Below are 72,089 nucleotides of genomic sequence, written 5' to 3'. Positions count from 1 at the left end.
GGGTCTGTCTAGCTTTGTTTCTTGAATCTCATTTTCCCTCTTTTGGGATTTTTAATGAAATGGAAATTAATCGTTTTCCTAAAAAATGTATTATTTCCATAAATTACCATCTTATATATAACATAAATGAAACTTAAAATAAATAAATCAAACTATAGAGACAAAATCATTATCAACTTTATTGTGTGTCAATAAATATGCATATTCACTTGGGATTCATTTAACACTTTGTCAATGTAAAAATCTTTGTGTAGCAAATATGTTTGACTCACCCAAATACCTCTTAAGCTTATATAATAAACATTATAGTGCAAAAAAGGATGTAAATGCTAACAAAGTCTTGATTGATTTTGAGTCATGAATATTTTCATGTGCATTTAATACAATTAACTTTCTTTGTGAATAATAGATCGTGGTATTCTTGTAATTAGAATTTTTTAAATTATATTATATCATTTAAAAATTAAATTGAAAAGAGTGAAAAAAAAACATGAGAGTAACAAAAACAAATTTTGTTTCTAAAAATGTTAAATAGAATTGACATATAACCACATACAATTTTTATATAAAAATGATTTTTTTTTTTTAATAAAACAACTCTAGAAAACTATTTCATATGTTATTGTAGTTTCAGTGACTTTGTTGGTCAAAAGTCACGCTACAAACCAATTCTTAGTCAAAAATCATGTTAGCATCACAATGTTCGTTCAAGCGAGAAATTTTATCGTGGCTAAGTTGACATTATTTACGATTGAGAAAACTAATCATGGCAAAATTAACTTGATTTACGACTGATTTGACTAAGTTTTCATAACATTAATGCCCCATCCTTAATATATTCTAATTTTTTTAATTGTCTCTTCTTCTAAAAAAAATAGACTTATAACTCAAGTGATAAAAAGTGTCATTAACGAGAGTACAAATTATTGGTATTGACCCTATTTGTCTGTATAATTTAATACCTAAATATTAGAAAATTCTTGGTATTCGTCGGTATAACGACTTTCGGTAGATCTTTTTAGGTGTTTCCCGAGAGATTTGTAAATATCTCGGTATATCCACTAGAGAAAAATACCGAAGGTTATTAGAAATTCTCTCAGTATTGTCTCAAGAAAAAGTACCGAAGGATTTTAATATCTCTCTCGGTATTTTCCCCAAGAGAAAATATCAAAGGATTTTTGAATATCTTTCGGTATATTGAATGACCTTTGGTATTTCTCTAGTGGTAATACCGAGAGATGATCTATCATCTCTCGGTATTATCCCGAGAGAATATGCTGAGAGATAATAGATCATCTATCGGTAATGCCCTAGAGAAATACCAAAAATTATTTTATTATCTCTCGGTATTTCTCTAGTATGAAATACCGAGAGATGATTTAATATCTCTCGGTATTTTTCCTGAAATGGCTCAAATAGGTTGTTAGTTTTTTACGCAACTAAACCCCGTTATCAGTCAAACTAAAACATATAGAATATCATTCATAAAAAAAATATCATAATATTTCTAAAATTCTTAACCACCAAAACGTTTACAAATATTTCGAAAAATAATTACAATGCACTAACTAAGGGGTGGAAACCTTGTCATTATGTATGCAATTTGTTATTTATATTTCTCTATTTGTGCAATCCTTTACACTTCTCATTCCTCCCTTTCTGCACCCCTTTGTCGGATTTCCTCCACTAAATACGTCATTTCTCCTCCATCAACAATCGATTAGTGGCTCATTATGAATTGTTGTCACTTCCTCAATCCCCTCAAAAGTGTGTGGGCCGCACGCCGAATCCCATACCGATCATTGTCCCATGTAGTTGGGGTCCTAACACTTTCTCCGTTAAGTCGAAGTTAGAGATATCTTGTTCTTTGCTTCTTACTTTTTCCATCTCCGCCTGCACATTTTAAATTAATTTTCATTTATATAAGCTATATAGTTTTATTAAAACTTTAATTAAAGTCATTTCACTTACAATCTTCTCTTGTACTCATACGTCTGGGATTGGGTTGAGGTTTTCTTTACTAGATTTTGGGGTACGAGTCCTCTTAAAAAATTCAACGACAGTGGGTGTCCGTCCTATTTCACTCGGCTGTTGAAATAAAAGATTTATCAAATTAGTAACATTCTTCATATTAAGTTATTTGAAATAATTTATATACAAAATCTTCATACACTTGTGAAAAAGGCTTACTGCCCGTATGTTGCGAAATTTCAATTTATTAATGTTATCAACATTTATACCACTGTTTTTCTGCATTTGAAATAAAAAATGAAGTTAGAACTAGTTTCATCAGTATTATTTCAATTGTGAAACTGTACCTTAAATTTATTAGTGAAGTAATAGTGTCTACACATGAACTCCCAATTGATTGGATTGTAGCCCGACGGGGAATTAACCAGTATTGCTGCCTCGTCTTTGTGATGAACTTAGATGTAATCCCTGTTCATATTAGAGCACCACCTATCTCATATATGTCTGGCATGTGTCAATCCGGTCGCTCGATGTTGATCGATAGAACCATCTATACTCTCGAATCCTGAAAAATAAAATATCTAAATGTTATAAATTTTCATTTGAATGCTAAATGTATAATTAATTTATCACATTCATAGCACGCCAAAGTGTATCCAATTGGTGAGAACTTAATGCCCTCCACTTGAGTAGACGGTGCGAGATGGACGCGGGGTCCCGCACCACCAACCCTAAATGTCTAGACCGTCAACGTCTAAAATCACTGATTGGCCTCCCATCTACATCTCTAAAACTCAGAGTAATATTCAATCCCTAGGGCGTTCTTGATAGGGTGATATTTTTGTTCTTCCCCCGTCTCTATCTAGAGGAAAAACCTACAAAAGTAGCAAACTCAATATCAGGTGTAAATCAATATAAGCAATAAATATGTGTAAAAATATTACATGCTAATGCATTACTATCCTATGTGGACGGGTGCTCTTGATCCTCATGATCCTCCAGATGATCAACCCTCATAAACGTAGTCTCAATAAAATCTTCAGCGTCATCCTCATTTGTACCACCTGCTAGGCCTGTACTAGCCAACGGGTCCACAACATACACTATGTCCCAAGAAGAGTCTCCTTGGATCATAAGGTCATCTGCCTGTGCAAGAAGGTTATGGAATGACTTCTTTAGTTTCTTTAGAGTTTTCCATAAACTCATCCAAAAATCCATGCGACCACAATCCATTTTGTAAACTAATACCATTAATAAAACGGAGAAGAATTAAAGTATAAACATTAATCCAATTAATTTTAACTAAATATTAGTAAACCGTGGATTTATTTTTGTCACAATCTTCTAATCGGGTCGTGATATCATATCAGGGACGTAGAATACTTGTTTTGCTTGGCTCACCAATATATATTGTTCCTGACTTTGGGTTTTCAAAATTCGGTTTACATTTATATACTTACGAAACCATATTTATTCACTTTCACTCCTCGTTCCCTAGAATGTGTATCAAACCACTTACACTTAGTCTTTGAGAAAAGTATTGTACTTGGATTATGTCCTTTAAAATGTCGTAGTATGACATAGTATCTGACATGTTGTACCCTTCAACAACCATTCCGTTATTTTGAGTGGTTAAACCTTCTTTGTGTTTTTTTGTACATAATTTGTATCCGTTTATCTTACACCAAACATACATACATGAGTACATAGTTGGACACGAATCTAAGATCTTAAAGTCTCTTGATATATCGCTATCTTCTGCTAATTGGGCGACCTATATATACATTCAAAAAATTCATTCGTAAATTGTAAAATCAAAATAAAGTTATCAGATATGGTTTTGAATCTACTCACTCTATGCTTAAAATAAGTGACATACGTTTCTCCATGGGACTCATTGTTATTGCAATCCTGCATATACTAGATGCACATGTGTCGAATATTTAATAGCATACTCTGTAATGCTAATTAATAAGACGTAGTAACAAATTAATACTGAATCATACATGATAATTTTTCAAAATGTATGAATGAGTCCTCTCTTGATCGCAATAATCCAAGTTATATATTATTTCGTTGGATAGTTCTTCCAAAGATGAAAATATTGAAAGGCTCAAGATTGAACTTTGTGATGTTTGTGCACGTTATTGGTCTTCCTCCTCCACATACTTGGCACATAGACTAAAACTTTCATTTACAAGATAACTCTCGCTTATTCAGGCTTCGGGGTGGTTTTTATTTTGCAAATATCTTTTCATTGTACCCATGTAATGCTCTATCGGATACATCCATCGATACTGGACAGGCCCCCAAGCAAAGCCTCAAATAACAAGTGAACCAAGAGATGCATCATGATGTCAAAGATTGATGATTGGAAAATAATTTCGAATTTGTAAATTGTCGTTATAATATCCATATAGAATTGTTCGAGGTCTACTGCAATCAACTCTTTGGAGTACAATAAACGAAAGAACCTGGAAAATTTTACTATAACATCATACACATGATCTATGAGTTGTTAAAGGAATAAGATATTCCAATAAAATGTGAAAATTATGAAACTTTAATCCAGTAATCTTCTTCTCTTCCAAATTTACACAACCTCCAATATTTGAACAAAAACTATTAGGCAACTTAAGAACCATCAAGAATTTACAAAGACGTTGTTTATGATCAGAGGACAAAGTGAAAGACACTTCTAGATAACGAACCACTCTTCCGACATTTACATGATCTAACTAGTGTTTTATGTCTAAGAGTTGTAAATCTTTATGGGCTTTAGAACCATCCTTAGTCTTATCTTTCACATCAATCATTGTTTCCAACATGCTATCACAAATATTTTTCTCAATATGAATGACATCTAAATTATGTCTCAATAATAGTGAACTCCAATAAGGCAAACAGGAGAAAATGCTAAGTTTATTCCAATTGTCTCCTCGTGTTTCATGAAATATCTTGGTTTCTTCCTCCGATCCGTAGTTAGAATTGGGTCATATAGGTCTCATGATTGATCATAAATTTCTTGCCCCGTTAATAGTTTCGAGGGCTCTCTATAATCTGTTCGACCATCAAACGACTCTTTATCACTTCTATATTTATGGTTTGGTGGAAGGAAGCGTTTGTGACCCATGTAACATTGTTTCTCACAATTACTTAATCGAAGAGATATAGTGTCTTTGTTATAACAAGGACATGCGAGTTTCCCTTTGGTACTCTACCTAGACAAATTTGCATACGCTGAAAAGTCGTTAATGGTCCATAGCAACGCCGCTCGCGTGTTAAAGTATTGCGATGTGTGTGCATCAAATGTTCTCACACTACTATACCACATTTTAGTCAATTCTTCAATTAATGGCGGGAGAAATATGTCAATTGCATCTCCTAGACTCTTTGGGCCTATAATTAACATATATATAATGAAATTGTTGGAATCAATGCAATTAGTGGGCGAAACATTATAAGGATGAGAATAACCGGCCATACACTGTATAAATTTTTCCCATTTGCAAAGGGTTGGAAATCATAGCTTGATAAACCCAGACTCACGCTTCAAGAGTCTGACGCAAAGTCTTTCTACCTGTCATCGAACGTTTTCCAAATTAATGAATCGGTCGAATGTCTCAACATATCACTCTCAAATCTTCATTCCTTATGTCATCTCATCATTGTAGTAGTTTTAGAGCACATGTATAACCTCTACAGTCTTGGTATTAGAGGAAAATACCTTAACACCTTAGTGGGCATAAATTTCCCATTTTGCTTCTTTTGAACTGCCCCATTTATTTGGTCGACTTTCCATCTAGAAAGGCCACAAACTATATAAGACTCCAAACTCTTATTTTCCATCAAAATAACATACAATTGTTGTTACAAGTATTTATCTTCTCGTACTCAATCTCAATATCGGTAATGAAGTTCTTACATTCGTAGTATGAGTTTGGCAATTTAGCATCTATTGGTAATATTTCCTCCTTAAGTAGACGTAGATCCTTCTTTCTTGATCGTTGTTGAAAATATTTTAGATCCTTCCACCACGTTCTAGGCTCATATGGTTTCTCCAATTTTGTTTACAAATAATGTTAAACAAAACAAATAAAAGGGAAAAACAAATGACTATACCTTTTTAAAAGGAAACAATCTTATTTATTCCATATCTAAAGGAATCAAAAATTAAAATAAAATTAAAATTAAAAAATTAAATTTTTAATGGGAAAAGACTAAGTTAAAAAAAGATATAGCTAGTCTTATACCCAGAAAAAGTTTTTTTTAAAACAATTAATCTAAATTAATCTAATTAACCAATTCAACAAAAGATTTTGATAAATTCGTTAATATGAATTATAAAAATATTTTTATGTTAAAAACTTTATTGTTATTTTTATTCTATGTCTAAAGTGATTTAATTAATTAAAACTTTTTACATAACAATTCATTTAATTAAGAAAACTTTATTAAAAAAATATCGTTTATATATAAAAAAAAATGTTATCCATTTTATTTTTTTACTTTATTACTTAAGTATATTAAGTATGACAAAAACCCTTGTGTTCCCATAACTTAGGTTGATTCTCACCTTAACTTTATTACCGAAATTAACTTTTCTTTAAAATTCAATTATTTCAAAAAATAGTTGTTTATAAACTATAAAAAATTGTGGGTGAAAATTAGTGTCTACAATTATAAGTCATAAAAAGACTTTACCAGCCAATTTTTTTCATCTATTTCATAAAACATTTATGACGATATTAGTTCTTCAAATTTGTATGAAAATAATGTTAAAAAAATTATTTCTTGATTTCAAACCCTTAAAGAAAAAATGAATAGAGTATCAACTTAACAAATACAATATATTTTCTTGTTATTTATTTATATTTGTTAAGTTGTACAACTTTATCTTTTGTAGAGAACATATTTTTCTAACAATAAATTCATCTTTTTATTTATCATAATATGCACAATCATATTGTTTTATTATCAATGGATGAAGAAATTGTGGCAATTGAACACAACAAAACCTGGGAGCTGACCGATCTTTCTGAAGGAGCTCGACCAATTAGAGTATAATGAGTATAAAAAAAATATGAATGTTGAGGGAGAGGTTGAGCGTTATAAGGCTAGACTTGTGGTGAAGGGCAATAGACAAAAGGAGGGAATTGATAATGATGAAGTATTTCTCCTGTCACAAGAATGGAGTCAATCCACTTCTAATCTTGTTAATTGCTCAGATCCAATGGTCGATTCTACAGATGGATGTGTGAAGTCAGCCTTTCTAAATGGAGTGTGGAAGGAGGAGGTATACGTCGAGCAACCACTCGGGTATATGAAGAGAGGGAATGAAAAGAACGTTCTGAGATTGAGAAAAGCTCTTTACGAGCTGAAGTCGGCTCGTCGTGCTTGGAATACGAGAATTGATGAGTATTTTAAGATAAATGGGTACGAGCAATGTTCGTATGAGCATGCCTTGTACACAAAGAAATCATAAAATGATATGATGGTAGTTGCTCTATATGTCAAAAACCTCATATTCAGCGGAAGCAACACCGAACTGATTAAGGAGTTCAAGGAGGTAATGAAGAAAGAATTTGAGATAACAATGCCTGATGAAATATTTTCTTGGCTTAGTAGTGAAGTAGTCAGAGGAAGGGATTTTTATATCCCAAGAGAGGTACGCGCTTGAAATTTTAAAAAATTTTAAAATGGAAGACTACAACCCGGTTTCTACTCCAATGGAACCAGCTCTAAGCTCTCAAAGTTTGATGGAGAAGAACGAGCTAATGTTGGGAGATATCGAAGCTTAATCAGAAGTTTAAGGTATATTTCAAGCACGAGACCCGACCTAATGTTGAGTGTTGGGATAACAAGAAGATTCATGGAGGATCCAAGTTATAGACTGTTAGGATCGGGGATGCCCTTGGAGGACCGGGGTGTTTCCGGTTTTAGGAAGGGTGGCCTCTTACAACACACAACACAATTTGGTGATAGTCCGGTTAGAGACTATAACCGTTCTCAGCACTGCACAAACTGTCACAGACTCTTGAACCGGGTTCAAGGGCGGAAATGTCTGTTTCAGGTTGAAGCAACGTATGCGACTTTTAGATGATGTTTTAGAAGGAGTCGGTTTAATGGATATGAGTGACCAGTTTATGGAGTACTATTAGTTTAAGGTTAGGTAATGAAAGCAATGAAAGAACACGAGACAAGGATTTTTTATGGATGTTTGGAGCAAACTCTCCTACGTCACCCCTTCTTCTCAGATTATGAGAAGGATCTCCACTAACTTTTATAGTTATCACAATACCTCCGGTCGAGCCCAACTTCGCTACTCGCCGGTTACACCAAACTCACTCTTTGATGTAATACAACAACTCAACACAACACAATATAGAAAGCTTCCGGTTTTAGACACACCGGTTTTGGAATATAGAAGTTTATCTCTCTAACTTAATGCTTTGATGATTTGTTTTTCGTAATCTGTAATTTCACAACTGTGTTCGTAACTTGCATTCGTATTAAATGAAGACGTTTCGTCTCCCTTTTATAGCTGAGAAGAGCCAACGGTAACTTTTCTTCTCTCTCCTTTGGATTGGTTAATTGTTATCACGTCGGTGCAGAGAGGTAGCTTGCACGCTTCATCTTCCTCAACACCTGGCAGTCATGCAGGCAGCTCTGAGCAGAAGATGACATAGTCGGTTTTCAGATTTGGACACGTGTTGGACATGCACCTCAGGTTGTCAACTTCAGATCAATAAAGCATCATTGCTTTCCTCGCATGCTTCCGATCGGATCCGATCTTCTTTTATTCTTTCAAGACACGTTTCATTCGTCATGATGCGTCACTCTTGAAGTTTGAATCTTCCGGTTTTGTGTCTTGTGCAGTATGATCCGGCTGATATGTAAGTTTTTGTCTTTGCGGACCGGTCGCTTGAGAAAGTGAAAACCGGTTCCTCTGATCTTTAACTTGATCACTTGAGACTGGTTTCTTTGAAGTATAGCAGCAACCGGTTTTGATACGCCAACCGGTTTTGATCTGTATCTGCACATGAAAGTTAACAACTGTTTAGTTCGTCTGGCCGGTTCCAAAAATTAACTTACTTAATTTTTCTATCAATTTCTCCCTTTTTGATTATTTAGAATAAATATTCAAAACTTGTAATGAGTGGCCGGTTTGAAAATTAACTTACTTAATTTTTCTATCAATTTCTCCCTTTTTGATTATTTAGAATAAATATTCAAAACTTGTAATGTGTGGCCGGTTTGAAAATTAACTTACTTAATTTTTCTATCAATTTCTCCCTTTTTGATTATTTAGAATAAATATTCAAAACTTGTAATGAGTGGCCGGTTTGAAAAACTTTATTTAGAGACTTGAGTATTTATTATTTTTGAGTTTGAAGAAAATGTTTCATAAGACGTGTGTTTGATTTTTGAAGAAGGCGTGTGAAAACTTAGCGGAGAGAAATATGATAAAATATCCGAGTTCAGAGACATAGTTAAACAAAGACTGTTTTGAAAGACAAAAGTAGAAAGATTAAGGCTTGGATGGTCCCCCCTTGTGAAGCTCTTTTTCCAGTTCTTTCTCAAGCTGTCTTCTTTCTTCCTCTTCTCTTGCCTTCCACTCCCTTTCGCGTCTTTCAGCGTCAATCAGCATTCCGGCCCATACACTTGAATGACCGGGAGTCGTTTTGCTGAACCCAAAACTGGCACATACTGGTTTTGGTCGAGGAGGCGGTGGAGCAATAATTGGTCTGAAGCTTGGAGTTGCGGTTGAGCCTGCAATTGCCCTTCTCTTCATCTGGTTAAGTTCCTCAGTGTCTTCTTCTTCTTCTTCATCAAGCGGTTGCACATTTAGCACGATTGGTACAATTGCTCTTTGTTCTGCCCGCTTGATTACTTTCGCAACTGCGCTCCGTTTCTTCTTATTCCTTGTGTTCATTGAATGGGACGGTTGAACCGGTGGAGATTCCTGGATGCCTGCCTGTTCCTCCTCGTTGCATTTTTGGGCAAGCTCATAGTCTTTGTCTTCAATCTCCTTCTGCACCCGTTCCCTTTCCATTTCTTCCTCTTGCAGCCTCTTAGCGGTTTCAGCATCCGACTCGATTTGCGTTTGAGTCTTGCTGACTTGGACTTTGGACAACTCCCCAATTTGAATGGCCATTGCTTGCAGCATGTCTAATAATGGAGCGGTTGCGGTTTGGATGGACTCGGCGATCAAGGTTTTGACTGAGGTCTGCATAGTCGTATCTATCATGGACCTTATACTGTTTGACAGATTAGCTTCAGCCGTTGCAATCCTCTCATCGGTTGCGGTTTTATAACTTCCAAGGCATGAGTCAACTGTATCAACCACCGCTTGCTTTATTTGATCGATTTCCGGAGCTTTAGCATTTTGAGAAGAGTCTTGTTCCAGGTTTTCCGTCGTTCCGGATGTCTCACCGACCACATAGAATGGCTTACTTTGATGTAGGTCGGCATTATTGAGTTGTCTTCGGCAACCTTTCCTCCACTGCATATCAAAATGATCAAGATTTTGTACGAGCTTTTCTCGCACCGCAATGAACCGTTCTGCCATTCTCATTTCAATCGGAGTTAGCGTCGCTCCTTCAGTTTCTTGAAAAGCATTCTCCACTACTTGTAACCGAGCGTTTTCAAGAATCACTGCGGTTTTTCTGAAAGCTGGTTGGATAAGATCGGTGTGTGCTAACTGGAGGGCCCTCTCTTCCAGCCTGATGAGCCTGTCCCAATGTTTGTTGCCGCTCAATCCTGGAGCCATGTCGAATAACTTTGTTTCACAACTGAGCTTCACCCACATGAGGTATGGAGCTATCGCATCACTTGCACCCTTGTTCATGTCCCTGAGAAGTTCCTCGAATACTTCATCTTCTTGTTCTGCGGTGAAAGGGACCTCGTCCCCGGTTATGACTTCTAGTTGATGGCCGGTTTGCAACGTGCCTTTTCCTGTTACCGTCGAGTCCTCAACAAGAATCCCTTTACCTTTGTTGACCTGAACAGATCCTTCAGGTATTGTGGCTGAGTCAGATGGCCCATCTTGAGCCGATTGGTTTTCTGGAGTTGTCTTGCCTCCTGCGGAACCGGATGGTTCCTGTTCTTCAAGATTACCCTCCTGAGCCGGAGGTGTAATGTCTGCTGTTTTGGCCGTTTTTCGACCGGTTGTACTTTACTCTGATCAGGTATCTCAACCTGATCAATTGGTTTGCGACGACTTGATACATCGTCCTCTTCGGTTCCCTTTGCAATGTTTTGGACAACATTCTCAATTGCTTCAGAGGTATTTAAGCCCACATCGGTTATTACCTCTTCAATTCGTTTGCTTGGTGACTTGGAGGTTTCAGAGTGTATACTAACCTCTGCTTCCTCCTTTGAAACTGACTTGTTTTCTTGGCTCCCCGAGGATTCGGTTTGCCTTGGAGAATTAGATGGTACAGGGGTAGGAATAACGGTGTTGATGGGAATGGGTTGGAAGACGTCTGCGGTTCTTTCTGGTGGATTATCCGAGGAAAGAGTTTTCTCGGAGTCCGCCGGTTTGTTGGAACTCTTCCTTGCAGCTGCCTTCTTCCTCCCCTTTGGTTCTTGTGGGGCTTCGGTTTCAACCGCTTTTCTTTTCGGTTTCTTTTGCTTGGTTACTTCTTCAGCCGGAGCGGAAGAGCTGGTCCCTTTGGACGACTTTGTTCTGGATGACTTGGGTTTGATCGCCTTCTCCGGTTTCTCAATCATTGACTTTGAGTCAAGAATATTGATGATTGGGAGCGGTTTACCTTCACCTAGTTCCATATTAAGGAACTTAAGCATTTTGACGATCTGCATTGCGAAGGCCTGAACCCGGCCATCCTTCTTAATCACCATCTGGCAAAATTCTTCGAAAATGACGTATCCCCAATCCACCTTGTCACCGCGGACAATGGCCATCAGCATCTTGAGTTTAAGTTTCGTCAGGTTATCGAAGTTACCTCCTCTTCCCTAGATTGAGCGGGCGATGACAGTCAGCAACCATCTGAATTCCGGTTTTAGCTTATTCCTCCGGCTAGAGTGGATCACCAGATCCTGATCTGAGAAAGAAACCACCAACCGGACAGCGTTTGATTCTGCAGCGGTTAGGTCAATCTTTAGGTCCAGACCGGTGTTGGGCAGACCGAGAGCTTCAGCAAATAACTCTTCGGTGATTAGAATGGCCTTCCCGTTGACTGTGGCTGAGACTTTCCTCTTTGTGAGCGTCGCCGTCGCCAGGAACTCCGTCACGGCCGCCGGATAAATGGTGAACGGACCAAATAGGAATTCTTCTAACCCAAAATCTCTTAGAGATTGAAGAACGACCTTGTTTTTGTCATCGGCGTGTTCATCAATATCCGCGAAATCCACTTGCAACATCCATTGAAAAGGGGCTTTGCTTAGATCCATGATAGTTTTGAAAAGAGAGGAATAAAGAACGATGATGATCGGAGATAAGAGAGCCTTTGAAGATCTGGAGATTTGTAGAGAGAGAAAGCACAAGTGTCGAATAAGATGATGTGAACTTATATAGATGGCGGTTCCGAACGGTTGGAAGACGAACCGTCATTTGATGTTTTTGGCGCCAACTTTCCCTCCAAAAGTTACTGCAGTAACTTTCGGCGGTAAGTGCGGAAAACCCATGGGCGGTAAATTTTGGGAGGTAAAACCGTGGGAGGTTAAGTTTTTCAAACTTTTCATTTTTTTCCTCGAAGTTCCGGTTTTACTTGAAGACTTGCTAACCGGAAGTTTTTAAGTTAACCTTAAGTTTGTGTGTATACGTTTAAGAAACCGGAAAGAAAGATATGAATGAAAACCGGAGACTTTGAAGATTAAATATTTCATAAATAAGAATAGTGAACATTGAGCGGTTTTGGTCGTACAACAAAATGACCAAAAACCGGAAAGGAAAGACATATAATTTAGTCTTCTTTGAACCAATCCCCTTCCACCATCCTTTCGTACCACTTTTCCACGGTGTTTTCGGGTGACCGTTCCTCAATTCTTGCTATCCACCTGTGCATCATGAGCATGGTGATAGTGTTGGACGGTCCAACCGGAACACCGGTTCCAAGGTTGCAGCGCTTAGACATCAGGAACCGGGTGATTTGAGGAGCGAAACTGGTCCTTCCCCTTGCAGCGGTCATGAGCCGCTTCAGTTTGTTGAAGAGGTAGGTTGCCCAGTTGATCGACGAGTTTCGAATGATGGCTATCATGATGTCGAAAGCCTCCCGGTTGTAGTTTTGGTTAGGCATTTGGCCCATGATAGACCTTTGAACCAAGTCATGCATGACTTGGTAGTGAGGAGCGAGGGTTTCTTTCTTTCCAAAGTCCTTGATCGGAGTATTGGAAGAAGAGAACATATGGAAAAAGTCTTCCTTAGCCGGCAGGAACGGCGTTGGGAAGTCCGAAAAACCTTCGGTTGGGAGGTGAAAGAAGTTGGCGAATTCCTCTTCGGTAAACCGAAGGAATTGACCGTCGACGATGGTGCGAATGCTGCCATCATCTAGAACATGACCGTTGTTGAAAAATTCACACACCTCCTCCACGAGGATAGTGTCTGAACCTTTAAGAAAACCTTGGAGTCCCGATTCTATGATATGCTGAAAAATACATTCATAGTATGCACTGTCTTTGACGTCTTCGAAGTCGATGATAAGAGTATTTCTGAGTTCGGCCGACATTATGTGGAGGATTGAGGAAGGTTTTGGAAGGATTTTTCTGAACTTTCAAGTTTTAGAGAGAAGGAATGCAGGAAATATGTTTTGAGAATGGGGGGTTGAGTCCCATTTTATAGCTTGGAACGGTTGAGAGCATTTAATGAGAATATTTGAAAAATCTAGCCGTTTATGTCTAGTCATTAATGACTTTGTGATTTTTCAAGAGAATAATGGCATGTCTTGTCGAATCACGTCAGGCATGCTTATTGAGAATGAATATTTGTGTTTCCAAGAGTGATCTGATTTTATTTTGATACGGCACATTAAATGTTTGATCATTTATGATTTTTAAGTTTTAACTTAAAAGAGGAAGGAAATCTGATTCATTGATTGATGTACAAAACCGGTAGTACAACAAAATTACCGGTTTTGGAAAGAGCAAAGGAAAAGGACAGGCTAGACGTTAGATGACTCAGCCGCTTGATTTCTTCTAGCCTTGACTGCTTCCCACCGGTCGATCATCTCTTGTACTCTTTCCTTGGTGAGCACATGCCTTAGATGGAGAGTTACGAATGGTCCGGAGTGGATGTCTAGACTTGCACAAAAACCGCTCAGCTGAGGAGCGTAGCCGGTTTTGTTGGAGAGGAGCATTTTCTTCAGGTTACTGAAGATGATCCAGGACCAGTTAACCGGTGTCCCAACCGTTACAGCGATCATCATCTCGAAGAGCCTTTGGGTGTAGTAGTAACTTTTCTCTCTGCCCAAGACGGACTTTCCCAGAATCTCACAGAGAAGCTGGTACTTATGAGATAGTTGGCTTTTAGCACCCCAGGGTTTAACCGGGATGTCAGATCCTGAGAACCGGCGACACATCTCTTCCATGGTCACCGGGGAGTATGTTAAGTCGGTTACCCCTTCATTGGGCAAACCGGAGTATACAGCGAAATCCGTCTCGCTGAATAAGAACTTTTGACCGTAGACTTGTGCAACGATTATATCTCGATGCACTTCTTTTCCGGTCTGAAAGAATTATTCGACTACTAGGTAGTCAAGAATGAATCTGTTTTCGAGGAAGCTTCTTAGCCCGCTTCTTTCTACGGCTAAGAACATTTCTTTGACTTCGTGATCTTCATATTGGTAGATTGAATTAAAATCTGTCAATAGAATCTTCTTTGCTAGGGACTTGGTGTTCATGTTCTTGAGAGAGAAGGTTAATCTCAAGAATGATCTTTGTGAATAGTAATCTTGTGAAGTTTTGTGAAGGTTTAAGGGTGGTTTATATAGCCAGGGGTTCGGCTAGATTAATGAGTTTTAAGCATGCTTGATGATGTCATCAGTCATTTAATAGACTTTAACTTGTTGAAGTAACTAATGTTTGTTTCCAAGATAAAATCTAATTATTACCAAGATAATAATGATGACAAATATCTATTGACAAGATGTGAGTCTCCCTCTCTTGATGATGGACACATGTCGTCATCTCGATATTGGTAGACTTGTTTTTATTGATTACAGGCTTCATTTTTCAAAATATGCATGAAAACTCAGTCAGTCATCCCAGGTTAGCCGGAGAAGTTCATTCCATCAGACTAGAATGCATTTGTACTAAGCGGTTTTCCATGACCGGTTTTAGTAGGATATTTTGTTCCGATTGTGAAGAAACGTTGATTTATGTCAACATTTGTTCATTTTTGGATTTATCTTATCCACTTCAACCCGGTTATTTCAACCGTATAGTAAATATACATGTGATTTGAAATTATGAAGTAATCGGGCATAACCGGAGACTTCCTCCCGGTTAGCATTTTTGATTTATCAATGGCCTATTTGAATATGGTTTGAGAAGCGAGAGCTTCTCCCTGAACACATATTCCGGTTTCTTACATGCATGCATAATCATGATATCAATTGATTAAGATTAGTAAGTCCCAAAATATTTCGAAAGTGAGAAAACTTAGCTTCCTGTAGCGATTTTGTAAATATATCCGCTACTTGTTGCTCGGTTGAGACGTATTCCAGCCGGATGTGTTTCTCCTGAACGTGCTCCCGGATGAAATGGTGTCGGATATCGATATGCTTTGTTCTTGAGTGTAACACCGGATTGTATGTAATCGCTATGGCGCTGGTGTTGTCACAGAAGATTGGAGATTCTTTGGCTTCTATCCCGAAGTCCCTTAGTTGCTGTTGGATCCAGAGAAGTTGTGCACAGCAGCTTCCAGCCGCTATGTACTCTGCCTCTACGGTTGATGTTGCAACAGATGTTTGTTTCTTGCTGCTCCAAGTGACTAACCGGTCACCCAGGAACTGACAGGTTCCACTTGTGCTCTTTCTATCGATTTTGCATCCTGCGTAATCGGCATCTGAGTAGCTTATGAGGTTGAAGCTCGAGTCTTTTGGGTACCAAATTCCCACTTCTTGAGTTCCCTTTAGATATTTTAGAATTCTTTTGGCCGCCGTATAATGAGATTGCTTTGGATTTGCTTGGAACCTTCCGCATACTCCAACCGCATACAAAATGTCAGGTCGACTGGCTGTTAGATATAGCAGTGATCCGATCATTCCTCGATAGGCTGTGATGTCAACGGCTTGACCGTCATCATCTTTGTCCAGCTTTACTGAAGGACTCATTGGCGTAGCCGCTTCAGCACATGTATCCATTCCAAATTTCTTCAATAGTTCGGCTGTGTACTTCGTTTGACTTATGAAGGTTCCGGCTTCAATCTGCTTAACCTGAAGTCCTAGAAAGAAACTCAATTCTCCCATCATACTCATTTGAAATCTATCAGTCATCATTTTCGAGAACTTGTCACATAGTTTTGGATCGGTTGATCCGAATATAATATCATCAACATAAATCTGAACAAGTAAGATTTGTTCCTTCCTTTCAAATTTGAAAAGTGTTTTGTCTACCGAACCTATTGTAAATTTGTGATCAAATAAAAATTGTGTCAATGTGTCATACCAAGCTCTTGGAGCTTGTTTTAGACCGTAAAGGGCTTTATTCAGCCGGTAAACATGATTTTCGTGTTCTGGAATTTTGAAACCTGGAGGTTGATTGACGTACACCTCTTCATTTACCTTACCATTTAGAAAAGCACTCTTAACATCAATTTGAAAAACTTTGAAGTTTTTAAAAGCTGCATATGCCAAAAATATTCTAATGGCTTCAAGTCTAGCTACAGGGGCAAATGATTCTTCAAAATCAACGCCTTATTCCTGTTTATAGCCTTGAGCCACTAACTGGGCTTTGTTCCTCGTAACTAAACCGTCTTCATTGAGTTTATTTCTGAATACCCATCATGTTCCTATAACCGGTTTGTTCTTCGGTTTGGGAACTAGGTACCAGACTTTATTTCTCTCAAACTCGTTTAATTCCTCTTGCATTGCTAAGATCCAATCTGGATCTGACAATGCTTCATCCACCTTTTTCGGCTCAATTTGTGATATGAAAGCTGAGTTTTCATAGTGATCCAAATTTTGTTGCCTAGTTCGGACGGGTGAGGATATGTTACCTATTACTAGCTTAAGAGGATGATTTTTGTTCCTTCTGAGGTTAATCCGAGACGTGTCTATCAAGCTTTCGGTTGGCTGATCAAGGTTAGACTGATCGGTAGGTTGAACAGAGTCAGACCGACCGATTTCTTCAGTAGAAACTGAAGCGTCAACTTTCTGCGGTAAAGCATCTTGATTAGGCTGAGGTTCAGCATCAACCGCTTGGTCCTTGACAAATTGTCTAAAAACCGGAACCTCGTCTTCATCATCAGAATAGATATTAAAATTTTCCATTTTGTTGTGAAGGTCGAAGGGTAATGCAGTGTTTCGTTCAACCGATTCATCGAAAACAACGTGTGCGGTTTCTTCAACTGTTAAAGTCCTAGTATTGTATATTCTGTAGGCTTTACTTACAGCTGAATATCCCAACATTATTCCCTCATCGGATTTTGCATCAAAAGCGGTCAAGTAATTCTTGCCGTTATTGTGAACAAAACATTTGCTACCAAAAATTCGAAAATACCGTACACTTGGAATTTGATCAAAGTAAATTTCAAAAGGAGTTTTAGAAAACCGTTTAGTTACTAAAGATCGATTTTGTGTATAGCAAGCGGTGTTGATAGCTTCAGCCCAAAACTTTTGAGCAATACCCAAATCAGCTATCATTGACCTTGCGGCTTCCTTGAGAGTCCGGTTTCTTCTCTCAGCCAGGCCATTTTGTTGAGGAGTTCTGGCACTAGACAACTCGTGTCTAATACCGGAATCATCAAGAAAAGTAGTTAAATTACTGTTTATAAACTCAGTTCCTCTATCACTTCTGATTTTGTTCACTCGAATGGATTTTTCATTTTGTATTCTCAAAATCAATTTAATCAAGTTTGGAGTTGCTTGACTTTTAGAAGCTAGAAAAGTAACCCAAGTAATTTTGAATAATCATCATTAACTACCATAGTATAATGCATGCCTCCTAAACTAGTTACTTTGACCGGACCAAACAGATCCATATGCAAGAGTTCTAAGCATCGTTCAGATTGATAATTTCCTTTATTTTTGAAAGATGATTTTACTTGTATGCCCATTTGACATGCAGCACATACTTAATCTTTTGAGAATTTAACGTTTGGAAAACCGTGAACTAGTTTCTTGGAACAAATGAAGTTAATCGTTTTGAAATTCAAATGGTTTAACCGTTTATGCCAAAGCCAGTTTGGATCATTTCCGGCTATCATACACACAAGTTTTTCAAAATCAGTTTTCCAACCAACTTTGTAAATGTTTCCCATCCGGTTACCAGTTAGCAGAATGTCATTATCTTGGTTTTTAACTAAACATGAGTTTTTATGAAATTCAACTTTGTAACCCACATCACACATTTGACTTATGCTTAACAAGTTAAAACGTAGTTCTTCTACCAAGAGTACATTAATTATGGATAAATTACTATGGACAATCTTACCCTTGCCCACGGTTTTACCTTTCGAGTTGTCCGCGAATGTGATGATTGCTCCGGTTTCGTACTTGATATCGGTTAGTAGCTCCTTGTTTCCGGTCATATGCCTTGAGCATCCGCTGTCCAAGTACCATTCTGAATTCTTTAGCCGGTTGCTCCTCCTAACCTGCAACAAACAATTATTTACACATTTTTGGTACCCACATTCAGTTGGGTCCATGGTTGATTAGTCCCTTTGGGATCCAGACTTGAATAAGTCGGATCACTTTCCCGGTATCTGTTTTTATAATATTTGGCTTAACTTCTTGGTTGTTGCTCAAGAGTGCCTTATGTTGTGATGAGTTTCTTTGATGTCGAGTTTTATTCGGTTTATTCTGTTTCCGATTGTCTTTCCTTCTCTCAGGATGAAGCCATTTTTCGGATTCGGTAGGACTTACATATTTAAGCGTTTCTTCCGGTTTTAATTCATTTTCGGTTTGTGAACTCTTGACAAATTTTATAAATGGAAGATTGTTCTTCGTGAGTTTTATCCCGTTAGGCTGTTTTGATTCGTTTTGTTTATTTGGTTCATAACCGATACCATACCTACACTTCGGGTGTCTTTTATAGTTACACATTTGTTTCACCGCTTGTCGTGATCTCTCCCACGCAGCCGTGACGTACATTGCTCGTTCATCAGTTTCGGTTACCGGTTGAACCGTCTTCTCATTATCGGAGAATAGTTCATCCGGTTCATACATTTCGATTTCACATGTTTTAACATATACATTATTTGTTTGTTCGGTTTTAGATTCTATTGGAGTTGATATGTATGCAGATATGTTTCTGAACTCAGCAACCATTTGGTTGAGTGCAGACACCAGATCTTCTTTGGTAAACTCGTCAGAAGAGAAATCAAATACCTCTTCGTCGTTTGCCATGAAGCAGGTTACTTTTTCTTCACCGTCTTCATTATCGGAGTATGCCCACTCGCTTCCACCGTCGGATGCAATGAGCGCTTTCTGAATCTCTTTTCCTTCGTCAGCATGTTGATCATCGTTTCTCCGGTAGTCGTTTCGTTGGTTGTTGTTTGCCCGGTAGTTGCTCCCTTGGTAGTTGTTTCCCTGATACCGGTTGCTTTGGTAGTTGTTCCCTTGATAGTTGTTTCCCTGATAGTTTCCTTCCGGTTTTCTATCGTCTCTTCTTGGTTTTCTACACTCTGACCTGAAATGTCCAAAATCGTCACAGTTATAACATCTTTTGTTTGATTTATCTACATAGTTATAATTAAAATCGTTATTAGATGGTGGCTGGCTCTTCTTCATGAATTTCCCGAATTTCTGAGCTAGCATCGCCATCACATCTTCAGTAATTTGATCGGTGTTTTTGACTGGAGCCGGAACGGTTGATACTTGGACCGCTGGTTCCACCGATGTAACCAAAGCTCTGGTTGCGGTTGATGTGGATGCTTCGTCTTCGATCCGAGACTTGATCTCGAACTCGTAGGCTTTTAGATCCTCGAACACATCATGCAACTTCATCTGCCCAAGGGTGCTCGATTCCCTCATCACCATGGTCTTGATGTCCCATGTGCTTGGCAGAGATCTTAGGGCTTTGATTATTACTTCTCGGTTGTCATACTTCTTTCCGAGTGTTTGAAGCTCGTTGACTACACTAGTGAATCGGTTGCTGAATTCCTTCATGTTTTCCCCTGGTTTCATCCTTATGTTTTCATATTTCTGTGTAGCCACCAAGATTTTGTTCTCCTTAGTTCTTTCGTTTCCCTCATGGATCTGAATGATCGTTTCCCAGGCTTCCTTTGCATTTTCACACTCTGATATTTTGTTCAAAGTGTTATCATCTATAGCCTTGTAGATGTGTCTCATGCAATAGTTGTCCAGGTTACTCCGTCTTCGATCTTCATTCGTCCATAGGTCTGCCTCCTTGTTGATCTTGATCGGTCCCTCTTTCAGGACTCGGCTCATCTCATCATCTAATGTAATCAGATGTAGATACATCTGTTTCTTCCAACTGTTAAACGCTTCGCTGTTTAGCATTGGCGGCTTGTCGCTGTGGGTCATGCTTCCCATCTTCTTTGGTTGCTTGAGTGCTAAGAACCTCGCTCTGATACCACTTGTTAGGATCGGGGATGCCCTTGGAGGACCGGGGTGTTTCCGGTTTTAGGAAGGGTGGCCTCTTACAACACACAACACACTTTGGTGATAGTCCGGTTAGAGACTATAACCGTTCTCAGCACTGCACAAACTGTCACAGACTCTTGAACCGGGTTCAAGGGCGGAAATGTTTGTTTCAGGTTGAAGCAACGTATGCGACTTTTAGATGATGTTTTAGAAGGAGTCGGTTTAATGAATATGAGTGACCAGTTTATGGAGTACTATTAGTTTGAGGTTAGGTAATGAAAGCAACGAAAGAACACGAGACAAGGATTTTTTATGGATGTTCGGAGCAAACTCTCCTACGTCACCCCTTCTTCTCAGATTATGAGAAGGATCTCCACTAACTTTTATAGTTATCACAATACCTCCGGTCAAGCCCAACTTCGCTACTCGCCGGTTACACCAAACTCACTCTTTGATGTAATACAACAACTCAACACAACACAATATAGAAAGCTTCCGGTTTTAGACACACCGGTTTTGGAATATAGAAGTTTATCTCTCTAACTTAATGATTTGATGATTTGTTTTTCGTAATCTGTAATTTCACAACTGTGTTCGTAACTTGCATTCGTATTAAATGAAGACGTTTCGTCTCCCTTTTATAGCTGAGAAGAGCCAACGGTTACTTTTCTTCTCTCTCCTTTGGATTGGTTGATTGTTATCACGCCGGTGTAGAGAGGTAGCTTGCACGCTTCATCTTCCTCAACACCTGGCAGTCATGCAGGTAGCTCTGAGCAGAAGATGACATAGTCGGTTTTCAGATTTGGACACGTGTTGGACATGCACCTCAGGTTGTCAACTTCAGATCAATAAAGCATCATTGCTTTCCTCGCATGCTTCCGATCGGATCCGATCTTCTTTTATTCTTTCAAGACACGTTTCATTCGTCATGGTGCGTCACTCTTGAAGTTTGAATCTTCCGGTTTTGTGTCTTTTGCAGTATGATCCGGCTGATATGTAAGTTTTTGTCTTTGCGGACCGGTCGCTTGAGAAAGTGAAAATCGGTTCCTCTGATCTTTAACTTGATCACTTGAGACTGGTTTCTTTGAAGTATAGCAGCAACCGGTTTTGATACGCCAACCGGTTTGATCTGTATCTGCACATGAAAGTTAACAACTGTTTAGTTCGTCTGGCCGGTTCCAAAAATTAACTTACTTAATTTTTCTATCAATTTCTCCCTTTTTGATTATTTAGAATAAATATTCAAAACTTGTAATGAGTGGCCGGTTTGAAAATTAACTTACTTAATTTTTCTATCATAGACATTGAAATTCCTTGAAGAGAATTCTGAGATAGGTTTGAGGAACCCTTTCACTTGATCTTTTTTATTCAAAATCTGATGACTACCGATTAGTGAGTTACTCTTATAGTGATTGGTGTGGTGATGTTGCTGATCAGAAAAGTACTTCGGGTTATGTATCCTACTCGGGAATACGACTTTTACTTGGCTGTCAAAGAAGTAGCCTATTGTAACTTTGTTGACCTGCAAGGCAGAATATGTGATGGCCTCTTGGAGCGTGTGTCATGCAGTATGACTTTCAAATTTACTAAGACATTTAAGAGTGATCTGAGATGAAGGTACAATGATCCGGTCGAGTTGATAACAAGTCGGCAAATCGAGTTGACAAAGAATCCGGTTAATCACGGAAGAAGCAAGCACATTGACGTCCAATTTTATTTCATCCGAGAATAAGTCAGAGAAGGAAAGGTTGAGCTGGACCATGTTGAAAGTCGAGATTAAGCTGCTAATGTATTCACCAAACCACTACCAACCACACTGTTGGCGAATTGTAAAATGTTGATTTGAATGATAGATCGGAAGAGTATTTAAGTTTAAGGGAGAAATTTGTTGAATAAACTTAAATTAATAATTTTTTGTTTTTAGATGTTTAGTATTCCTAGAGTAATAATAATGATTTAGGGGTGATTGAAATAACCAAGAGATTTGAGTGAGAGCCCTATTCAATGTGTAAAATAATTTATTTTGTCATTTGAAGAGTCAAACATATGAAGAGTCTATGCTTTCTCAAATAAAAATTGAATCATTTATATTTTAAAAAATCATTCATTATTCTATAAGGAAGAGTTGTTAAAATAATATAAATACAAAGTATTCAAAGTGATACAAACACACCAAAACCAAATGAGAATAACCATTTAAATAATTAAAATATTAAAAAATGGTGCTAATAACCTACATTTAAACAAATAAAAAATTAGAAAAAAATAAATAATGTTAATATACGCGGTTTCCTTTGGTCGGACAATTTATGTATGTTTTGTGGGGTCCAATATTTGATTTCCTGTCATGCATACTACTAGCAATGGTTGGCCAGTTGTTTTTATTTGTTTTTTTCATCAAAGGAGAAACATTACATATAAATATAAATATAAATATAAATATAAATATAAATATAAATATAAGATGTTAGTGAATTTTAAAATAAAAACACGTAAATAATAGTATACATATAAATGATAAGGTTAAGGAATAAAATTGTAGAAGAAATGAATTAAATAGACAAGAAATCGTATTTTTGTATTTTTCTGACAATGTTTCGACTATTGTTGGGCGGACGGTGGTAGATAAGGATGGCGTTGGCGATGGTGAATCCATCTCTATACTAGATAAATTTGAGACTTAGTAAGTCATAACTTAAATTCTCGTTAAGCTAAAAAAAATTAGTTATGAATTGTTTTTCATCCATTGTATTTTTAAATTATTAGGAGGTCAACTATCAAATAATAGAGAGTAAACAAAACTCATTTTTAATTATTCAAAGTGATAAAAATTTGAGTGTCTGAATCATGTCTTTGTTTGACTCAAATTTTAACCCTAAAAGAATTTTAAATAGGACCATTTTTTTTTCTTTTATAATTTCACCCATCAAATTCATATTAGATGGGATCACCATTTAGTTATAAGGAAATTTGAAACAATTTATTCCTTTTTATTTTACAAAAATTCTAAATGTTTGTTTTTTTTTTATAACATCTATGCAGCCTTTAAAAAATTATTGGAAAAACAAAACTTATTATAACTATTTGTCCAAAGAACCGCCTAACTTATGTTAATATGTTCTTAATTAATATTATCATTGTGATAATCTTTATATATATATTATTATTATTATTAATAATATATAATAACATCCCTCGTGCATGCACTAGCTAGTTGTAGCCAGTTGTTCTTATTTGTCCTTTTCACCATGGGGAGGCATTACTTGCTCATGTTCCATTTACATTTTCCCTTCCCATGTCCCAACTAGTATTATATTGCAATCTATTAATTTAAAAATAGGGCATTCTTTAATCATCTCAATTTTTCGCACACATTAATTATAGTAATTCAATATCGTGATTTCCTAGTATAACTTTCATCATTTCAGAGTTTATATTGCAGCGGAGTCCAAACGGTAATGGGTAACTGAAGATTAAGTATTTTATTTTTTTAAAATGTAGAAAGTTAGTGTGATGACTTTTATTTCAATATAAAACGTTATAAATTGGTACGTGGTTTTTCTACTGATCAGAAATGAGAAAGGGAATGAAATGTCTTGAGATTTTGGCTGGTGGTTTTGATTTCCGGATATTTAAGAATCATCCAATCCTATCTAAATTGGGAGGAATGAATCTCATTCTTGAGATACACATTCTCTCCATTATCTCCGGTCTCTTATTTTCTCTCTCTCATAATTATAATTATAATTATAATTATATATATTTTATAATTATATTATACGTTATTTTATAATTAATATAATAATAAATTTTTATTCATTTATGAAATAAATAATTTCAATTATTTAAATAATATTAAGAAATCATTTAAAATAAAAATTTTATAATAATTAATAATAATATAATTTATTTATTATAATTAATTTTAAATATTATATATTAATAATAAAATTAAAATAAATTAATTAAAATATAAAAATATAAAACTAAAAATAAAATAACAATTTATATAAAAAAAATATTAAAAAATATTAAAAAAAGTTAAATATGAAATATTTTAACAAAAATTATTATTAAAAAAATTATACTATGTTATAATATATTATTAAATAAAATATTATATTTAATTTAAATGTATTTATTTAATATATAATATTTGAAAGACTTTCTCTTATGTTATTTATATTTAATAGATAATTATTTATTTATAATTAATAAAAAATTGAAAATTAGATATTTATATTTTATTAAATTATGTCACTTAAATATTTTATATATTTTAAAAAAAATATGTTATAAAAATAATAATATTTTTAATTTAATACAAAAAAAAATTAAACTATTAATCATAGATTTAATAACAAAATTATATTTATAACTTTTTTCTTCTAAATCCAAAGTCCAAACATTGATATCAATTGTAATGGAAATAATTAAAACTCTTAACCAAACACTACACTTCTATCAATCATACACATTCCTATTTCAGACATCTATCAATTCCAATCCTATTTTTATTCCTTTATTTGAACCAAGCACCCCTAAGTGTTTTATTTCTAATATCTAATTAAATGATTAATTGAAGAAAATAAATAATGTAATATATGTTAGTATTTCCCAAACCATATATTATTAGTATAGAAAAATTAAAGTTGTATTTCCAAAAATTAAATCTTGAGATTCAAATTTTACACTGTCTTAGAGAATAGAGTCTTCACAGCTGTTTACAGCTTCTAAGAAAACTGGAAAGTAATAATTTACTACATTTTTCCAACTGGCACTTTTAATTCCATTTCTTCTTCTTCTATGAATCTTCCTCTCTGTTTCTCCTCTTCTTCTCCCCTTAAACCCTATAAATAACACATTTCCCATTTCCCATATCTCTCAAACCTTCTTATTAACCAGCTTCAATGGCTTCTTCTTCTTCATTATCCACTCTCATCATAATAATGATCATCATCTCCGCTATTAGTATTCTAGCCTCCTCTGCAAATCTATACGAAAATGTGGACATAACATGGGGCGACGGAAGAGCCAAGATTCTCAACAACGGAGATCTCCTCACGCTCTCACTAGATCAATCCTCCGGCTCCGGCTTCCAATCCAAAAACGAATACCTCTTCGGCAAAATCGACATGCAGATCAAACTCGTCCCCGGTAACTCCGCCGGCACCGTCACAGCCTATTATGTAAGTCTTTTCATAAACCCACTTCATTGAAGAACATAGTCTTGGCTTATATATATCTATTTAAGATGAACTTATTTGAAAATTGATGATTATGATGATGCAGTTGAAATCGCCTGGAACAACTTGGGACGAAATAGATTTCGAGTTCTTGGGGAATCTAAGCGGCGATCCATACATTCTTCACACGAACGTGTTCAGCCAAGGAAAAGGAAACAGAGAGCAGCAATTCTATTTATGGTTCGATCCCACCGCCGATTTCCACACTTACTCCATCCTCTGGAATCCTCAGCGCATAATCTTTTCAGTCGACGGAACTCCCATTAGAGAATTCAAGAACGCGGAATCGGTCGGGGTTCCGTACCTGAAGAGCCAGCCAATGAGGATTTATTCAAGCTTATGGAACGCCGACGATTGGGCCACAAGAGGCGGCCTGGTGAAGACGGATTGGACTCAGGCGCCGTTCTCGTCGTCTTATCGGAATTACAACGACGCCACTGCCTGCGTTTGGTCGGCTTCTGCAGCTAAGTCGTCTTGTAACGACAATACGTTGAAATCGCAGTCCGGCGATGGCGGCGGCGATGGGTGGTTGTATGAAGAGCTGGATAGTAGTAATGAAGAGAGGCTAAAATGGGTGCAAAACAAGTATATGGTCTATAATTACTGTTTTGACACTACTAGGTTTCCTCTTGGAATACCACCAGAGTGTTCCTTGTAATAGGAAAATGTAAAAAACCCATGTATTTTATTATTTTCATTCTTTATACTATAATTAAATATTCTTTTATTTATTTTTCCAATATTGGTTGGCTTACTATTTTCTAGAATACAATAACTATATAAAAATAATAATAAAGGGATGTACTTTAAATCCAATAGACTTAAATATATCAAATTAATTGAGATTAAAATTGAAATTGCTTACTTGTTATTCTAATTGTATTGGATGATTTCTATAGACATTATAATCAAATATTATTACAATTTATAATATTACATTTATATTTGAAAAGAAACTCACTTTAACCAACGGTTGAATAAGGTCGAGAACCTTTTGACTAATACATACTCCCTATAAACTTAGGCGGCGTTTGGTACATGGAAATAGTAGTTTTGACATCCAATTTCTAGATGAATTGACACATTATCGTGTTTGATATCCATTTGGAATCGGTGTTTAATAACTAGTAGGGTTTGATTTCCCATTTCTTTGGGAAATGGGTTTCCCATCTTCCATAGCGGCAATTAATTTTCTAATCCAACTCCGGGCCGCCTCGTTCTTACTGTCGGCGTCAATCTCTCTTTTGCCCCTCATCCAGATTTGAAAATTTTCCTACTTCTTGAAATTCAAGTCGTTCATCAACCCTAGTCGCTTTCGATTCACCGTTCCGTAGCCAAATTCATCGAGGTAAGTCTTCTTCTCTCAACCATGTATCGGTTAGGCATCACCGCTATAGAAGTTGACGAATCTAATGAAATTCATAGTTTAATAGACCACTGACTTCGTTTGTGGCGTTTGCTGATACTATTTATTGAACTTCAGAGTTCGATTGTGATGAACAATAATGTATCGGTAGAGATGAGGTACTTTCATGATTTTCTCGCTCGCTAGACGGGCTCATTTGAATACATTAATATATCAAAATGATGAAACGTGTATTGAGCAATTGAGAATGTATAGAAATACTCTTAAAGCATTATGCATGATGCTTGAGGTTAAAGGAGGGTTACGAGATACAAAACACATGATGGTTGATGAACAAGTTGCAATGTTTGTAAACATTCTAGCCCATCATGTTAAAAATCGTGTGATCTACTCGAAACTTCCCCCCCCCCCACAATACCCAAATTTGAACTCATATGCCGATTTTTGCCTACGATTATGTTGGGCGGGAAGGTTTCTAGGGTTTAGGGAACGAAGAGAAGAAAACAGTGCAAAATCAAATAACAGTCAAACATATTTATTGAAAGGTATTTTGGTCAATTTTAAATCAACTCCAATTCTAATTCTAATATTTACCAAACATTAGAAAATTATTTCTGATATTTTTACAAAACATTGTATTGAAATTATAAAACTAATTCTACCTATTCCAAATCCAATTCAATTCTCATATCAATTTTAATCTGACAATTCCGCCAACCGAACGCCGCCTTAGGGGAAATTTGATGAAATTTCCCTCATAAGAGGTCTAATTCCAAAAAAGGCCCACGGTTGATAAAGTTGGCAAAAAGGGTCTTTTTGCCCTGTAAAAAGTCTGTAATACCCTCGCGCGCCTGTTTTACCGCTCAATTACGAGAAATGTATTTCTCGCATTTGGTATTTCTCGCATTTGGTATTTTCGAATTTGCTATTTCTCGCATTTGGTATATCTGAGTATATATTGAGATTCAGACATTTGTAAAATATATGAAAAATGCTAGGGTTTCGAATCGATCTACAATAAACTACGAAAGAACAATCTCCAATGGAGGACGCGATTGCGATGCATTCATCTTTGGATATCAGATTAACACACATACATGACGACGAATGAAGACAAGAACACCTTATCATCGGAGGCTCCACTTGCCCCTGTCACCGTCGAACGCAATGTTCGCTTCGACCTTGACACCACACTTCCAAAGCGTTGTATGTATTCTCTAGCTAGATCTTGTTCTTTCAAATTATTAGATCTTTGAGATTGGGTCTTTTTTCATCAAATATGCAGACTTGGCTAGAGGGTCGACTGCTCCTGATATGGACCATCCTCAAGGAACAATAGGGCACCCTCAATATGGCATGAGTGTCCTCCAGCAACATGCTTCCTTCTTTGATCAAGATGACAATGGAATAGTCATCTTTCGGCGCCAGGGCTTGTATTGTCTAACAATGACAGCAGGCTCAATTACAAGAAATGTATTTCTCGCATTTTGGTAAATATTCTCCGGCCACGAACCCTAAATTTAGGGTTCTCATATAAATACTCTAAAACCCTAATTTCACATTGTCCTTGTATTCTGAAGCTGTCAAAATGTCGAAGCGAGATTAGTGTTTCATCTTCTATACAATTTTCTGTTATCTACATTCTTGATACTTGATAGTAATTCAATGTTGAAAAATAACGCGTTTCAGTTCGCGGAGGATCGGCGGGAAACAAGTTTCGCATGTCATTGGGTCTTCCTGTGGCGGCTATAGTCAACTGTGCCGACAATACTAGCGCGGAGAATCTCTACACCATATCAGTGAAGGGGATCAAGGGTCGTTTGAATCGATTGTCGTCTGCTTGTGTGGGAGATATGGTTATGGCGACGATGAAGAAAGGGAAACCTGATTTGAGAAAGAAGGTCATGACTGTTGTCATTGTTAGACAACGCAAGCCCTAGCGCCGAAAGGATGAAGTGTTCATGTATTTTGAAGGTGATTTAGTAGATTCTGATTTTGTTTTGTGTTATAACTTGTTACTTGTTTAACCAATTCTTTGTTATTCTTTACTAGAACAGTTAGACAAGAACCCACTCTTTTCACGATCTGATTGATACAATCCCTTATTTGATTACAACTAGGGCAAATCAAACAATTTGAAAAGCATGCCCATTTCCACAAGTAAACAACTTAACCAAACAAAGCTCATCATAATCAGATATCTATTTTGAAAATAAAAGTGCCATTTAGTTAGTGTACAATTTGACTTTTTGATTGATTGTCATGTCTCACTTCATCATCACAATGCCTTTAACCCCCTTCTTCACTGCAATTGCCTTTTGTATGACAAACTCTCAATGTTGAGGATTTAGAAATAGTTTTTCTTTAGTATTGGTTTTCAAGGGTATTTGGGTATTGTATATACCCACTAAGATATTAAAAAAAGAGTATTAGGGATAATGAATAGAGTTTATGGTATGATGAATGATGTATTTAGAAACACTATACTCACTTATTTGCGTTCTAAGTCTTACCTACTTCTTGGTATTTTTTATATATGAAATTTGTTGATTGTAATATATAAATATATTGGTTGATAAATATGTTGTTACTATGCAGATAATGCTGGTGTGATAGTGAATCCTAAGGGAGAAATGAAAGGTAAAAAATGTCTCAAAATGTGTTAAATTACTATATCATCTTTAGGCCTCATTCATTCACTCACAATTATTTGTTTGATGGTAAAAAAATCAGATTCTTCCATTACTGGTCCAATTGGGAAGGAATGTGCTGATTTATGGCCCAGAATTGCAAGTGTTGCCAATGCTATTGTCTAATAAAGTCGGGGGACTCTTTTGCTTTTAAAAAACTTGTCAATTTTGTTTTTTGATTCACAACTGAGATTAGAATCATATACCCTTTCAATTCTTGTGATTTTATTGATTTGGTTTTGGTTTTATGCATATGCTTTGCTCATTACAAGTTAGATCATTCCTCTTTAAGATTTGAGATAATGGTAGTAACAAGATACATTGTTACAACATATAATATATTGAAACACAATGCAGAAAAAACTTTGTTTTCTTCTTGTCTGGTAGTACACTTTATTATCATTATTATTATCACCAAACAAGACTAAGAAGTTCTTCATCTTCTTCTTAGTACATCTTCCCTTCTTTCATCTGCATCTTTGCAATGTAATCAAACAAACTCCCATCCAAACACCTTACTGCCTCTTTAGACAACATTCCTTCACTATCCCGAGCTATAACATACAACATTATCCACTCCACCTTAGCCGCAAACCTGTTTAGCGATTTCAATATTACAATAATACCAAAGGAAAATAAAAATCTCTTCTTTCGAGTTCATAGTTCATACATACCATCCAAAGAAGTCCAATGCTACTCAATTTGCTTCAGTCATCGCCCACATTTCCCCAAAAGTGAGCCTATCAGGTATAGTGAGTGCATACTTGCTAAACATGTTCTCAAAGTTCACCGGCATGTACCTTCCTTCTGTATCATAAGTTCCAGAATCACTTTCATGTTTGGCTTTATGGATGTTGGCTATGTATATAGGAAGGAATGGATAAGGTATTCATCCCTTCATTCATCACAAAATATGTTAGAAATGGATACAATTTCACAAGATTGGTTGATATAAAAGCAGAAAATACTCACAAGAAGAGAAGGATAACTCATAGCTCCGTTTATAAACATAGACATTACAAGAGATACAATAATATTGAAATCCAATTGATGCAAACTGCATCTCAAACAATATCATTAAAATCTGAAGAACCCATATTTCAAAATTGATAATTTCATTTGAAAATGAAAATTATAGAGTATTTATATGAGAACCCTAAATTTAGGGTTCGTGGTCGGAGAATATTTACCAAATGCGAGAAATATCAAATGCGAGAAATACCAAATGCGAGAAATACATTTCTCGTAATTGAGTCTACTATCATTGTTAGACAATGCAAGCCCTGGCGCCGAAAGATTACTATTCCATTATCATCTTGATCAAAGAAGGAAGCATGTTGCTGGAGGACACTCATGCCATATTGAGGGTGCCCTATTGTTCATTGTGGATGGTCCATATCAGGAGCAGTCGACCCTCTAGCCAAGTCTGCATATTTGATGAAAAAAGACCCAATCTCAAAGACTTATAATTTGAAAGAACAAGATCTAGCTAGAGAATACATACAAGGCTTTGGAAGTGTGGTGTCGAGGTCGGAGCGAACATTGTGTTTGACGGTGACGGGGGCAAGTGGAGCCTCTGATGATAAGGCGTTCTTGTCTTGAGTCGTCGTCATGTATGTGTCTTAATCTGATATCCAGAGATGAATGCATCGTGATCGCGTCCTCCATTGGAGATTGTTCTTTCGTAGTTTATTGTAGATCGATTCGAAATCCTAGCCGTTTTCATATATTTTATAAATGTCTGAATCTCAATATATACTAAGATATACCAAATGCGAGAAATACATTTCTCGTAATTGAGCGGTAAAACAGGCGCGCGAGGGTATTACAGACTTTTCACCGGGCAAAAATGCCCTTTTTGCCAACTTTATCAATTGTGGGCCTTTTTTTGGAATTAGACCTCTTATGAGGCCATTTCATCAAATTTCCCCCACCTTAGTCAAATGATTGGAGTGAAGGCGAGTACCACCAAAGAAAATTCTTTGGGACAAAACCTTGATAAGGAAAAAAAATATGGTCTTCATAGTTTATTTTTTACAACAAAAATAAAAATCTTGAGATAAAATCTCTAAACTAATTAGTCTGATTTGGATGTTTTTATTAATGCATCAGAGAAAATGACATTGTTTTCTTTTATTTCTTATCAAAAATACATTATTTTTTTACTTCTTTCCACTCTATTTTGACCTCTTTTATTTATTTTCTTCTCGTTTGTCCTCCGTCTATAATTTTGTTTAATTTAAACTTTGATGAGTTTGTTTTGGGTCATACACTAGTCTTCTATTTCGATTCATCTGTCAATATAAAATAAAATATTAAATCAAATAATATATAGTCTGGTTTTGTTATATATATATATATATATATATCTAATTTTAATTCCATTTTTATGTTATTTAAGTTATATATATATATATATATATTAAAATAAATTTATAATTATTTAATTATCTAGTATTTTTAATAATTATTTCGATTTTAAAAATAATTTTGAAATAATTTTTTTAATTAAAATTAAGAACTTTTAAAGAAGAAGGTTTAAAAGAAATGTATATAAATAGAACATAATAAAATAACTATTCATACAAGAATTTTTACTTGAACACATAAAGTAATGTATAAAATGTCATTACATGATAAAGTCATAATGTCTGTACAAGAAACTTCAATATACAACTTCAATATGTTGTTTTAGTATAGTTAAGAAATTAAAATAAATACCTAAAATGTTATTTATTAATTAAAATGACTATAAAAAATAAAAATTACTTACAATATGAAGTAAGAAACATTAATTCAAATATGAAACAAAAACAATTATTAGGTGGATGAGACCTTATTCCATCTACATTGATGTGGAATACACTATGAAAATGGTGTGGCAGCCCTCATTTTAATTTTATAGATAATCCCATTACAATTCATACTTTTATTTACATTCTATCACAAATTGTGAATTTATATTTGGATTTGGCAAAGAAAAAATAGATCATAACAATTTGAAGGTGATTTTTTCAAAGAAAATAAACATTTTATTCAATATATATAATGAACTAACGACACTTTGTGGGGTGAAAATTCTATACCCTCTGTTCTCTTGAGAATAGTGTGTTATCCTTTAGTCAGTTGAGTGCTGATGAAATAATTGATAAGTTCTTAGGGTGCTCAATTGAATAAATAATCGTTAACAAGATTAACAATAATTTATTTATTTGAGTAAACTAAGAAATGACCAACCATCACATTCACACTTGGTTATCCAAAATATAACACTTCATTTTCAAAAGATGACTGAATAAAATTCATACCCCACTAAGTGTTGCTAGTTCACTGCATGTTTTGAACAACACGACTCTTCCCTCTGAAAGTCACCAGAAGTTGTTCACGCATTTGTTTTATCATCGTCATGTTCATATATAAATCACTATGTTTGCTAAGATATAGAAAAAGAGATTATGCACTAAATTGAATGGTAGATATTAGTATATTTATATATTTAAATATTGAAAGGCTCCCCTACCTAATAGAATTATTATCATAGATGGAAAAAGATCCAGACAGATCTTCTAATAAATATTTTATTAAATTTTATCAACTAAATTTCTTATAGAATTATAAAAAAAAGATTATATTTCCTATTTTTATTTTTCATAGCTATAATTCCTAGGATTCCAGTAATATTAGATTTTTTTACTTATTTTGTAAATTTGAATTATAATATATAATTTTAACAATATTGAAATACAAATGATCATTTAAATTTAAATTATTGAAAAAAAAACGATCCTTACAAAAACAAATACTAAAGCAAATAAAATAAAAATATATTATATCCATAGATTATCATTTTTGAAACCTGGCCTGTCAATAACCCCGGTGAAGAGATTAGATCACTGGGATACTGATTCAATCGATGTGTCAACTGGTTCAATTAGTAAGTTTTATATAATAATAAAATAATACAAAATATTAAAAATCCATTAAGCTACAACCTCCGATTTTTTGAATAACTATGCTTTGATCTGGAGAATAAATTAGGTTTAAATATTACTTGACACCTTAAATCATTTTTTAGTCGGGTAAAAGAGAAGAATTAACTAATTCAGGTAGGAGGTGTAGCTTGAGATGAATGAAAGAGATTGTCATTATCAGTGTCTAGAACTAGAAATTGATAAACAACCCACAAGGAACTAAAAATAGATAAACCAAATGGAAACAAAAACGAGAAAAAGGAACTGATAAAGTGATAAATGAGAAAAAAAAAAGATATTTTTTTAAAAAAAATAGCACAAACCTGCTGAGTTAAATGGAGTGACCGGATTGTCGTGTCCAACCGTCGGATTGGCCAAGTTTAACAAGGATGATTGCATTTCCTATATTTTCATCAACCCATCCCGGTTTGACACCGGTTCATCGTGTTTGTCGGTCCAACTGTCGGGCCTGACCGAGATTCTAACCCATCTTATATATACCATAAATCAAACATTATACAACACAACAATAATAATTTTGTCATCACGAACGGCACGACCGGCACGATCGAGACGATCGACACGAACGACACAATTGACACAAACAGAATGACATAAAAAGTTAAATAGAAGTGACAACTAAATTAAATATACCTATAACAACATACAATTTATATATAAAAAAAAACAAAGTGAATAAAGCAACTCTAGAACTATTTCACATGTTACTGTACCTTTAGTCACTTAGTTGGTCAAAAATATTCTAGTTTTGTTATGTATATATATAATTATTTATTTTTTTAAAATTTTAATACCATTTTTTTTTGTTTATTTAAGTTATATAAATATATATATATATTTAAATAAACTTCTAATTATTTAATTATCTAGTATTTTTAATAATTATTTCAACTTTAAAAATATTTTAAAAATAATTTTTTAATCAAAATTAAGAACTTTAGAAAAGAAGGTTTAAAAGAAATTTATATAAATAGAAAACAATAAAATAACTATTCATACAAGAATTTTTACTTAGCACATAAAACAACGTATAAAATGTCATTACATGATATACAACTTCAATATCAATATGTTGTTTTAGCATAGTTAAGAAATTAAAATAAATACATACTACACCATGAACACACAATACCCAAAAAGAGTCCAAAATCTTTTAGAAGAAGACGATAATTTACATTACATTAACAATAATATATAATCAAAATCACATCTATAACATTAATCTATAATTAAAATTAAAAGAAAATCATAGAAATTACTTAAATAATTTTTTAATTATGATTTTTATCTCAATTATGATTTTTGGATCAACAAGATCCTAATTCGTTTAAGTTCAGGTTTCGATGAAAGTTCGAGATTCTAGAAATTTGTGTGCCTTGTCTTTAAGACCCAATAATAAAGATTTAACAAATTATACATGTAACTCCCAGAAAAAAAATCCCTTAAGTTCGGGTTTTGTGGAAAGCTCGGGTTCGTCTGACAACTTTTTTGAAATTAATTAAAAAATAATTATTTTTGAGGTTAAATTTTAAATAATCGATTTTATAGTTATCATAGTTTGATTTTAGAAAATCTTTAGTTTAAATTAATAAAAAAAAATTAATTTAAAAGATTATCTATTTTAAAACAGAATCACCAATTAATTTTTGAAAATCAATAAAAGTTGACAAATATATACAAACATATTGAGTAGAGTTTTATTTTAGTTCGTAGTTTGGTGATACTCAGGAAAGAGATTTCTTGTTTCATCATCCGTATCCATTTTAAGAACAATATTTATTTATAAATTTGGCTTTTTGAAAATCGATTGTCTGATGTTTGAGTTTTAACCTTTATTCTTTCTGTCATGCTTCTAGGCTTAGAGTTATTTAAAATATTGAAACATCAATATTTAAATACTGGTACCTGTTGCGGATGATAACTTGAGAGGAAATAATTGAAAAATATCAATCATTTTTAAATGTATTCGGGTTTAGAAATAAACCCACACAAGCCTTTGTTGAAATATTTTTGTGAAAATATCCTAAAAATATTTAAAATGCATTTTCTAATTTTTTGGGATTTTAGAAAATGATTCGAAGTCCCAAAATTATAAAAATAATTTTGGATTTTGAAAAGTGGAACCAAACAGGCCTTAAGACCGAAGTCCTAAGCTGGTGTTCATTTTTATTGGTCGACATTAAAAGACTCTCGATTCGGGTCGAGGTTCAGAATATTCGGTCTAAAACCGAAGTCTCTCGGTCGAGGTGCTATGGACTTTTGGTCCTTGGTTGATCTTATCGGTCTAGGGGTAAAAACTATTGGTCGTGGGTTAGCCTGGGGATAAGTTTCTCGGTCGAGGTGTATAAACCTCTCGGTCCTGGACTAATTCTGGGCTATGTTCCTCGATCCTAGAGTTAGGGAGTCTTAGTCCCAAGGTTAGAACTCTTAGTCCTAGGGTTAGGACTCTCGGTCCTAAGGTTATGGAGTATCAGTCCCAAAGTTAGAACTCTCGGTCCTAAGGTTAAGGAGTCTCGATCCCAATGTTACGGTCCTGGGGTTAGGACTCTCAGTCCTAGGGTTAGGGAGTCTCATTCACAAGGTTAGAATTCCCAGTCCTAGGATTAGGACTCTCGATCCAAGGGTTAGGGAGTCTCGATCCCAATGTTAAAACTCTCGGTCCTAGGGTAAGAAGTCTTGTTCTTAGGGTTATGGAGTCTCGATCCCAAGGTCGAACCTCTTGGTCCTAGGTGAAAAGTCTCGGTCGAATCTCTCTGTCTTAGTTTAAGAAACCTCTTGGTACTAGGTGAAAAGTCAATTTAATAACCTAAGCTAAGCTGAAATGATTGAATCAAAATTAATTTAAAAACAACTATGGAGAGACGGATCCTATGTGCATCTAATACAAGTTAAACTTTCTTTGTGACTAGTAGATCATGGAAATTCTTGTAATTGTTGGGATTTTTTGTAATCAACTTATATAATTTTAAAAGTAAATTGAAAAATAAAAGAGCAACAAAGAAGTTTTATTTATAAAAAAAGTTAAATAGAAGTGACAACTAAATTAAATGTATCTATAAAGAAATTCATTTTTTATATATAAAAGAAATAAAGTGAATAAAGCAACTCTTAGAAAACTATTTCACCTATTATCGAAGCTTCAGTGACTTAGTTGGTCGAAAATCACACTACAAACAATTTATCGGCCGGAAATCATGTCTACAACCCAATTCACAGTCGAAAACTATGACAGCACCATATTCCTTAGTCGAAAATCATGTTGGCATCACAATCTTCGTTCGACCGAGAAGTTTAGCCGTGGCTAGTTGATATGATTTACGATTGAGAAAGTTAGTAATAGCAAAATTAACTTGATTTAAATCCAAAAATTAAGCTTTGGCTAATTTTTTGCCACATTAAAGCCCCATTCCTAATATATTCTAATTTTTCAATGTTTCTTCTTCTAAAAAAATCCACTTGTAACACTATAATAGTATATTACGTTCATTTTTTTAAGAATCAATCTAGTTATTGTTGATGTAGTTTACAACTTTTATCATATCTAAGAGGACAATTGTTAAAGAAAAAATGCGCAAGAAATTTCACCTTTCATGAACATATCTTATGAGAAATTTGACAACTGTCTTTGACATTAGTATATAAGGCAAATAATGGATTGATATCTTCATATACTTTAGTTAATCATTAAACTTTTCACTAATTAACCTCTAACTATTGCTCGAAGCGTTCTTGTTTGGCCATTGCTATGCATCTATGAGATAGTCTTCAACTTTGTTGCGGACTTGCAAATATAAAATAAAATATTAACTCGATAAAATTTTGTTCTATTTTATTATATTTATTCATTATTTTAATTGAATTTTTTATTGTTTATATAAGTTACAGATAAATTAAGAAATGTATTTCAAATTTATTTAATTGTGCACATTATTAATAATTTATTTGATATTTGAGTGACAATATATAATAATTTGTTTATTAATTACTAATATTGTACAATGAAACTTTATATAATATTTTTTATAAAAAAATTTATAATGTCAATAAATTAAGAATAAATTGAATTAAATAAGGTCACTAAATATAGGTAAATGCTTTGCAAGACAATTTCAATTTCAAAATCTCATAAAACTTAGGTGAAACAACTCCAACATGGTTTATCATAATTAAGAGATTAACATAAAAACTCAAAAACTTATTTCTTAAGTATTCCAGAATGCATTACATAATTCTTTCCTCCTTTCTTTCTTTATATAAATGGATGTTTTATTCCATGCATATTTTAATTATTGTTTTCCAAAAAGTGCAGTTGTAGCCTAATTCTTTTCGGTAGTTTACAAATCATATGAATTTTGGATCTAGTTAATAATAGTCTGGTCAGTTTAATAACCTAATCTGTAATGGTTGAAACAAAATTAATTTAAAACAAATATGCTTACATATATATGAAAATGTTTGTAATTAAGCTAGTCTGAGTTTTTATCTTTTCATTTGTAAACAAAAATCACACCAAAATTGGAAAAGAAAATGTCTATCGATAAAATATTTCACACATTTTAAACAAGAATATTTTTTTTAAAACAAATATCAAAATCACGAGATAAAATCTCTAAACTACGTCTGATTTGGAGGATTTTTTTAATATATTAGTCGAAATGACATAAGTTTCTTCATTTTTTCTTTTCAAAAATACATTGTTTTCTTACTTCTTTCCACTCGATTTTGACCTCTCTTATTTATTTTCTGCACGTTTTGTCTGTCATTAATTGTGTTTAATTTAAACTTTAAATTCCTTGGGTGAATTTGGTTTAGGTCATATACTAGTCTTCTATTTTGGTTCACCAGCCAATATAAATTAAAATATAAAATAAATAATATATAGTCTGGTTTTGTTATATATATATATATATATATATATATATATATATATATATATATTAATTCCATTTTCTTGTTTATTTAAGTTACATATATATTTAAAAATAAATTTCTAATTATTTAATTATCTAGTATTTTTAATAATTATTTCGATTTTAAAAATAATTTTGAAATAATTTTTTTAATCAAGATTAAGAACTTTAAAGAAGAAGGTTTAAAAGAAATGTATATAAATATAACACAATAAAATAATTATTCATACAAGAATTTTTACTTCAACACATAAAACCACATATAAAATGTCATTACATGATAAAGTCATAAGCTCGGTACAAGAAACATCAATATACTACTTTAATATGTTATTTTAGCATAGTTAAAAAATTAAAATAAATACCCAAAAACATATTAATTAATTAAAAAGGGAGTATAAAAAATAAAAATTACTTACAATATGAAGTAAGAAACATTAATTCAAATATCAAACAAAAACAATTATAATTAGGTGGATGAGACCTTATTTCATATCTACATTGATTTGGAATACACTATGAAAATGAAAATGGTGTGGCAGCTCTCATTTTACTTTTAAAGATAATTCCATTACAATTCATACATTTATTTACATCTTATCTTTATGAATTTATATTTGGATCTACAAAGAAAAAATAAATCGATATCAATTTAAAGGTGAGTTTTTCAAAGAAAATAATCATTTTATTCAATAAATATAATGAACTGACGACACTTTGTGGGGTGTAAATTCTATACCCTCTTTTCTCTTGAGAATAATGTGTGTTCTCCTTCAGTTAGTCGACTGATGAAATAATTGGCGAGTTCTTAGAATGCTCAATTTAATAAATAATCGTTAACAAGATTAACAATAATTTATTCATTTGAGTAAACTAAGGAGTGACCACCCATCACATTTACACTTGGTTATCCAAAATATAACACTTCATTTTCAAAAGAAGACTGAATAAAATTCATACCCCACTAAGTGTCGCTAGTTCACTGCATGTTTTGAACAAGATGACTCTTCCTCCTCTAAAAGTCACTAGAAGTTGCTCACGCCTTTATTTTATCATCGTCATGTTCATATAAAATCACTATATTTGCTAAAATATAGAAGAAGAGATTATGCACTTAATTGAATTAGAGATATTTGTATATTTATAGATTTAAATATTGAAGATTGAAAGGCTCTTGACCTAATCGAATTATTATTATAGATGGAAAAAGATCCAGACGGATCGCATAATAATTATATTATTAAATTTATTAACTAATTTTCTTATAATATTTTATAAAAAAAAGATTATATTGCCTATTTTTATTTTTCATAGCTATATTTTCTATGAGGTCAATCATAATAGATTGTTTTACTTATTTTGTAAATTTGAATTATAATATAGTATTAACAATATTGAAATACAATAAGTTGATCATTTATATTTAAATTATTGAAAAAATGCTGATCCTTAAAAAAAATACTAAAACGTATAAAATAAAAATATATAATATTCATATATTATCATTTTATATATATATAACATAAATGAAACTTAAAATAAATAAATCAAACTATAGAGACAAAATCATTATCAATGTTATTTTGTATCAATAAATACGCATCTTCACCATGGGATTCATTTAACACATTGTCAATGTAAAAAACTTAGTGTAGCAAATATGTTTGACTCACCCAAATACCTCTTAATCTTATATAACAAACATTATTGTGTAAAAAAGATGTAAATGGTAACAAAGTCTTGATTGATTTTAGAGTCATGGATATTTTCATGTGCTTTAATACAAGTTAAACTTTCTTTGTGATCAGTAGATCATGGAAATTCTTGTAATTAGGATTTTTTTTTTTCTAAATCTACTTAATTATATCATTTTTAAATGTAAATTGAAAAAAATAATCGTAACAAAACAGATTTTGTTTATAAAAAAGTTAAATAGAAGTGACAACTAAATTAAATGTGCCTACAACGAAATTCAACTTTTATATAAAAAATAAACAAAGTGAATAAAGCAACTCTAGAAAATTATTTCACCTATTATTAATCTAGCTTCAGTGACTTAGTTGGTCGAAAATCACACTACAAACCAATTAATTATCGGTCGAAAATTATGTCTACAATGCAATTCTCAGTCGAAACTATGGCATCACCATAATCCTTAGTTGAAAATCATGTAAGCATCACAATTTTCGTTCGACCGATAAGTTTAGCCGTGGCTATGTTTACATTATTTACGTTTGAGAAAGTTAGTCATAGCTAAGTTAACTTGATTTAAGACGTAAAAATTAAGCTTTTGGCTAATTTTTCGACGCATTAATGCCCTATTCTTGAATCTTGATACATTCTAATTTTTTCAATGTTTCTTCTTATAAAAAAAATCTACTTCTAACTCTAGAATAGTATATTGCGTTCATTTTTTAAGAATCGATTGAGGACCCTCAATCAGAGTAAAATTTATTTGTCCTTCTTTTCGATTACCAAAGTCCCAATTGCAAATTAGTTATTTGGGTGTACTTTACAAACTTTTGTCATATCTAAGAGGACAATTGTCAAAGAAAAAATGTGTAAGAAATTTCGCCTTTCTTGAACATATCATATGAGAAATTTGACAACTTAGTAAGGCAAATGATGGAATGATATCTTGATATAACTTTAGTTAATCATACAACTTTTCACTAATTAACATATAGATTATTGCTCGTAGCATGCTTGTTTTCCCATTGCGACGCATCTATGAGATAGTCTTTAAATTTGGTCTGGACTTGCAAATATAAAATAAAATACTAACTCGCTAAAATCTCGTTATGTTTTATTATATATATTCTTTATTTTTAATTGATTATTTTATTATTTAAAAATAAATTTCATCTAGACGTATATATACTTGCACAATTAGTTCAAGTTAGACGTATATATTAATAAAAGCTTATATAAACGTATATACTATTAAAAATTGATTCATCTAAACTCGATTTACTAAAATTATTAAATATTTTTTATAATTAAATATTCATTTTTCGTCTCTCATTTATTTTATTAATTAATTAATCAATTTATCACTTTTTATCTATTTATTCTTTCTCTATTCTTATGTATTATTTTAAAATTATTTCTTTTAGAGACTAATGCTTGAATATTATAATGTATAAAGTTGTTTAATGTTTACCATAATATTTAGTTCTATCAAAAATTTTAAATTCTAAATTAAATATTAAACGAAAAAATTATTAATTTCATTTTTATTTATATTAATAAAAACAAAACAAAAAACCCTCCACAAAAACATTAATTACAGTAAAAATTACAAACAAAATTTTTGTTACAATTTTTTGTGAATTTGGTTCTACTAATGTTTTTTTAGAGGGTATTTTTTTTAATTATTATAAACAAAAATGAAATTAATAATATTTATGTTATTTTAAAAGAAATGCAAATTTTTTGAAAAAAATATAAATAAACTAATCAAATATTAAATACTAATATAAGACATAACAATAGAGAACGAAAAATAGATAAAATAGATAAATTCATTAATTAATTGATAAAAATAGGAAGGAATTTATCGAGGGGTGAAAGACGAAACAAAGAACATATTCAACATCATGGACATTGCGGAAGGCAGTTTTCCCGTAAGGTATTTGAGGATTTCGTTAAGTGCGAAATAGATCAAGATCTCACACTACAAGTCGTTGATTGAAAAGTTAAAAACACGATATCTAGCTAGGCGGCGAAAAAACTTTCTTATGCAGGGAGGATCGAGCTTATCAAAACCGTAGTCATGGGCATAATTGGATATTGGGCGTAGCAGATGGTCATTCTGAAGAAGGTAATGAAGGAGCTAGACACGCTAATGAGGAACTTCATTTGGGGCAGTAGTGGGAGAGGAGGAAAGAAAATCAAATGGACTGCTCTTTGTAAGCCGCAAGAGGAGGGAGACATTGGCCTGAAGAACTGCATCGAGTGGAACAAGGCTCTAACCTTCAAGTATCTGTGGGCATTGGAACGCAACCAGTAATCATTATGGATCAAATGGGTACACACGCGATTTATAAAATAGAAAACTTGTATCTAGATGTGTAAAATTAATGAAGGTATGAGCTGGTCACTAAAGACAATTCTTAAACTAAGAAGTGATATTGCAGACCTTTACGACATTCGGCTAGGAAACGGGAAATGCACTCTGTTCTGAAACGATCCCTGGTTCGAAAACTAGTCAATCATTCACAAAGAGGAGTTCAAAAATACATGTATCAGAAAGGATTGCGTAATGGCTAAAATCAGAGACGTAAAAGACAGTGACAGGGACTCGCTTTAAAGAAGAAATCCAGAAGGACAGAGGATATTGGATCACATCAGTAACATACAACTCCGAGACATACCCGACGTTCATGAATGGAATGCAGAAGACAATGGGAAGCTGGTCTCAAAGAGAATATGGGAGGTAATCCAAGAAAAAACGTAGAAAGTAGATTGGGATCCTCTCGTATGGTCAACCAAGATCATTCATCGACACTAGTTCATCATATGTTTTGACTTCTAGGAAAGACTCAGCACTCGTGACCGTATCAACAAGTCTATGAGCATCCTGGACGTGGGATGTCCTCTATGCAACGAAAGTGAAGAAACCATTGATCATCTATTTGAGAGCTGCAATATAGCATTGGAAATTAGGGACAGATTTTCTAAATGCCTGGAGCTGATCAGTTTCCCGAAGGAATAGAAAGAAATCAAAGAAGCAACACTACTCAAAGCCAAAAGAAACAGATTCGCAACAAACGTATTCAAGTGCGGCTTTGGAGAAGTAGTTTACAACATTTGGTAGGAACGTAATGCGAGAGTCTATGGAAGAACCCGCAAAAGTGTTGAAGAATTATGGAGCGACATAGTCTCGGATTGTGGCGCACTTGCGAGAACGTGGAGAAAAGTTCCAAGTATGGAGCAGAATTGGAATATCAGCAGAAATTGGAATTTACCGTTTACTAAAATCATTATAAGCAAAAACATTGTAATCAGATAGTTCAGTTACGTTTTTGCTTTTATTCAGAATGATACGACTTCAAAATCATTCTAGGTCTGTCTAGAATGGTCTCTTAAACTCGTGATTTTTTTTCCAGTTTTTAGAAATTTTTAATGAAATGACGCCAAGTCGTTTTTTTAAAAAAAAAAATATATATATATATATGAAGGAGAAAAAAAATAAAAATTTAATTAATAAATTTTAAATTTTAAAAAATATATTTAACATTATTAGTAAACATAGGCTAGATGAACCAATTTTTAATAATATATACGTTTAAATAAACTTTTATTAGTTTATATATAATTCTAATTAAGCTAGTTGTATAACATCTTATACGAGTTTTTTTCTCTGTTTATATTAATTATAGATAAATTAAGAAATTTATTTCAAATTTATTTAATTGTCCAACATTATTAATAATTTATTTGATATTTGAGTAACAATTTATAATAAAAATTTTTTATTAATTAGTAATATTGTACAACGAGACTTTATATAAATAATTTTATAATGTCAATATATTAAGAATTTTTAAATCACCATGAATAAATAGAATCAAATAAGGTTACTAAATATAGGTTAATGTTTTACATGAAAACTTCAAGTTCAAAATCTCTTATAACTTAGGTTAAACAACTCCAACATGGTTTATCATAATTAGAGCTTAACATAAACACACCAAAACTTATTTCTTAATAAAAAAATCAGAATTATAGATATTGTAGTTTAATAAAGTGAATTAAGTTAGCATTAATGTGACATTCTTGATAGAGAATCAAATATGAAGGTTGGGAACTTCTTCAATTGTGAATGAGTACACTTTTATTTGTTTTCATATAATTTTAATATACTTTTTTTACTTTTTCTGACTTTAAAATAGTATATTGAGTTTATTTCTTTACATATATAATAAATTATATAGTTCATTAGAGTAGAAGTTATTTGTCTTTTGTCTTTTCGATTATAAAGTCCCTAACTATAAACTAGTTGTTGGGAAGTTTAATTATTTCATATAGTGGCAAATTTCGTCTTAGAAATAAGAGAACAATTGCTAAAATGGAATTTAAGAGATGTAGTTTCTTTTGAATATATGGGACAATCAACCTTTATTATATTATAAAATTTGGAGAAGTACTGTCTTTTGTTTATACTAAAAGTAGTTACATTAATCTTTGCAAGTACATATTTTGTTATAATACCATATTCTTGTATTGTTTAATAATTTATTTATTTGTTATACAAAGAGATATATAAGCAATTAGTTTAGGTTAAAATTTGAGCTGAATATTTTAAATATAATTTTCCTTTTAAGTGTTCCAGCATGCATTACATAATTCTTTTCTCCTTTGTTACTTTATATAAATGGATGTTTCATTCCATGCATGTTATAATCTTTTAATTATTGTTTTCCAAAAAGTGCAGTTATATAGCTTAATTTGTTTTGGGTAGTTTACACATTATATGAATTTTGGATCTAGTTGATAGTCAGTTTAATAACCTAAGCTGTAATGGTTGAAACAAAATTAATTTAAAACAACTATGCAGAGACTGATCTATGACTCGGTTAAACAGAAGCCCACTCCGAAAAAAAGAATACATAATTTTTTTACAGTAAAAATATGGTATTACCTCTAAATTTAAAAAACAAAATCAATATAATTCAATATTTTGTTTATATAATTATTAAAATAAATGGTAAATTTATTCTTATTCACTCGTTTTATCTAAATCTTTCTCGTTATTTATTTAAGTCTACCCTAAATTGTTTTGAAGTCAAGGCACTTTCGTTTTCTTTTCCTGGTCGATCCTTGCAAATATTTGAAAATGTTTGTTAAGCTAGTCTGAGTTTTCCTATCTCCTCGTTTGTAAATAAATTTCTCCAAATTTGGAAAAGAGAGTGAAAACAGTCTATTGATAAAATCTTTCACATATATCGAACATGCAAAAAAAAATCTTAAAATTAAAATCAAAATCCCAAGATAAAATCTGTAAACTAACATCTGATTTTGAGGGTTTCTTTTTAATGCATTAGTTCAATGACGTTGTTTTTTTCAATTTCTTACCGTAAGTACATTGTTTTCTTACTTATTTTTCACTTGATTTGTCCTCTTTAATTTTATTTTTATACTCATTTTGTTTTGTCATTGTCTTTAATTGTGATTAATTTAATCTCGAGGCGGGTTTGTTTAGGGTCATATGCTCGGACTATTTGGGTCAGCCTGACAATATAAAATAAAATATTAAATTAAATAATATATAGTCCGGTTTTGTTATGTATATATATTTATTTATTCTTTTTTAATTTTAACTCCTTCATTTTAAATTTAAGTTACATATATATATTAAAATAAATTTCTAATTATTTAATTATCTATTATTTTTAATAATTATTTCGATTTTAAAAACATTTTTTAATCAAAATTAAGAACTTTAAAAAAGATAGTTTAAAAGAAATGTATATAAATAGAACACAATAAAATAAATATTCATAAAAGAATTTCTACTTGAACAAATAAACCACGAATAAAATGTCATTACAAGATAAAGTTATAAAATCTGTACAAGCAACTTCAATATACAACTTCAATGCGTTGTTTTAGCATAGTTAAGAAATTATAATAAGAACCTAAAAACCTATTTATTAATTAAAATGGGACTATAAAAAATAAAAGAAATTACTTACAATATGAAGTAAGAAACATTAATTCATATATCAAACAAAAATAATTATTAGTTGGATGATACCTTATTCCATCTACATTGATTTGCAATACGCCATCAAAATGGTTTAGCAGCCCTCAGTTTGCTTTTATAGATAATTTCATTACAATTCATACATACACTGTATATTTATTTATATTCTATTTCAAGGTGTGAATTTATATTTGAATTTAAAAAGAAAAAAATAAATTAATAGCAATTTCAATGTGATTTTCTCAAAGAAAATAATCATTTTGTTCAATAAACATAATGAACTAACGACACTTTGTGGGGTAAAAATTATATACCCTCTTTTCTTTTGAGAATAATGTTATCCTTCGGTCAGTCAAGCACTGATGAAATATTTGGCAAGTTCTTAGGGTGCTCAATTGAATAAATAATTGTTTACAAGATTAACAATAATTTATTTATTTGAGTAAACTAAGAAGTGACCAACGATCACATTCACACTTAGTTATCCAAAATATAACACTTCATTTTCAAAAGAAGACGGAATAAAATTCATACCCCACTAAGTGTCGCTAGTTCACTGCATATTTTGAACAACACGACTCTCCCCTCTGAAAGTCACTGAAAGTTGCTCACGCCTTTATTTTATCATCGACAATATGTTCATAAATAAATCACTATGTATGCTAAGATATAGAAAGGGAGATTATGCACTAAATTAAATTAGAGATATTGTAATATTTATAGATTTAAATATTAAAGATTGAAAGGCTTCTCGACCTAATAGAATTATTATCATAGATGGAAAATGATCTTTTATTATCATAGATGGAAAATGATCTAGACAGATCGCATAATAATTATTTTATTAAATTTATTAACTAATTTTTTTATAATATTATAAGAAAAGATTATATTTCCTATTTTTATTTTTCATAGCTATATTTACTATGATTCCAGTAATATTAGATTTTTTTACTTATTTTATAAATTTGAATTATAATATATAATATATTTTAACAATATTGAAATACAAAAGATGATCATTTAAATTATTAAATAAGGTTGATCCTTACAAAAACAAATACTAAAGCATATAAAATAAAAATATATATTATATTAATAGATTATCATATTACATTGTTTTGAAACCTGACCCGGTCATCATATTTGACACACAAATAAAACTTGTCTAGATGTTCGAATAACAGGAATTTATCTTTGTGACAATTTTTCATCCATGTCTAGATGCCATATCCGTAGCATAAAAATTTGGTGTGCTTAATTTGTCATTACAAATGGATCATGACTTTGAGTTCTCAATGTCCTATTCACATTAGCACTTACAAACCCATATATATCTACTTTTATACCACAGTCTTTGGAATGTACATCAAACCATCTATACTTGAAAAGAATTATTCAGTTACCACCAAAATACTAAACTTCTATGATATTTGTGAGTACTTCATAGTAATTTATCGTTTCGGCACCATTGTTGTCAACTGTACAGACACCACTATTTTGCGTGGTTAATCAGTCGTCATGCTTCTCGGTGTTGAACTTGTACACATTTATTTTATATGAGTTATACTTCTTAACATAAATTGTTGGGCCACTCCTAAGAATCTTTACACTCAAAGTTCGATTTGATTCATCATTCAATTTCCCCACTTTCGTCTTGAAAACTCTTGTGTAATGTTTATCGCATTCAAGATTAGAAAGATTGAGTCGTCCTGTATCGGTCAACTCTTGTGTGAATTCGCTGCATATAATGAAATTTACATGTAATAAGTTAATTACAAAATTCACACTTAATCACTAATCATATTATGAACTCTTACGTGTAATATTGTTTGACTTGGATACAATTTCTCAAAATGTATATGTGAGCATGCCCTCGATCACCCAATTCGTATGTGTAAAGTGTTGCAATCGATAAATCTTTCATAGCCAAGAATAGAGAAAGTGTTGAAGTTGGTTGTATCTATATATCTTTTGACTCTTAATCTTCTAAATATCAAGCACATAAACTCATACTCTCGTGCAAAAGGTAACTCTCACTAATTGACCCTTCAGGAAAGTTTTTTGTTCCGAAGGTACTTTTTCAAGGTACTCATATATTGTTCAATTGTATACATTCATTGATACTTGAACAGGCTCCCTTAGCAAAGCCTCAAAGGCCAAGAGTAAAGGCAAATGTACCATTATATCAAAGAATGAAGGTAGAAATATTTTTTCTAATTTATAAATGGTCAAAACAATGTCATCCTGCAACTCTTCCAATTCATCTCGATTTAAGGATTTTTGACACAACAAGCGGAAGAACATAGTCAAGTGCACTAGAGTATCGTACACATCATCCAGAAGTAAAGCATGTGTGACAAGTGGAATCAAATATTGTAATAGGATGTGACAATCGTGACTCTTCAATCCAGTATGATAGTTCAAAAAATATGTTGAGTTTATTCCAATTATCACCACGAGATTCATTATTAATCTTTACCTTCTTGGGAAGGTATTTAGTCGAACACATGTCTTTCAAATCTCTTTTCTGCATTTATAATTAGGTCTAGGCAAAAGATTAGGTGGCAGTTTTAAATCTATTAGTATTTTAGACCTTTACTTTTATATATTTTATTATTTAGTCCCTTTGTTGGCTTATAAATAAGTCTTTTATTGTTTTCTATTTTAACATATTCAATGTATAATAAAACCCTAGTTTCTCTTTTCTCTGTTTTCTATCATGGTATCAGAGCCACCATTCATCTATAGGGCTTGATTTGTTGGGATCGAGGGTTTTGTAACGATTCTTATGCTTCTACACCGAAGGATTAATCTGTTACGGTATGTCTCTTGTTTTGCTTCCGCACTGATTGATTGCAGCTCCTAGGGTTTGTTTGTTGGCTTGTGAATTGGGGATTTTGTTTGTTTGGTTCCTTTGTTGCTTGGATCTCATTTGCTTGTTCGTTATGGCTGTTCGTAAAGACGATTCTCTTCAGTCTATTAGTGTACAGTTGGATGGGAAAAATTATTCGTATTGGAGCTATGTGATGAAAAATTTTTTGAAGGGAAAATCGATGTGGGGTTATGTTACGGGTACGAAAATGCCACCTACCGATAAGGCTGCAGAGACTTATGCAACAATGCTCGATGTTTGGGAGGCCGATAACTCGAAGATCATCACGTGGATAAACAATTCTGTCACACATTCGATTGGGGTTCAGTTGGCAAAGTACGATACATCCAAGCACGTTTGGGACCATCTTGCTCGTCTTTATACACAGTCTAATTTTGCCCGACAATTTCAGTTGGAAACGGACATTCGTGCACTCAAGCAGAATGATTTGTGTATCCAAGATTTTTATTCCGCCATGTCTGATTTGTGGGATCAGTTGGCTCTTACCGAGTCTGAGGAATTACGGGTATTGGCACCTTACATCACACATCGAGAGCAACAACGCTTAGTTCAATTTTTGGTTGCTCTTCGATCTGATTTTGAGACTTTGCGTGGATCAATCTTGCATCGGAACCCTTTGCCTTCAGTTGATTCAGTTGTCCATGAGTTGATAGCTGAGGAGATACGAATCAAGACTCGACTTGACAAGGAGCATAACCCAACATCTACTTCATTCGTTCTTGCAACTCCACATAATCCCTCTAGTAATCATCCGAATCGATTGAACTCACGAGTGGCTATGGATGAATGTGCTTTCTGTAAAAAGAAGGGTCACTGGAAAGGCCAATGTCCTTTGTTAATCAATAAAGGTAAACAACCGCACCAACAACAACAATCGCAACCACAACAGCAATCACAAAGACGCCCTCCACAATCATCATCTCATTTGCCCCCATGGAAACCTACAAGTCAAGCATTCCAAGCTAGTAGTGTATTGACTCCACCTCCTATAGATCCATCGATGATTGAGCAGTTCCAAAGGTTTCTCGCTTCGCAACCTCATGCCATGTCAGCGTCTTCTCATGTCGGTTTGTCTTCTTCCAATACCTCTGCTCCCTCAGGTATATATTCTTCTGTTTGGGTTCTAGACTCTGGGGCCTCTCATCATATGTCTCCTGAATTGTCTTCTTTTGATTCTTTGTCACCAAACTCGTCTATCTCGGTTGCAACAGCTGATGGTACCCATATGCCATTAGTAGGAGTCGGTTCTATTAATACACACAATTTAACTCTTTCAGATGTCTATTACATTCCAAGTCTTACCTTAAATCTTGTCTCGGTTAGTCAATTGTGTGACTTGGGATATTCCGTCTTCTTTTCTAATTCCACTTGTTATGTGCAGGATCCACATTCTCAGAAGCTGATTGGGACAGGCCATAGAAGAGGAGGATTATATGTGTTGGATGAACTCGAAGTACCAAAAATAGCTACTAGTGCTGCTTCTACTGTGGATTTGACATCTTTTCATTTGAGTCGCTCTTCTTCTACCTTTTATTTATGGCATTCTCGTTTAGGACATATTTCGGGATCCCGTTTAAAATTTTTGGCTTCTACTGGAGTTTTAGGTGATTTGAAAACTGATGATGTTTCTGATTGTAGTGGTTGTAAACTTGCTAAGTTTTCGGCTTTGCCTTTTAAAACAAGTTTATCTTCATCTTTTGCTCCATTTGATCTAATTCATTCTGATGTGTGGGGACCTTCTCCTTTACCTACAAAAGGGGGTTCCCGCTATTATGTTTCGTTTATTGATGATTGTACTCGTTATACTTGGGTTTTTCTTATGAAACGTCGTTCTGAATTTTTAGGTATATTTCATACTTTTAGAGCTCTTGTCAAAACTCAGTATTCGTCTGTCATCAAATGTTTTCGTTGTGATTTGGGTGGAGAATACACCTCTAATGATTTCTCTAGGTTACTTGCTTCTGACGGAACTCTTCATCAGAGTTCTTGTTCAGACACCCCTCAACAAAATGGCGTTGCAGAAAGAAAACATCGACATATTGTTGAAACAACTCGCTCTCTCTTATTGTCTGCCAATGTTCCTAGTGTCTTTTGGGGTGAAGCCATCCTCACTGCTGTACATCTTATTAATATGATTCCAACATCTCACAACTCAGGTTTGTCACCGTTTGAAAAACTTCAAGGATATGCTCCTGCTTATTCCTCATTACGTGTCTTTGGTTCCGCTTGTTTTGTATTACGTCCACACGTTGAGCGTAACAAATTGACTTCACGATCTGTAATGTGTGTTTTCTTGGGGTACGGGATAGGACAGAAAGGTTATCGTTGTTTTGATCCCGTCAGTCAAAAATTATATGTCTCCCGTCATGTTTCGTTTCTTGAGCATATTCCATTTTTTTCCATTCCTAAAAATTCTCATGATATGACTCACCTAGACTTTGTTAGAATTGATCCTTTTACGGTTGATGATGAGGTGACACCTCCTACTACAGATTCTAGTACTACAGAGGTGACACCTCCTACTACAGACTCTAGTACTGCAGTTCCTGACACATATCTTCCTCCCTCCACGGTCTCTCAGTCTCCTCCCGATTATGTGGATCCTCCACCTCGTCAGTCAACCCGTATACGTAAGTCAACCAAACTTCCTGATTTTTCTTATTCGTGTTACTCTACATTTTTTGCTTCCTTTTTAGCATCTATTCATTGTTTGTATGAGCCATCGTCCTATCGAGAAGCTGTTATTGATCCTCTTTGGCAGTTTGCTATGGCTGAAGAACTTGCAGCACTACATCAAACACATACTTGGGATTTGGTTTCTTTACCATCAGGAAAACGACCTATTGGTTCTCGATGGGTATACAAAATAAAAACCAAGTCTGATGGGTCTATTGAGAGATATAAAGCCCGAGTCGTTGCGAGGGGTTTTTCTCAGGAATATGGCATGGATTACGAGGAAACTTTTGCCCCAGTTGCGAAAATGACAACAGTTCGCACTCTTATTGCTGTTGCTTCCGTTCGTAAGTGGAATATAACTCAGATGGATGTTAAGAATGCTTTCCTCAATGGAGATCTTCAAGAAGAGGTTTTTATGGTTCCTCCACCTGGTGTCCCTCACAAACCTGGTGAAGTTTGTAAGCTCCGAAAAGCTCTCTATGGGCTTAAACAAGCACCACGCGCTTGGTTTGATAAATTCTCTTCTGTGATCACTTCAATAGGATTTCATCGTAGTCATCATGATTCGGCATTGTTCATCAAGTGTACAGATCGAGGTCGTATTCTTCTATCTTTATACGTTGATGATATGATTATTACAGGTGATGATATTGACGGGATTGGGCTCTTGAAATCCGAGTTGGCTCGTAGTTTTGCGATGAAAGATTTGGGGATGTTACGTTATTTCCTTGGGATTGAGGTTGCTTCATCTCCAAAGGGATATATTTTATCTCAGTCAAAATATATAGGTGATATATTTGATCGTGCTCGTCTTACTGATAATAAGATTGTGGATACTCCAATTGAAACCAATGCTCGATATTCTTTAACTGATGGCTCACCTTTGTCAGATCCAGCCTTGTATCGTACTATTGTTGGCAGCTTGGTTTACCTCACCATCACCCGTCCTGATATTGCTCATGCTGTACACATTGTTAGTCAGTTTGTTACTGCGCCTACTACAGTTCATTGGAGTGCTGTCCTTCGTATTCTCCGGTATCTTCGGGGAACTCAGTTTCAGAGCCTTCTCCTTTCTTCCTCTTCTTCCTTGGATCTTCGAGCGTTCTCTGATGCTGATTGGGCTGGTGATCCCTCCGATCGCAAGTCCACCACAGGGTTTTGTATCTTTCTTGGTGATTCTTTGATTTCATGGAAGAGCAAGAAACAAGATGTGATCTCTAGATCTTCCACGGAAGCTGAGTATCGTGCTATGGCCTCTACGACCTGTGAGACTGTTTGGTTACGATGGTTACTTGCCGACATGGGAGTCTTTCTTCATGAGCCTACTCCGTTGTTCTGTGATAATAAGAGTGCCATTCAGATTGCTCGTAATTCGGTGTTCCATGAGAGGACGAAACACATTGAGATTGATTGTCATGTTGTTCGACATCACTTTGCAATCGGTACCATCACATTGCCATTTGTTTCTTCCTCTGTGCAGATCGCCGACTTGTTCACCAAAGCTCTATCCTCTTCTCGTTTTCGTTTTTTTGTTACCAAACTCTCAATGCTCATTGCTGCTGCATCATGAGTTTGACGGGGGATATTAGTATTTTAGACCTTTACTTTTATATATTTTATTATTTAGTCCCTTTGTTGGCTTATAAATAAGTCTTTTATTGTTTTCTATTTTAACATATTCAATGTATAATAAAACCCTAGTTTCTCTTTTCTCTGTTTTCTATCAAAATCTATATTACCATTAAAAGAATATATTTCCTTATGCCAACGATAAGTAGGTGGAAAAAACCGTCAATGACTAATGTAACACTCTTTCTTGTAGTGTATCAATCGTCGTGGCTAATAATATTTTTAGAAATGGCGGGAAAAGAACGGAAAAACTTAACTTTTAGCCACGACTCATGACGAAAACCGTAGTTGATAATAATTGCAGGAGAATGGCGAGAAAGCCAAAAAAATTAGCCACAACGTCAACAACGAAAATCGTGGCTGATATTTTTTATCAACATCGGTGTTACATCGCCGACACTAATAAATATTATTAACCACATCAAAATGATCGTCGACATTAATAATATTTATTAATCACAATGTATGTTCATCGTCACTAATGTTGGTCGTTAAAAACCCTATTTATACTAGTGATTCCATTACAATTCATACATGCACACACTATTTATTTATTTATATTTTATCTCAACTCGTAAATTTATATTTGAATCTGACAAAAGAAAAAATAAATCGATATCAATTTAAAGGTGATTTTCCCAAAGAAAACAATCATTTTATTCAATAAATATAATGAAATAAATATAATGAACTGACGAAGCTTTGTAGGGTGAAAATTGTATACCCTCTTTTCTCTTGAGAATTGTGTGTCGTGTGAGCGCGGGTGAGATAATTGGTAAGTTCATAGGCTCTCATTTGAATAAATAATCTATAATAGATTAACAATAATTTATTTATTTGAGTGAACTAAGATGTAGTCAACCATCACATTGCACTCGGTTGTCCAAAATATAACACTTCATTTTTAAAAAAAGAGTAAATAAAATTTATACCCCAATAAGTGTCGTTGGTTACTGCATGTTTTGAACAACACGATTCTCATCCTTAGAAAGTCACTAGAAGTTGCTCACACCTTTATTTTATCATCGACATGTTCATATATAAATCACTATTTTCTGAGATATAGAAAAAGAGATTATGCACTTAAATTAAATTAGAGATATTGGTATATTTATATATTTAAATATGGATAATTGGAAGGCTACCAACCTAATTGAATTATGATTGGAATAAGATATAGACGGATCGGATAATAATTATATTTTATTAAATTTATTAACTAATTTTCTTATAATATTATAGAAAAAGATTATATTGTCTTTTATTTATTTGTCATAGTTATATTTTTTATGAGGTCAATAATATTGGATTTTAACTTATTTTATAAATTTAAATTATATTATATATAATATTTACAAAAGCTGGTCAATTAAAAAAGTAATGAAAAAAAAAGTTGATCCTTAAAAAATTAATAAAACGTTTAAAATAAAAATATATTATATACATAGATTACCGTCTTATATATAACATAAATGAAACTTACAATAAATAAAATGGCATTAGTAAGATATAAGATGAATTGATATATTTATATGACTTTAGTTAACCATAACACTTTAATTTATTTAGGTCCGGACTTGCAAATATAAAATAAAATATTAACTCGAATAAATCTAATTCTATATTATTATATTTATTTTTTATTTTGATTGATTTTTTATGTTTATATTAGTTATAGATAATTTAAGAAATGTCTTACAAATTTATTTAATTGCCCAACATTATTAATAATTAATTTAATATTTGAACATAATATATATAGACATGCATTATAATAATTTTAAACATTTCAAAAACGTCCATTGAACCATGTTAAAAATATCGAAAACATCTAACTTCTTGGGAAATTATGAAAATCGACCTCCTGATTGAACATATTTTTGTGATAGTAAATAAATTGTTTTCATAAGTTTTGGACAAACTGTTATGACTATGTAAAGTTGAAGAAAAGTTAAGCTTTCGGTACAAGGAAATATGTTTTTCATATTGGTTGGAATTTTATTTTTAGATGTTTATATTTTTTATTTTTGGCGGTTAATTAAAGTAAGGAAACACATAAAACAAACAAAATTACACTAAGCATGCAAACAAATAGAGCCTAAGGGCTAAGTTGTACCGGCCAGACCGGTATGGACCGGTTTTGGGCAATTTGGAAAATCGGCTCCGCGATTCTTGGTTGCTGGCCTGATTTTTGACCGTGTATGTTTATTAATCAATCAAAAATCATTTCATTGCTAGTTTTCTCGTTCGACAACCAAGTCATGGCTAAAAATCACGGTCGAAAGTCGAGTGTGGCTAGAAAATTCGGTCACTATCTAGAAAATTTTGGTTTCTAACTAGAAAATTCGGTCACTAACAAGAAAACTCAGTCAGATACCTGTGTAGTAGTTATATTTCTCGGTCGATGTCTTATAAAATCGGTAGGAAATCAATAATTACACCACGAACATCAGCAATAATAATATAATCAAAAACACATCAACAACATCAATCAATAATTAAAACTAAAGAAAACCATGGAAAGGACTTGAATACTTTTTTTTAAAAATTATTTTGATCTAAACGATATTTTTAGAAGCTATAAACTCCTAATTCATTTAATATACACTATTATACGTATTATTGTGTTAATGTCCTCGAACAAAGGCCCAAGAACACGGTTTTAACGAATTAAAATCCTTCAATCAATTTGCGTGTTTATATATATTGTAGGTTGATTTTTTATTTTGGTAAAAACAGTTTATAAACTACTTTAATTTGACTAATGTGAAATCAATTTCACAATTCAATCAATATACAAACAAATGATTCAAAGATAGAAAAGATTGATTTATAAAAAATTGTAAATGCAAGAGTTTGGAATAGAAATGATTCCTTACCTAGCTTAGGGGGATCTTTGAAACTAGCACACCAAATTTCTCAAGCAGAAACATATTTTAGTGTAAGAAAGACTAATTCAGTGTTCTAGCTTGCAAATTCAATGTTGAGGGTTCTAAAGTATCTGGGCTACTTTTATTTTCTAAGGTAGGTTAATAGTAGTATGTATAAACTAACTAAAATTTTCAAGAACAGGCCCAAGAACAATGCATGGGCTTTTCTCGGTCGGACCTTCGGTCGCTCTCGGTTGGGCTTCGGTCTAATCTCCGGTTAAAGTTTTTTTTTTCTGTACCCAAAATACCTACGTATCAAATAAGCACACTAAAATTCATTTTATATATCAATATATAACTTATCTTATCTATTTTGTTTTATTTTACTTAAAAATGATTTTTTCAGAGTTCGATCGACAGAACAAAAATTATAATTTATTTAACAAAGTTAAAATATCAACAATGATTTAGATTATCCAAATCTAACGCATTATATATCTTATTATTTATTTAAATTCTAAATTAATTATTTACTGAGTCTAATTGATACGACAATGACTTCAAAAATTATTATTTATTTAATAATTCGTGCAATAAGCATGTATATTGATTTTATACCTTAATAGTCTTGGAATTTATTAGAATATACAAAATAATATATACTTGGGGAGTGAGAGTTGAGTGTTATAGAATGCCCTCTTGGGCAATGTTTGAAGAGAACACTGAATTTAGTAAAACGCATAGACATTGCATTTTAAATTCACAATTTAAAATTTGTTTCAGACTTGTAAGGAAAAAAGTGAAAACCTGGTGAAATCTCTCGAGAGACTCGTTTAAAACAACTCTTTGCCTTTTCGGTTCGGTTAATGGTCTCGTTGCGGATGTTACTTCATCCTCGTTATGTGTGTGGTTCTTTCAACATTTGTTCTTCGACCCTTTCAATGATAACATATCGAATTTCGATGCACGAGCTTTTCATCTCTTTTACCTAGACATTTCTGAGTAAGGTGACCAAGCTCGTCAATAATAATGTCAAAAGTCTGCGGTAAATATTATTTAAGATAACATTCCCTTGAGCTGATCACATCAATACTCAAGACAATACATCTTAAACCGATCACACAAGATCCAAGTTTAAGATAAAGTTTTTCTATGTTGATCAAACGTGATCAAGACGTATGTTGATGTTTTGAAGATATTGTTTGAACACCATAGTAACTTTTACTACTTTAATCGCTACATTCAAAGGAAATAATGTCAAACCACCCTAGTAACAATTACTATTGGGATGATATTTCTAAGTTTAGTATACAAAATGCTCGCGCTTAAGACTATTGACAACTTAACCATTCCAATTAAAATATTGAATTCCGGCGCACGAGTCTCCTTGCCTAGAATCTTTAGAGTAATTAGGAGACTAAGCTCGCAAATAATATTGGTAACCGTCTTCGTTGAACACTATTTAGGAACTTAGGATTCATATTCACCTCTTTTTATCGATATTTTTATCGATATCTTGAAAGAAAATAATGTCAAACCAATATAGTAATACTTATGGGAGGATATTTCTAAGTCTAATATACACAATATTCATTCTTGAGACTGTTGGAGGGTTTTTGAGTCCTTTTGACTTGTTATTGGAGAGTGAACTATAAACTAGAGTGGAGTGCTTAAATATATGTAAAGAAAAAAATGAAATTAATTTGAATTTATTTTTTTAAAAAAATCAAAATCAAAACATTTAAATAAATTCAACACTAGACAAAATATATCATGTTTATCTTAAAAAACAATTATACTACTAATATATTATAATAAGAATTTCAAAAATATATTAATATTACAAGATTTTATAATAATTTTTTAAGATAATAATTAATTTTCTTAAACAATCATACTATATTTAATAATCAGTGATATTAATCTAGTAATATTACTATGTTTTTAAAATATTATTATCTTAAATAATAATTATGTTATATATATATATATATATTAAAACTTACACTACATAATAAAATAATATTAAGAATATAAAATTCTCAAATGATATATGTAATATCTTCAAAATAATATATATATATATATATTATTTTAAAATTTTAATAGATTAATGAATTATTTAAAAAAATAAATTACTAAATTTTTCTAATTTATCAAATTTCTACATGGCTAATTGGTTTTGATCTTGAAGAATAATTTTTTTTTTTGCATCAGTTCCATATTGGAGGGTAAAAATCGGTTTTTTTTCAGTATAGATACATATAATTTAATTTATAAAATGATATAATTTAATTTACAAAATGATGAATATTGACGACATATTTTAAAATCATGGATAATTTGAGATCCATCCAAAGTAATTAATTAAATTTTGTATTTAACTCAAAATGAATTATTACCACCTATGTCAATCATTGGCCCATTCTCACTAATAATTGCCTTTTTATTTGAGTTATAAATAAATAATAATGAAATATTATATATTATAATATTACATCTTTTACTATAATATAATATAATATAATATATATTAAATTTAAATAATCAAATAACTTTATGAGTTTTTTTAATCAAAATATTCTATTCTTTTATAAAAGTCAACTAAAATTATTAAACAAATCTACTTTTGTCTTTATTTTTACAATAAAGAAAGATAAAACCTAACTTTTAAGCAAACTCTGTCTATAAAATAGATATAAGCCAAAATATTATCTGAATTTGTATTTTGACAAAAACAAAACAAAATTACAATTAGTGTTCAAATAGTTGCCGGCCTGGCTTAAATCAATGGAACTTAACAAAAATAAAATAAAATTGAATGATATAATTTTATGAAATAGTTAAAACTGATCCATCCAATATTTTGGTTGGTTATAACAAATATATATATATATATATATATTAATAAATAATATTAAAAAAATTTAATGTTAAATTGATTTATATATACTTTATTATTATTATTATTATTATTATTTCATGTAAGATGCTATTATAATCTATTAGTATGACATTCACTTTATTTATTATTTGTTTAAATAAATTTGTATTATATTTTAATACTTTTTTGAAACAATTTTTTTTTTAAGTTGATCGAACAAACATGATTATTGATCTTCTAACATTAAACTATTTGATAAATCATACATTTGAGTATAAAAAACTACCTAAATAACCTAACTTATTAAGGACGTAAATTTGAATCCAAGGTAATCGAACTAAATTGTCTTGTTTGGAACGATTTTTCCATGGTTTAATCGGGAATTAGATAAATATATGATATTTTTGTCCTTCGTCCCTATTTCACCCTGATTAATTAAATAAAAATTTTACTTATTTTTGTAGAATATGATATAAATGATGTCCTATAAATGGAGATTTTTGAAACTAAAATTATAAAAATAAAAAAAAATAATATTTTTAATTTAAGAGATGAGTGATTGCAAAAATATTATTAAAAAAACTTGTAAGAATAAATATATATAAGTGGTGACGTTTTATATTAAAACAGTTTTGTCTGAACGCGATTTGGGCCAGTATATTCTCTAGGGTTTCTCTATCTGGTCCCATTCTGGTCAAGAATCTGAACCTTTAATGGTGAGAGATTTTCGCCGCTGAAGAACAAATTAATGGAGCAGCTCGATTACATTCTGGTTCCATTAGGAATCGCACTGTTTATTTCATACAACTTTTGGCTTCTTTTCGCCATACTTCGCTATCCTAAACGAACTGTTATCGGCCTTAACGCCGAGAGCCGTCGTCAATGGGTATTCTCCATGATGTCAGTAAGTAATCTCTCTCTTTTAACACATTACCCACTTCAAATTCTTGATCAAAACTCTAAATTTAGATCAATTTCTGTTGATTTGATTCTCCCCTGAACAGGATCCTCTGAAAAATGGTGTCTTGATAGTTCAAACACTTCGTAACAACATAATGGCATCTTCACTTATGGCAACAGCAGCAATTACTTTATGTTCATTGATAAGTGTTCAAGTAAGCAATAAAGCAGGTTTTCCTAATTTATCATCTGAAATTGGAAAAGGTTACAAACGATTTGTAGCTTCTTCATCAGTAAAACTGTTATCAATCTTGATTTGTTTCCTATTTGCCTTCATTTGCAATGTTCAATCAGTAAGATATTATGCTCATGTTAGTTTCTTGGCTACTTTACCCACATCAAAAGATAGGAAGGAATCAATTGAATATGTGATATCAAATTTGAGCAGAGGAAGCTACTTTTGGTCATTAGGATTAAGAGCTTTTTACTTCTCATTTCCTTTGTTCATTTGGCTATTTGGTGCTATACCCATGTTTTTAAGTTGTTGTGTTATCTCATTTGTTCTTTATTTCTTGGATACTACATCTCTTTGTACTCAACTTCTTCATAGCCATTCTATGAATGGTGAAAGTGTAATAGCTATTGATGTGGATGCCCTAGAAGGGTAATGAATTTGGTTGTAGATAGATAATATATGTCTTTATGTTTATTGGAATTCAATGAAGTTATTATTTTAAGAGTTTGTTTGATGTAGCTTTTTGTTTGTTGGTTGAAATAATTGAATTATTTGAAGTTTATTTTGGTTAAATGACTATAACATATATATAGTATTTTAGATATTTGTTTTTGTAATGACTACTTACAACCCTCTACTTATTTCTTATTGTTTTTTTTTTATTTCACTTAAAACTCAATATTTTTTATTCTTTCACTTCAACTATCCCATCACTCATTTTATTTATCTAAATATCATTTATTTAAATCACTATATATAAAGGGTAGAATGATCATTAAATTTTAAAAAAATAGTTTAAAAAAAAATTAAGTCAAGTAAAGATTTTACTCAAAAATCAGATAAAACAAGATCTGATTTGATCTAGATCTTGTGAATATTTGGAATTAAAAATAGCATAAATGAACATCTTAGAGCAAGGAAATCTCTTTATAAGATTTACATTATTATTCCTATTGCACTTGAAAATTTTGTTTTTAATAAAATCAAAACATGAATATTGTCTATTTGTTTTAATCAATTCAAGAATTAATTTTTTTTGAACGATTGGAATTGATCCAAAACTATTATTAACATCTTTTAAAATATATTACGAAGCTTTTTTAACTGTTATTCTAGAACTCAATAATAAAAACCCGATTTTCAGAATTTTCAAAATTGAATTAAGGTGTTTTTAATTTAGCTTCATTTGTTTAAATTGATTTCAAAAAAAACTTTGAGACAATTTTATAATCGAATTCAAATAAAAAAATACAGAAATCCAAAGTCTAGATAAAATTTTGTATTACTGTTTCATTTCATACTTCTAGATAAAATTTTGTATTACTGTTTCATTTCATACTTTAAATTGACAGTCTAAATTTCTAACCAAAATCAGAATGAAATTTGACAACCATAGTAGGTTATTAAATAAATAATGGGAAAAGGAAGACTATATTTTTTTTTCACAGGAATATTTATGTTTCTGTACTTCTATTAGACAAATAAAATGTATTAAACGTTTTATTAATTTTGACAAATAAGCTAAATACAAACTTTAAATAAGTTAAACAATCTAATCAAGCACACAATAATAACTATTGATACAAATTAAAATATAGTTGAAAAGATGAATTAGTCTAAATCATTACTATCGCTTATGTCGATTAGCTGAATATGAACCCAATTTAGACTTTGGTGACCCATTAACTTCACTTAGGCTATGTTTTTAGAGTTTTCTTTTATAAGGTTAGATTTCATTTTAATAATCCAGAATAATAAATTAATGGGATTATAAAAAGTTAAATAAATATATATAGTATTGAAAAAATTAATATAAAAAAAATATTTCTTCAAGTTTGAAAATGATTTTTTGGAGGAAGATTTACTCAATTTTTTAGGTTCCAATCCAATCATTTTATATTGTTTTCAATTTTTCCTGTCATAACATAATTTAATATTAATAAACACACTTTAGTAAAAGTATAAATAATAATATATAATATAAAAAAATAAATACCAAATTCCATCCTTGAAACATTCTCGAGTGTTGGTCATTCTATTTTTCAATTGATATATTTGTCTACTGAAATATTTGGTTTGGTCATATGTGGATTCTTACACGATTTTTTTATTATGACCTTCTATTTTCCACCTACTACACCTTATAATTCTACCCGTTTGGGTCTGAGTTTTTTCATCTTTGTCTTTCCTTCTATTAATCTTTGGTCTATTCGCTTGCTTAATAAAAACCAAAGGAATAATGGTGGGAGCTTCAACTATTGGCGACCACATCCTATCTTCAACAACACTTTTAATCGATGTTCGTATCTTTTACTATAAGTTGTTTTATTGTACCAATTCACTACATAGTTCTCAACAACTCCATTTGAAGATGAAATTGCACAAATGACATGACAACAGGGTATACCTGATATATCTCATGCTCGACACGTGCAAGTCATATGCAGGGTATCAACAACGTGTCGGTCTCTCATGTTCTTGTATGTAACTTCGTAGTCATGTTCACCATTAAATTTCACACGACAAAGCATAGACTTAACTCTATTATACTTCAAGATTTACATTGCATTAGGAGAAATGTTTGATACCCATTGAGAAACATATGCTCTTTTCCTCTTCAAATTATTCATTACCATTTCACAATTGTCTTCATTCATGCTAATAATTGATTTCGTTCTTGCATCCAAGATCCAAAATTAAATGACTCACAAATATTATTTGTAATCATTTCACATTTTGGTGTCTGAGAAATATAAGTCATTGACCACATCCACGATGGAATTTTAACTGTGACATTTTTAGCACCTACTTGTGTGTCATTGAGCTTTATCAAATGATCCTCAAACTCATCTTTATAGGTTGACTTGACGCATCTCTAAAATTTCAATTTTAAATCCAAGCCCCTATATTTTTTTTGCCCAATTAATATCGATGTGTCTACAACATAATCGATGTTGAACATTAGGCATAACTTGTTTCCTTGTATCAATTATCGCCTGTAAATTGTAATATGTTAAAATTATTCATAAATTATAATTATTGAACTTACTTATTCTTACCCTCCACAAGTGCACAAGCTATTGGAAATGATTGATTGTTTCCATCCACTTCAACAGCTGTTATTAATACGCATTTGAACTTTAACTTCAGAAAACAAGTATCACTCCATAATAGATCTAAACAAAATAGGTATAGAAAATAGAACAAAAATAAATATAATTATAATTAACTGTAAACAAAACTATCATCACATGATATTAGTTGTATACCTGCAACCTTCTTTCCAACATCTCTTACAAGCATCCAAATGTTTCTTAAATAAATCTTATACATCAGACCAAAGCATTCCATACTCCTCTTCATAATTGCCTTCAATTCCATTTTGGACCAATGATCTTGCTCTAGAGACTTTGTCATTTGTCACATTGGCATTTAGTTGTTCCCTACAAAGTTGTTTCAATTCTCTCAAAAGAATATTAGGTTGTGATGCGGTGCGAGTCGAAGAGGCGTTTATGCGAAAGTTGCAGCATCCGAAAATATCTCGCAAGTGTCAGATTTCGACGATTGCCTAGTGTTTTTCGGGCGGAAACGTTTAGGGGCTCAAAATCGCATTTTTATTAGTTTCGGGTGTTTTTTGCAATTTATTAAAAGTTGTTTATTTCTTTTGCAAGCTAGGGTTTGAGTATTTAAAGGATCTTAAAACACTTTGTTAGGGGAAGATTATTAATCAGAAAACGAGGTTTCCTCAATATCTATCGACTTTCGGTATTCGTAAGAATCAACGAATCTTGATAAAGATTCATCCTAGCCACGCACGCTGCATCAGTTGGTATCAGTTTCCAGTCGACCCTGAGGTATGCCGCCCCGAAGACAGCCGCGCAATCCTACCCCTGGTGCTGATGATGGTGACCTTGCTGAGTTGCGACGTGAAAACGCTGAGTTTCGCCGTGATAACGACGATTTGAGGCGGCAGGTTGAATGGTTGACGCAACGGATGAATGCATCTATGCACATGCACCACCCTGAAGATGATGTTACGATGACAGATGAAAACCCTCTCGGTGGTCTTCGGAATCGATCCCCTGAACGCCCCAATCATCGCTGGGAGCAGGCTTTCAGGGTGGACATCCCTAAGTTCGATGGTAGTCTATCACCGGAAGAGTTTATTGATTGGCTTTCTCAGGTTGAAGAGATTCTGGATTTCAAGGAAGTTCCTGCAGATCGTCGTGTACCCCTTGTTACGATTCGCTTACATGGTCGTGCACAAGCATGGTGGCAGCAGTTGAAACAGACACGTGTTCGTCATGGTAAGGCAAAGCTCACGAATTGGGACAAATTCAGGAAGCATATTAGGGCTGCGTTTCTACCATATAATTACGAACGTAACCTGTACCAGCGGTTCCAGAATCTTCGTCAGGGTTCTCGTTCCGTGGATGACTATTCCACTGAGTTTTACACCTTTGTGGCTCGTGTTGACCTGTCTGAGTCCCCTCTCCAGTTGGTTTCTCGCTATATTGGTGGTCTTCGCCTCCAGTTGCAGGATATTTTGAATATGTTTGATCCCTTGACTGTTTCTGAGGCACATCAGCGTGCTTCACAGGCTGAGAAACAGCTAGCCAGGCGCGGTTCGGGTAGCTTTGGAAAACAGGTTGTCCCCACTAGTGGCATTGGTTCTTCTTCCCAGTCGGCCCATCCCACCCCAGCCCCCCCTCGCGGCACTACAGCCCCCCCGCAGGGACGTCCCGGTGGCTTGCGTTGTTTCAATTGTGGTGAAGTTGGCCATCGCCAAGCAGAGTGTCGCAACCCAAAGTCCACCAATCGTGGTCTTTTTACTGAGGTGGATGATCCTGACTCTGCTCTTCCTTCAGATTCAGCCCCAGTGTATGATGTTTATGATGATGAGGCAGCGGAGGAGTATGTTTCTAGTGATGTTGGCCCCCTTTTGGTGATTCGTCGATCATGTTTAACCCCTCGTGCTCCTGACAACGAGTGGTTACGCAATAATCTGTTCCATTCCACTTGTACCATCGGTGGCAAAGTTTGCACCTTCATCATTGATGCTGGGAGTTGTGAGAATGTGATTTCTGAGGTTGCAGTTTCGAAGCTGGGTCTGTCCACTGAACCTCATCCCAAGCCTTATCGCTTGTCCTGGCTGAGTCAAGGTACGGATGTTACAGTTTCGAAGCGCGTACTTGTTAATTTTTCCATTGGTTCCCATTATCGTGATGCTGTATATTGTGATGTGGTTCCTATGGATGCTTGTCACCTTTTACTTGGTCGCCCTTGGCAGTTTGATCATTCTGTTATACATGATGGGCGTGCTAATACCTACACGTTCTTATTTCATGGTACCAAGATTGTGTTGATGCCAAATCAGCCCAAGAAGGGTGCTGCCCCCACTCATCATGTGTCCCCCCCTGCCACCTTGTTGTCTCGGGGTCCTTTTCAAACCGCCATGGTCGAATCAGGCATGGTGTTTGCTCTATTTTGTTCGCTGATTACCTGTGGTGCTAGTTCTGAGGTGCCTATTCCAGTGCAGCCGCTGTTACAGGAGTTTGCAGATGTTTTTCCTGAGAATCTGCCTTGTGCCTTGCCTCCTTTGCGTGATATCCAGCATCACATTGACTTGGTTCCAGGTGCTGCCCTACCCAACCGTCCTCATTACCGCATGAGTCCCAAAGAACATGAAGAGTTGCGTAGACAGGTGGAGGACTTGCTGGCTAAGGGACACATTCGAGAAAGCCTTAGTCCCTGTGCTGTCCCGGCCCTTCTTACCCCAAAAAAGGATGGGTCTTGGCGTATGTGCATTGATAGTCGTGCTATCAACAAGATTACAGTGCGTTATCGGTTTCCTATTCCCCGGTTGGATGACTTGTTGGATCAGTTGGGTGGTGCTTCTGTGTTTAGCAAACTGGATCTCAAGAGTGGATACCATCAGATTCGTATTCGCATGGGTGATGAGTGGAAGACTGCCTTTAAGACTCGTGAGGGCTTATATGAGTGGCTGGTTATGCCGTGTGGTCTGTCGAATGCTCCTAGCACCTTTATGCGTATGATGAACCAGGCTCTTCGCCCTTTCATTGGGAAGTTTGCTCACAATCATGCTGTTAATCGCTCCACTGGTTTCAGTCCTTTCCATGTGATTTACGGGCTGTCTCCGCGTGCTCCTCTTGATTTGTTAGCGCTGCCCAGCAAGGTGCGTCCTCATTCCACTGCTGCGGATTTTGTTGGTCAGTTGGCTCAGGTTCATCAGACCACTCATGACCGCTTGGTTGCTGCTACTGCCAAGTACAAGGAGAAGGCTGATTCGAGAAGGCGTGCTGTTGATTTTGAAGTTGGTGACTTTGTGTGGGCTATTCTGACTAAGGATCGTTTTCCAGCTCATGAATATAGCAAGCTTGCTGCTAAGAAGATTGGTCCTGTTGAGATTGTGGAGAAGATCAACCCCAATGCTTATCGTTTACGCCTTCCCAGCCATGTGCGTACCTCTGATGTGTTCAATGTGAAGCATCTTGTTCCTTTTGTGGGTGAGTCTTCTTCTGATGAGGATGATGCGGTTCCAGATTCGAGGACGAATCTTTTCTACCCTGGGGGGAATGATGCGGTGCGAGTCGAAGAGGCGTTTATGCGAAAGTTGCAGCATCCGAAAATATCTCGCAAGTGTCAGATTTCGACGATTGCCTAGTGTTTTTCGGGCGGAAACGTTTAGGGGCTCAAAATCGCATTTTTATTAGTTTCGGGTGTTTTTTGCAATTTATTAAAAGTTGTTTATTTCTTTTGCAAGCTAGGGTTTGAGTATTTAAAGGATCTTAAAACACTTTGTTAGGGGAAGATTATTAATCAGAAAACGAGGTTTCCTCAATATCTATCAACTTTCGGTATTCGCACGCTGCATCAGGTTGTGACGTGATGCGATCTTTGAAGTGTTAAACAATAAACTTGGCAGACACAACTTAATATTATTATTTGAGAAGCACCTATGTTGAGGATTTAATATCTTTATGTTAAAGCATTCCTCATTTGAGTCTTTACCTGCATAAAAAATAAAAGGACAACCATCTCTTGCACAAATAACTCTAACTTTATTAGGGTCATTCTTAATAAACTTTAGTGATACTCTTTGTACTATAGAATATTGAGTAAGGGCTTGTCTCACGTGAGTCTTTGTCTCAAAATTCATTCCCAATACAAATTGGATTGGCGGTGCATCTTTGAGATCATATATCTTCATCTTTCTCTTCTTTCAGTTTCTTCTAAGGGTAAAATCACATTCGTCATTGTAAGATCCACTATAACAATCTAAGTATGAAGAATCGAGATCTAGAATGTCATTGTCTTTGTTCTCCTGCTAAGTAGTTTCATTTTTATCTTCAAACTCAGTGTATCTATAATTTCTTTCTCTAAACTCACAATAGGCTCAATGTCGGTTGAAATCAAATCAAAGGAATGCAAAACCAACATATTTTATTACTAGCAAAAAGCTTTATAAATAGCCTAAACAAAATACAGGAAATTAAGGAATCATTAACTCTCTTATTTACAAAATCAAAATAACTTCTCATTATTAATTATAAATTGTATTAATTTAGAAATTCAATACTAAATACTAACTGTACTCCTCTTTATTATTAAATCAAACAATCATTCCCTAAACTGAAAACTAGCATTTCAGTTTATTTCAGCGACTTCAATCAACCCCATCTTCTTCCTTAACTTCTCAAAAGCTTTCAATCATGGCTTTGTCTTAATGTCTGATCTTTGTTCTTTAGTAGGACAATGTACCAATTTAATATCACCATCATTGGATAGATTTTTTATGGAGTGATACCTGACATAAATATGATTACTTTTCCCATTAAGTAGATCATCATTGAATAATTAAATAGTTGATACATTATAACAATAAATAGTTGTACAAACTATTATTGAATTCTGAAGAGTTTCGAGCACGCTTTTCATCCACATTACGTGACATGTACATGTTGTTGCACCTACAAATTCAGCATTTATAGTCGACAATGTCATTATAGATTGTTTCTTTGAAGACCAAGCAACAACTCCATTACCAATTAAGAAAACATACCCTGAAGTACTCTTTTTGTCATCTATATCCTCTGCGTAGTCACTGTCAATATAGTCCAATAGTTCACTATTTCCATCAATATAGTCCAATAGTTCACTATTTCCACCATTTTCATAAAAACAATGCATAACTTAAAAGATGCTTCTAATATATTTTAGCACCCTTTTAACAGAACTCATATAAACTTCAGTTGGAGATTCGTTACCTACTAACCAGCCCAATAACATACATCAAATATGATCTAGTTACAGTTAAATATCTCAAGCCTCCCACCATTTGTTTGAAGTTAGTTGAATTAAACTTTACTCCATCTTCCTCTTTGGTAAATATTGTTTTAGGCACTATAAGATTTCTCACTGAGTTACAATTACTCATATCAAATTTCTCTAAATTTCAGAGGCATACTTCTTTTAACGCATATAAGTACCCCCTTGTGTTTGGTGTATCTCAACACCCAAAAAATTCTTCATTTTCCCCAAATTTGTCATTTCAAAGTTCTTCATAATTGAACTTTTCTAAAAAATAATTTGTTCTTCATTATTTCTTGTCAATATCAAGTCATCCACCTATAGACTGATTATCAAAACATCATTTTCAAATATTTTTTAATAAATAGAGTTGGTTCTGAAGGACATTTCTCAAATCCTCTATAATTGAAATATGCATCTGTACAACTATACCATGCCCTAAGAGCTTGCTTCAAACCATACAGAGCCCTTTTCAAATTTAAAGACATTGAACTCTTCATTCTTCTTTTCAAAACCTTGTGGTTGCTAAAAAATAATTCTTCAGGCAATTCACCATGCAGAAATGCACTTTTTACATCAAGTTGATACAAATTCCAACTTTTATGAGCAACTAGTGCAACCAACATTCGGATAGTATCCCACCTAGCTAGTGGTGCAAAAAATACTTATAATCAACTCCATATTTTTGGGCATAACCCTTCACGACTAATCTGGCTTTATGCTTGCACACTTCCCCCTTTTCATTTAACTTGGTTTTGTAACCTATTTAACACCAATATTTTTTGCTTCTTTAGGTAATTCAACTATTTGTTTTTCTCAATAGTCTAAATTCTAGTCAGCATTGCCTTCTTCCAATGGATACTACCAATAGCTTCTTTAAAGAAAGCTGAATCGGATCATATATGAAGAGTTGTGTTACTCTCGTCTTTCTCTGATGAAGTGTCATCAATAATGTATTCTTCCTTATAGTAAGGAGCTCTCCTTGTTCTTTTTGACAATGTTGGCGGTGAAGTACGTTTTGTACCTTCTTGATGTGAGATTATTGGTAAGTGAAGACCTTCATCTACTTCTTCAGTTATTGGCTCCAAACTTTCACCATCTTCACTTTCAATTTCACATTCATCGTCTTTCCATTTTAGTTCCTTTGAACTAGAGTTGTTCTTCCAATCGCAACACACATCTTCCTGGAAGGTAACATCCATACTCACTGTAATTTTTTTCAAAATAGGATCATAAAGTCTATAAGTTTTAGATTCCTTACTTATACCAAAGAAAACATAAGTAGAGCTCTTACAATCTAATTTCAGCCTTTTGTGTAGGTACATGTGCAATACAACCAAATACTCTTAAATGATTTACAAAGGGATTTATATCACTCTAAGCTTCTTTAGGAGTTTTTTTCTTTGACTGTACCAGTGATATTTCTATTCATAATGTATGCACACCACTACACAACTTTAGGAAAAAATCATTAGGAATTTTCTTATTAGACAACATGTTTCTCACAACATTAATGTTTGTTCTATTCTTTCGTTCAGCTACATCGATTTGTTGGAGAGTATATCGTGCAATTAATTGTTTTCTTATTCAATTCAATTCACAATAGTTAGTGAATTCATTGGAAGTAAATTCCTCCTCTAGCTGTTGTTAACACTAGTGAAAAAAAGTCCATTACCGAGAGTATAATCTCTCGGTAATGACCTTATATCTCTCGGTATATATATAATACTGAGAGTTCGAGAAACTCTCGGCATTCGTTGGTATTGCCACTCTCGCTAAATCTAATTGGATGTTTACCGAGAGATTTTGTAAATTTCTCGGTTTAGATACTAGAGAGAAAAACCGAGAGTTATTTGAAAAACTTTCGGGTTTATTTGAAAAGGAAAAATCGAGAGTTTTTCAAATCACTCTCGGTATTTCTCTTTCAAATAAACCCAAGAGTTTTTCAAATAACTCTCGGTTTTCCCTTTAAAAAAACCGAGAGTTTCCAAATAACTCTCGGTTTTTCTTACAAGGGAAAACCGAGAATTTTCCAAATAACTCTCGTTTATTCTTACAAGAGAAAATCCGAGTGTTTTTCCAAATGACTCTCAGTTTTTCTTACAAGGTAAAATACTAGAGTTTTTCACGTAACTCTTGGTTTTTCTTGAAAGGGAAAAACCGAGAGTTTTCCATATAACTCTTTTTGGTGTTGACTATGTTTATTAATGAAATTCTTATTTTTTTTAATAATCTCTACTCACTTTCCATTAGAAATCATACTCATATGGTGCTCATTCAGTATATTCTTCTTTCTTAAGCACCATTCTTCTTATAACAAAAATAAGAGACGAATAAAAGATACGAACTTTTAGAATGGTTCACTAAAATAAAATTTGACTATGTCCACCTAGAAGAAAGATTAATATTAAAATGACCAGAATATAGTTTACATCATTATAGTATAAGGTTATGACACGAGTTTATATAATACTCGGTCCTCTGAAATCCTAACAGATATAGAATTGAGACTAGAAACAATTCTCTCAAGGAAAATACTTCAGATTTTTAAAGTGTTCGGTTGCACTTTTAAATAAGTTTCAACTAGGTCAACACTAATATCTTGTCTAGAAGTCTCCAAAATATTATCACAATATTTTCTTAGTATTATTACCATAATACTAAAATATATAGTTTTCTTTTGTTCAATATTATGTTTTCTTGTATCAAACAATTTAAAGTTACTCAACAAATCTCCACCTTGATTTGAATTCTTCCAAATACCCCAAAATGCATTAGTCAATGAACAGATGTTCTATCTCCTCTTTCTCTAATCTAGAGTTTCCTAAATGCATTAATAGTTGTGGAATTGAGTCTAGAGTTTTGAGGCCCAATTTGGTGTGTCTCATTATTAGGTACAAAAAAGGGGAAGGAAGATATGTGCGATTATTTGTTGATTCAAAAAGGCATGAAATCACATAATGGTGAAAATATCAATCAAATCGTATTATTATGAAAATGTCAACTAAATCACCACGATATCATATCATGGTGGATATGTCAAAGATATCACAT

At 33.3% G+C, this 72,089-nt stretch overlaps 3 protein-coding genes and 2 pseudogenes across 3 annotated transcripts; 4 read left to right on the top strand and 1 right to left on the bottom strand.

Annotated features, from left to right (window-relative positions):
* Positions 1–25,594: 25,594 nt before the first annotated feature.
* LOC124941865 (probable xyloglucan endotransglucosylase/hydrolase protein 23) lies at positions 25,595–26,685 on the top strand. The gene is made up of 2 exons (XM_047482225.1): positions 25,595–25,888; positions 25,992–26,685. The coding sequence occupies exons 1-2, from the start codon at positions 25,610–25,612 to the stop codon at positions 26,601–26,603; spliced, it is 891 nt and encodes a 296-aa protein (XP_047338181.1). The 5' UTR covers positions 25,595–25,609; the 3' UTR covers positions 26,604–26,685.
* A 1,723-nt stretch (positions 26,686–28,408) lies between these two features.
* On the top strand, positions 28,409–28,966 carry LOC124943678 (peroxygenase-like). The gene is made up of 3 exons (XM_047484154.1): positions 28,409–28,517; positions 28,597–28,784; positions 28,892–28,966. The coding sequence occupies exons 1-3, from the start codon at positions 28,409–28,411 to the stop codon at positions 28,964–28,966; spliced, it is 372 nt and encodes a 123-aa protein (XP_047340110.1).
* Positions 28,967–29,008: 42 nt separating this feature from the next.
* On the top strand, positions 29,009–30,218 carry LOC124944042 (annotated as a pseudogene).
* A 230-nt stretch (positions 30,219–30,448) lies between these two features.
* Positions 30,449–31,614, bottom strand: LOC124944085 (annotated as a pseudogene).
* A 28,616-nt stretch (positions 31,615–60,230) lies between these two features.
* LOC124943337 lies at positions 60,231–61,151 on the top strand. Its single transcript, XM_047483856.1, has 2 exons — positions 60,231–60,473; positions 60,574–61,151. The coding sequence occupies exons 1-2, from the start codon at positions 60,318–60,320 to the stop codon at positions 61,135–61,137; spliced, it is 720 nt and encodes a 239-aa protein (XP_047339812.1). The 5' UTR covers positions 60,231–60,317; the 3' UTR covers positions 61,138–61,151.
* The last annotated feature ends 10,938 nt before the right edge of the window (positions 61,152–72,089 follow it).

Source organism: Impatiens glandulifera, chromosome 6, assembly GCF_907164915.1.
Source record: "Impatiens glandulifera chromosome 6, dImpGla2.1, whole genome shotgun sequence".
NCBI classification, from domain to species: domain Eukaryota; kingdom Viridiplantae; phylum Streptophyta; class Magnoliopsida; order Ericales; family Balsaminaceae; genus Impatiens; species Impatiens glandulifera.
The sequence above is the reverse complement of the archived record's forward strand: the minus strand, read 5'-3'. Positions and strand labels throughout refer to the sequence as shown.

Bases quoted from the DNA above. Each gene is read 5' to 3' on its own strand.
- LOC124941865 (XM_047482225.1), top strand. From the start codon at position 25,610: ATGGCTTCTTCTTCTTCATTATCCACTCTCATCATAATAATGATCATC. The intron at 25,889-25,991 runs GTAAGTCTTTTC...ATGATGATGCAG, and splicing joins GCACCGTCACAGCCTATTAT to TTGAAATCGCCTGGAACAAC.
- LOC124943337 (XM_047483856.1), top strand. From the start codon at position 60,318: ATGGAGCAGCTCGATTACATTCTGGTTCCATTAGGAATCGCACTGTTT. The intron at 60,474-60,573 runs GTAAGTAATCTC...TCCCCTGAACAG, and splicing joins GGGTATTCTCCATGATGTCA to GATCCTCTGAAAAATGGTGT.
- LOC124943678 (XM_047484154.1), top strand. From the start codon at position 28,409: ATGACGACGAATGAAGACAAGAACACCTTATCATCGGAGGCTCCACTT. The intron at 28,518-28,596 runs GTATGTATTCTC...TCAAATATGCAG, and splicing joins CACCACACTTCCAAAGCGTT to ACTTGGCTAGAGGGTCGACT. The intron at 28,785-28,891 runs GTATTTCTCGCA...TGTATTCTGAAG, and splicing joins CAGGCTCAATTACAAGAAAT to CTGTCAAAATGTCGAAGCGA.